Source organism: Gracilinanus agilis, chromosome 4 (assembly GCF_016433145.1).
Source record: "Gracilinanus agilis isolate LMUSP501 chromosome 4, AgileGrace, whole genome shotgun sequence".
Taxonomy (NCBI): Eukaryota; Metazoa; Chordata; class Mammalia; order Didelphimorphia; family Didelphidae; genus Gracilinanus; species Gracilinanus agilis.
In genome coordinates, this window is record NC_058133.1 from 248006639 (window position 1) to 248078727 (window position 72089).

The 72089-nt window shown below is 36.0% G+C and overlaps 2 protein-coding genes across 2 annotated transcripts in view; both read left to right on the forward strand.

Annotated features, from left to right (window-relative positions):
* The first annotated feature begins 878 nt into the window (after nt 1–878).
* CFAP52 (cilia and flagella associated protein 52) lies at nt 879–58255 on the forward strand. Its single transcript, XM_044673990.1, has 14 exons — nt 879–951; nt 8184–8383; nt 9356–9492; nt 16884–17012; nt 19053–19152; nt 26701–26817; nt 33469–33569; nt 41260–41430; nt 46820–46968; nt 52885–53030; nt 54781–54932; nt 55871–55973; nt 57084–57195; nt 58080–58255. Exons 1-14 carry the CDS (start codon nt 879–881, stop codon nt 58253–58255), a joined length of 1866 nt encoding a protein of 621 aa, XP_044529925.1.
* A 12765-nt stretch (nt 58256–71020) lies between these two features.
* USP43 (ubiquitin specific peptidase 43) overlaps nt 71021–72089 on the forward strand; it is a 150865-nt gene continuing 149796 nt past the window's right edge. The window contains exon 1 of the mRNA XM_044675212.1: nt 71021–71574. Coding sequence (XP_044531147.1) covers nt 71021–71574 — 554 coding nt within the window. The remainder of the gene's footprint in view (nt 71575–72089) is intronic.

A 72089-nucleotide genomic window follows, 5' to 3' on the forward strand; every position in this document is an offset into this window, starting at 1 on the left:
TCTTGGTTTCCAGTTTTTGCCATTGCACAAAAAAAGTGCTGCTATTAATATTTTGACATCTATAACATCTTTCTGTTTTTGAGGTCCTTAAATGTGGACAAGAGTCAGCTCTTTTCTGTTTGAACATTTATACCCGAGTAATCTGCAAACACTACAAATTAGGGTTTAATTTATTGTTTTATTGGTTGTCTAGACTTAAGAAAGTGACATAAGTTTAATGCAGATTAAATTTAGGAATATTTTCTGCTTACATTTTTCCCCCTAGGAGAAACATTTACCAGCACATCCATGGATATACTTAATAATGGAGTACCTGGGTCAAAGTATATAATGGCAAAGCTCATAAATTTTGTAAAAATGTACTAAAATCGTTTAATTCATTTTAAAGTAAATTATGCAACTATCTCAATATACAAGCATTTGAATATTTAAATTTCTTAAAAGTAAATGAAATTAATTTGTCAACATTATGAATCATTACAAAATGCCATATTTCTTGTGGGGTAGCAAAACCAGAGATTACATCTTTGGAGCATCAATTTGTTGTAGAATACCACAAAGCTCATGAAACCCCTTTTAAAATGATCAACTTTTAACATTGGGGGAAATGGGACATTAGGACGTGACTTCCTGAGTTGGTTAGTTTCTTCGAAAATTAGGCGGAGGCTGTGACTGATTTTTTTGTCACCAGGAAGAACGTGTTCTTTCTTGAAGAAGAGGGCCCTAGCTCCCCAGCAAACCTGAAAGTGAAGGGAGCCCACTTACAGAGGCTGTAAGCGCTGGTTTGTACGCAAGCGCAGGTTCGTTGCCATAGCGACAGAGACGCGGAGTGTCCGGTGGTGAGTTTCAGCTAAGAAAAGCCTCGTTGTGTTGTGGTCATGGCGGATGCTGATACCCTGCCAGAACCTGAGGTGCTTGGGCTGGAACTTGAAGCGGTGATCGGCTTCAACGGTGAGATATGGAGAGGCTCTCTCACTGTAATATTAAGGAAGTCATTTTGCCACAGTGCCAACATTCTGTAAAATGGATAATGGGTTTACCATTTTTTAAGGAACCGTCCATCCCTGACATCCTGTGCTCCTAAGATTCAGTGAGCTACCTAGAAACTCAGGGACAGAGGGGAGGGGTAGAAACGGGAGCTTTGAAACACAGCAGTTTGCACCCTTCCTGCCTGGGCCCTGGAGTTCAGCTCTGATTTACTGATCTGAGGCGAGGGGATAGCTAACTGAGGAATGAATAGCCAAAGAGAAGTGAAGGACTAGCTACAAGGCTGGATAGGGTAATAGAGAGTGCTAAAGTCATTAAAATTAATTCCCTAAGCTAATTGACTGGCTGGTTAATGGTCTCTGTATTAGATAAAGTTGCTCAAAAAGAGTCTTCTCCAGTTTGGAAGGCCCTAACCTTAGCCGTCTACCTTTGAAACTTGTCCTTCCTGACCCAAAGCATTCTATTCTTTCCTCTAGTCACTTGCAGTTGGACAGTGCTATGCATTTGACTCCATCTGTCCCCAATTCAAAATCTACTCTGTTGTTAGCCCATTTATCTAGCTTTCTATGTCTATTTCTGATCATGGGTTAGAAGAAAAGTGGACATTCCCCATAACCTAATGTGGGGGAATGGTGAAGAAGGATGGAAGGAGGGCAGGTAATTTGTGTTTTTCATTTGGAGAGAGTGTTTGTTGTCAAACTCAAAGGAATAACTCAAATGGTGAAGATTTCAAACTAATTAGTAATAACACGTCTATAATCTGTTAGTCTCCTTAAGTATTTTCTTGATGCAAGTTTTTCATTTTTCTTTTTGGTTCAGATCTGTGCACTGTGTAGGGGACTGTCTGCTTGGAAATTCTTCCTGCAAATGCAGATCAACTCTGCTCTCTAATTTAAAGTCTTAGGAGGATGAGAAGGTTGATGATGATGATAGCTAACACTTATATAGTACTTTAAGGTTTGGAAAGCTCTTTATAATAACATCCAGAGTCACACAGCTAGTAAGTGTCTGAGGCTAGATTAGTGCACCAATTCCATTCTATCCATTGTGCCATCTAATTCTTAGAATTGCCTGGGGGAGAAGGGGAAGGAAGAGTAGGTTTGCATAGGTTAATTTTTTTTTGCAAGGTTAAATAATTTGCCATTGGTCACAAAGCCAAACAGAATCAGAGGTTGAATTTGAACTAAGTCTTCTTGACTGGTAAGGCTGGAAAATGTGAAAATTATATGGATGTAAATGATGGATATCTTTGAATACTATGATAAAGAGTTTAGAATTTATATACCAGAAGACTTTAGAGGGAAGAGCAATACTAAGCAATTATTATAGTATATAATGCTGGAATATATTTTTATTTATTTATTCTAGATATTTTAATGGAATTTCTCATTTAAATCATTGAAATACATTAACTAGTCCATCTTTATCTTTTGGAATTCAAATATACTTTGAACTTCTCTCATATAGTGGACTTAATGTCTATTATAATTGTATATATGTCTCTGTTAGATTATAAGATTTATGAAAGCATATGACCATGTTTTGTTTTGTTTTGTTTTAGCTTTATATCTCCTTCAGCACCTAGAATTGGAGGTGGTGGGAGGGGGAGAATCAGAATAGGCTTTTATAGGAGGTGGCACTTGAGTTAACCTTTGAAGGAAGGTAGGAATTTTGTGAAGCAGAGATGGAGTGTAATCTAGGCAAAGGGTAATAGGGAAAGGGAATAAGTATTTTATAGCTCCTGTTGCTATGTGCCAGATACTGTACTAAGCATCTTACAAATACTATCTAACTCTGCAAGAGAAGTGCTATTATTATCTTCATTTTACACCTGAGGAAACTGAGACAAAGATCAAGTGACTTGTCCTGGGTCACAAAGCTAGTAAATATCTGAGGCTGGATTCAAACTCAGGTCTTCCAACTCCAAGCCCAGCACCATACCCACCATACCATCTTGCTGACCAAAAATGGAATATATTGTATGAGGAACAGCAAGAAGCTGGTTTGGACAGAATGCAAAAAGGAGGGCAATGGACAGTAAGCCTAGAATGATAGGCTAATGCCAGATTGGGAAGGACGTTAAAAGCCAAATGGAGGAATATATATTCTATTTTAAAGACAATAATCACATGGGCTTGTTGAACATGGCAATGACATGGTACAATCTGTTATTTAGGGATATCAATTTGACAGTTGTGTTGAGTATTGATTGGAGAGGGGAGAGAATGGAGGCAGGAACATTAATGAGAAGGCTGTTATATCCAGTCAAGAAGTAATGAGAGTCTGAAGAGGGATGATGGAAAGATGAGTGGAGACAATGAATGAATACTTGAGATTCATTGTAGAGATAGAGTCAATGGCCTGACAACTGAATGTGAGAGGTAAGAAAGAAAAAAGTTGAAGATAACTTCTGTATCAGAAACTTAGGTGACTAGAAAAATAATTATGTTCTAGACTGAGATAGGTAAATGAAGAGGAGGGGTGGACTTAAAAAGAAAGATAATGAGATGTTTTGGAAATGCTGAGTTTCAAATGCCTGTTCAATTCTATAGAATATCCAGGTAAAAATGTGTAGCAGGGAGTTTGGAATGCAGAACTCAGGAGACAGATTTGGGAATTGCCTGCATACTTAAGTTAGTTGAACCCCTGACGAAATCATAAATTCAGAAAAAAAAAGAAAAAGACTCAAGGCAAACCTCATATATAGGAATAAAGATACTAATAAGATACTCAAGTGTGATGAGGCAGGAAGGAGGAGAAATACAACAGGGTCATGAAAACCCCCAAAATCGAAGACATCTAGGCAGAGGGAAAAGTTAACAGTGTCAAATTCTTCAAGGCAGTCAAGAAGGAAAAGACTTGAGAAAAGCAGTATGGCAGAGTAGATATAGATGGAACGTGGCGTTAGGATGACTTAGATTCAAAAATCCTGCCTCAGACAGCTCTGAGTCCCTGTTTCATTATTTCATCATTCTGTAAAATGGGACTAAAGATAATAGGGCCTACTTTGCAAAGTTGTTGTGAGGATCAAATGAGATGATATATGGAAAATATTTTACAAAATTGAAAACATTATATAAATGTGAGCTATTGTTATTATAAAAGGTGATTAGTTAATCAAAGTGCCTTCTATGTGCCAAGAACTGTGCTAAGCTCTAAGCTTAATAAAAACCAGTCTTATTTTTGGAAGCATACAGCCTTAATGAGGGAGACAAATCATATCAACTATGCATAAAATAAATTGGAGATAATTAGCAGAGGGAAGGCATTAATTAAGGTGGTTTGGGGAAAGTTTTCTGTAGAAAGTGGGACTTTAGATGAAACTTGAAGGAAGTCAGAGAGAGGAAGAGACAGAGGTGAAGGAGGAGAGAATTATAGACACAAGGGACAATTGGTGAAAATGTATAGAGTTAATCTTCTGTGAGGAACAACAATAGAGTTAATCTTCTGTGAGGAACAAGCCAATTTTATTAGATAGCAGAATACTTGGGTAGGGGGAAAGAAAATTATAAGAAACCTGGAAAGGAAGATAGTTGCAGAGGACTTTGAATGCCAAACAAAGTATGCTGTATTTGATCCTGGAGGTGCTTTTGTATTTGATTGTGGAGGTCATAGGGAGCCAATGGAACTTATTAAATAGTGGGTATCATATTTGGCAATTAAGAGATTATTGATATTATCTTGAGAGAGAAGTTTCAATTGAGTGATGAAGTCAGAAAACAGATTCCAAGGAATTAAGTGAGTATGAAGTGAGAAAATGGTGGCTACTGTAGACATTTTTTCCTAGGAATTTGACTATGAAAGGAAAGGAAATGTAGGTAGCTTGAGGGAATTGAAAGGTTTCTTTAAAGGATGAAAAGAAGGGGAAATCTGGGCATGTTTGTAAATGGTAGGGAAGAAGCCAATGAAAAAAGAAGGAAAGGAAGGGAAAAAGCATTTGATAAGTGGCTACTGTGTGCCAGGCAGTGTACAATATACATAAGATAGATGCTGTTATTATCAATAGTTGAGGAAACTGAGGTAGACAGAAGTTAAATTACTTAGCCAACATCACACAATTAGTGAGGGCATTTTTGAACTCAGGTTTTCCTGAAAGCTTAACCTAGAAATTAATTAAGAAATGCTTAACTGCCTCCTAAAACTGAATAAAAATTGAAGACAGAAGAGAGAAAATCACAGGGACAAGCTATGTGAAGAGAAAGAGATAGATGAGATCAAAGGTATAGGTAGAGGGGTTGGTCTTTTGTAAGTAGAAGGTCCATCCCTTTCTTCTAGCCCAGGGGTCAGCAACCTCTTTAGCCATGACAGCCATAAATGCCACATTTTTTAAAATGTAATTTCTTGAGAGCCGTACAGTGCTCACAGTGCGCGCTCCTGTAACAGTGTGCGCTCCTGTAACAGCACCTGAAAAAAAATTGACTTTATGGCTCCAGCAGAAAGAGCCATATCTGGCCCTCAAAAGAGCCAGATATGGCTCAAGAGCCATACGTTGCCGACCCCTGATCTGGCCTGTAACAAAGGACAAGATGGAGGATGATGCTAAGGTAATCTGAAGTAAGAAATTAGGGAAGAAAGGTTGAGGTTTGCAAAGGGATATGCACCAATATGGCATGGAAACAAGGGATTCAATGGTAGAGTATAATGTAAAATTGAACTAGTTTATTTATAGGGTTAAGATTTTTGAAGGGAAGAAAATAAGGTCAGAGAAAGGGTGATGAACTGAGAAAGTAAGATAAGATGGAAAGGAACAAGTTCTAGAAGGGAAAGATGGAAGGATAGAAGACTATAGTCAGAGGAATATCAGAATTATTGATAATGGAGAAAGAGCATAAGATCATAGATTTAGAACTGGAAAGGACATCAAAGGCTCTTGAGATGACTCCATTCCCATTTTACAGAAGAGAAAACTGAAGCTTAAAGAAGTTAAGTGACTTGGTTAGGTTCTAAAGTAAAAAGTATAATCATACCTTTATGTGCCTGAGGTAGAGTGAAAGTACAGATCATGGGAGATGAGGTGCTTAACATTCTGGGATTTTGAAGTACCTAAGTACTTTGAATGACTTAACTATTATCAACAATACAAGGATCCAGGAGAGCTCCAAGGGACTCATGACGAAAAAGACTATCCATAGCTATAGAAGGAACTGGGGAAATCTAAATGCAGATTGAAATATACCATTTTTCACTTTGCTTTCCATTATGGATTTTTCTTTAGTGTAAGCAATATGTATCTCAGAAAATCATGAACATAGAAATATGTATTATATGATAACACATATACAACCTATATCATATTACCTGCCATCTTGGTGAGTATGGAGGGGCAAGAAGAAGGAAGAGAACATGGATTACAAAATATCAGAAAATGATTATAGAATTGTTTTGACATATACTCTGGAAAAAAATACAATTTTTTTTAAAAGAGAAAAGAAAAAAGAGAAAGGAGGGTCATATAGCTGGATGGATTGATTTTCCTAAAGCACAAAAGTGACTTTATCATTCACCTGCTCAATTAACTCCAGTGGTTTGATTACCTCTATAATACATTACATAAACTCTTTGGTATTTGAAGCCCTTTATAATGGCTCTAGCCTACCTTTATGATCTGATATTATTGTCTTTCCAGCACCCTCTAGTTCATCCCAGTTGGCTTTTTCCCATATCTTCTTTTTGCCTTAGCAATGCTTGGCAGGTATTTTCTTCTCATCTCTGCCTCTGAGAATCCATTGTTTTCTCCAAAGCTAAGTGCTGACTCTCCTGAAATTTCATTATATTTATTTGTTTCTATTTTGTATATTTTATATATGTAATATTTTATATTCCCATAAGATGTTAGTTCCTTGAGGGTAAGAACTGTTTCACATTTACTTTTGTATAACCAGTGTCTTAAATAGGGTCTGGCACATAGTAGGTATTTAATTTGACTAAGTGAATCTGAGAGATTATTGAATCATGGTATTGAGGGTAGAGTGTCTGGGGATGTCAATGAGGAGCAAGAAAGCATATCCATATGGGAGGAATGAGAATATATGCAATCCTGGAGAGTATGACTAGGGGGTGCAATGTCTTCTGCGTGGTGGTGGTTAGGGAGACAAATTTCCACAATTTCAAAAAGATGGAAGGAGGAGAAGAAAGGGTGTAATATAAAGTCTGTTCACAATAGAATCTGGGTTCCAGGAGGCACAGTAGAAAAGTAGGATAGACTAGGATAGGAACCTGGGAAGGATGGCACTAATAAGGATACATATAAGAGAGTAAGAGAGCAGTATAGAGTGAAAGGAACTTTGGCTCAAACGATCTAAGACTCAATCACATAGATTCTGAACTCAGACAGAGGATAGCAGATTGTCATTCTTTTTATAATATCAATGGTAGTGTTAATTTGGTTATCAATCCCTGAGCATGAAATAAAAATCACAAGGAAGAGATATGCATATGGTGATGGAGCATCAGATCTTACCTGATACTCATTATGGTCAGTGGAGTCTTGGACCCTGGCTTCCCAAGGATTATTCTACTCTTGAATAGATTATCTCCCCCAATTTAGGAGGTGGCTCCTGAAAAGCAGAGGTTCTTAACCTTGAATCCATAAGCTTGTTTTTGATATTTTGATAATAATATTTCAATATAATTGATTACCTTTATAATCCTAGGTATTTTGTGTCTTTAAAAACATTCTGAGGCCTAAAGGCTTCTCCAGATTGCCAAAGGGGTTTAGGGTGCAAAAAAGATTAAGAATCCTTAACCTACCCCTTGAGGTCCTTTGGTCTTAGACTGGTGGCCATTGTAGTATTTTTTCACAGTAGAAAGTCCTGGGAAACACTGGAATTGACACTTATAGTTAAATTTATAATAAGAGGGTATTGGGGGCAAAAGGGAGAATTACTGAAGTCAAATTTCACCTATATTACTATTTTTATGGAACTAACATTGGTTTGTGATCATTAGAAAAATCAAAATTTGTTTGTGTTATTCTTAAAAGCTATTTGAATATAAGAATTACTTCTGATGATAAAGCAGGTGCGCCAACCCCTATTCTCGGTCATTTGGAAGTTTTCTTGAAGAAGTTGCCTCAGAAAAATTGTGCAACATACTCTCACAAGCCAATGGTCACCAGTTTAATTTATATTTATTATGCAATTACACAATAGCAACAACTTCTGCAACTGACACTTTTTTCCTTTTTCTTTTTCTAGGACATGTACCTAGTGGTCTGATATGCCATCCTGATCAGGAACATTTGGTCTATCCTTTGGGTTGCACAGTTCTTATTGAGTCAATAAACACAAAAAAGCAATATTTCCTACATGGACATGGCAATAATGTCTCCTGCGTTACTATTTCCTTAAATGGTGCATATGTTGCTTCTGGACAGGTTACCTTTATGGGATTCAAGGTGAATAATTTAAGGATAATACATACGTAAGATCATGGTTCTAGAGCTGGAAGGGACCTTAGGTGCTATTTAGTCTAATCCTGTCATTTTCAGATGATGAAACTGGGCCTACAGAATTTAAGTAACTTTCCCAAAATAATAAAGTAGTAAGCATCAGAGGCAAAATTTGAAGCCAGGTCTTCCAAGTCAGAGAACAGTGTTCTTAATGCTGTACAACACTGCCTCATATTATTTATTTCTATATATTTGCTTATTATCCTCACAGAACAGTTTTTTATCTAGGGTACTTCAGCTTAGTCTAGAACAGTGATGCAAACTATGGCCTGTGGGCCAGATGAGGCCCCCTGAAATGTTCTATCCCACCACACGACATTATTCTTAATCTGACGAATACAATGAGTAGGATACAATACAATGAAACTTCGAAAGAGTGCCTTAGAAACAGACTGACAGATGAGCATTTCCTTTCCTTTGGCCCCCTCTTTAAAAAGTTTGCCCATCACTGGTCTAGAAGGCTTTGTACTAAAGTAATTAAATTGTACAATGTGTCACTCTCTTGCTCCTTCATTTTGTCTGACTTTCTGACTGAATTCTCTGTGGGTTAGTGAGCTAAATATTTATAGACACATTATATACCTCTAGATATGTATAATTATATGTTACAATATATATGCATGCTTTTATGTGTGTATGGGCAGCTAAGTGGCATAATCATGGCATAATAGTTTACATATTATAGTGATGAATTTGTACCCAAAAAGAAACATTAAAGATATTACAGTGATATATGAACAAGAGAAATAGGTGCATTAAAAAGAATGAGGGATTAAGAGATGAAGAATGCAAATCCAGACTTAAGATACTATGAGACTACAGTGCCAGGTTCCTATTTTATTTGTCATTTTAAAAAGTAACTATCTTTATAATAATTATTGTTGTTATGAATATATTTTATGTTTTTCTCATTTACAGGCAGATGTCATTTTGTGGGATTATGCAAAGAAGGAGCTAATTGCTAGGTTGTCACTTCACAAGGGCAAAATTGAAGCTCTGGCTTTTTCTCCAAATTCCAAATACCTAGTATCATTAGGAGGTCCAGATGATGGAAGGTAATGAACTAAAAATTTTAAATTTTTTTTTTCTTTGCAGCTTCTAAATTAAGTTCTTGGAATGTTGAGTTTCAGGAGTAACCAAAACTATGGTTAAGTGTTTCTGTATGCAAAACCTTTTATAAGATACTGAAAGGGACACAAAGTAATAAAAGTATATGGGTTTTGCCTTAAGGTATATATATAATCTATTTGATGAGGAAAAACTTAATTGGTTGAATTGAATACTTGAAAATGAAAATTTGCAATATATTAAGAAGCTATCTTAAGAGAGGCAGTTTCATGTAGTGGAGTGGCTTCCTATCTTTTCTGAATGAACATTCCTACCTGCAAATAATATTTTTAGCATATACCACCAAGATACATATTTATTTTTAAGTTATATGTGCACTTAGTGTAAATTATGTACATATAAAGCACACCCCACAAATAAATATTTTAAAAGAACAAAATGAAGATAAACTAATATTTCATTTTTCATTAAAAATAGAAAGTACAATAGAGGTTTTTATGCTAACTAAAATGCTATAAATTATTATTTAAATATTTTCAATAAGTATAAAATCATAAGATCATTGATTTAGAGCTGGAAAAATCCTCAGAGGTCATAAAGTTCAACTATTTTACAGATGGGGACATTGAGGCACAAGAGAGAGTACGTGATTTAACCAGGTTCACATAGCTAATGAGTGCCTGAGACAGAATTTGCACTTAGACCCTTCCTGACTCTTAGACCAATATTTTATTTACTGTGTTATCTGGCTGCCTCTAAGTGACTGAAAATTTTCATTATTTTTTAATTTTGATTTAACAATTGGGAATACAGTGATTTGAAGATCCAGTTACAAGTTCAATTTATTTTAAAACTTGGTTTTAATGGCCATAACATTTTAAAAAGATAACCTCACAAAAATGTAGATCCAGATGGAAGAAGTATGTTATTAGCTGCTCATGCCAAATGATAACTCACGTTTTCCTTTTAAAAGCATTTAATTTAATGATTTTGATTCATAAAAATCTACTTCTCTTCTTCTCATCCCTCTTTCCCCCTTCTCATTTCATTGAAAAAGAAAGAAAAACAAAAACCTTGTAACAAATAAACATAGTCAAGCCATACAAATTCCTAAGCTGGCTAAGTCCAAAAATATATGTCTCAATCTCTATCCTAAATACATCACTTCTCTATCAGTAGGTTGGTAGCATGTTTTATCATTAATCTCTGGAATTCTGGTTGATCAACAAGTCAACAAACATTTATTAAGCACTTAATGTGTGCTAAGCACTATGCTAAGTACTAAGGGTACAGATATAAACCAAAAGAGAGTCCCAGCCCTGCATATTTTACTTCCCATGAACTTCTCTATCTTTTGTTTTGTCACAAACAATTCCCCTGCCCATAAATATGACAGGTAATTTCTTCCATGCTCCTCTTATTTATTTATATCACCCTTTATATCTAAATAATGTGTCCATTTTGAACTTATGTTAGTATATGGTGTGAAATGTTAGTCTAAGTTTTACCATTGGTTTTTGTACTTGTTTGCATTTATATATTGCGTACCTAATCTGTTCCACCCATCAACTTCTCTATTTCTTACCCAGCACCAAATTGTTTTGATGACTACAACTTTGTAGTATAGTTTGAGATCTGGGACTTCTAGGCCTCCTTTCTTGTCACTTTTTTTTCATCCATTCCCTTGCTATTCTTGTTCTTTTGTTGCTCAAATTTTGCTACTTTGTTTTATAGTTCAATAAAATAATTCTTTGGTCATTTGACTGTTATGGCACTTCAAAAAATAAATTAATTTAGGTAGTTTATTAATTTTTATTACATTGAGTTGACCTACCCATGAGCAATTAACAGTTCTCTAATTATTGAGTTTATTTGTGTAAAAAATGTCTTGTATACAACAAATAGTCATATTTGTATAGTTTCTGTGTGTCTTGGCAGATAGATTCTCAAGCTCTTTATACATTTTATAATTATTTATAGGAATTTCTCTATTTTTCTTTGCTAGTGGACAGAAACACTGATGAGTTATATAAGATTAATTTATGTCTTACAACTTGCATGAAGTTATTAATTGCTGAAATTAATTTTAGTTGACTTTCTAAGATTCTTTAATTTTGTTTCCTCTTTGCCTACACTTGTTTTTTCACTTCCTTTTTCTATCATTTCTAGTGCTATAGCAAATAACTGTGCAAATTGCCACCCTCACCTTACTTCTTTACAAATAATGCTAGTTCTTGATTTTGAATATTTTCATTATATAATAACTTACACACGATATATAATTATACATATTTAATTATATAGGTAATATAGATATGCGGGAGTAGAACTCCCACAGGTCCAGGTAATCTCAGTGGAGGGACAGTTGTCAGCGTGTTAAGACGAAAGAGGGCAGTCAATCTGAACTTCAGACAGGCAGGCTTCATGAAGACTGCTCTGGTGTGCCTCGAGTAAGGTTTATTTTTATACGCTTTGAGATCACACATAAGGTTGGCATGGAAATTCATTTTCAACATACATCTTTTCTTGGAGATAATGGATTAAGTCATACATTAATTTGTTACTAACAACTCTTCATTCTCCAATAACTTTCAATATTTTTCAAAGGTATGTTTTGACATGTTTCCCATGCCAAGGGGTGGGGAAAACAGTTCAGGGATGTACTGGCCTTTCCCCGGAAGGATACTTCTCCATTTGTCATCCATTGTAACGTACCGAATCAGGGATGGGGTGTGGGGAGGCTTATTGTTTCTGGTTTCTCATTATGTAAGCTTCTGTGTATGGGAATGGAAAATTCAGGTGCAGTTTGTTGGAGTTTAAAATCTTAAACATTAACTCACTATTTGCTGGTTTGTTATGAAGTGACTTTTAGGGGAATTTCTGTATTAATACATACATGTAAAGGTGGGCATTTCCTAGGAGTCTGTGGGGGGTCTGTAAAAGCTCTAATAACAGCCTTTACTATTCTTCTGTATTTCCCTGGGGCTGAATAGGGATAGTGATCACAATAATTTCAATAATAAGGAGTATTAGTAAGAGAAGAGTCACACAGGGGTATCTGAGTGAGGGTTTTCCATCCTCCCTGGAATCTGCTGTGCAGTTCCAGGATCCCCTCTGCAACTTTGTCATTCAGGAAGGGTTTGACAGTCTCCAGCATAGATATATTACTCATTATCTATATTATATATTATTAATATATGTAATATATTACATATAATATCATATTAAGGAAAAATTCATTTGTTCCCATGCTCTCTAGCATTTGTAAAAACAGTGATAAGGACTGTATCTTATCAAAAGTCTTTTCTGCTTCTATTATAATAATCATATGAAGATTGTTGTTCTTGTTAATATAGTGAAATCTATTTATAGTTTTCCTAATATTAAACAAATCTTCTGTTCCTGGTATAAATGTACCCTGGTTATATGATATGTTAATACCTGTGATATTTTGTTAGTATCCTTTCTAATATTATATTTAAACTTTTTGCATAAATTAGGAATATTAGTCTATAGTTATTTTTCTCTATTTTGACCATTTCTGATTTAACTATTGACAGTCCATGGGGACATCCTCTCTTCCCTCAAAACCTATCAAACTCTCAGCCTCCCCGCCCCTCCCAACTCAAGCACCTGCTGGAACAGTGGAACAAAGAACTATGGCAACACCTGTTCCACATGACAAAATACTGAGAATCTCAGTGCCTCAGCCTGTCAAATTTAAAACAAATAATGTACTTGACCACATCCCAACCATACCTCGCTAGGAACTATACAATGCTGTACATTATCTTCCCTTCTCAGAAACAACCAATGAGATTAATCCAAGTCACCTTGTCCCCTACACCTCTTTATGCCCCTAACTTTATATAATACTATATCCTTCCCCACTCAAATGAGATTCGGCAGCCTTCTTTACTGGTGTTGATCTCCCCCTCCCTGCTTCTAATAAACCTTGCTGTATTTTCTTACTTTGGTCTCATTGTCTCTTGAGTCGAACCTCTGTCAGTCAGACTGATAACTATCAAAACCATATTTGTATCTTAGAAGGAATTTGCTAAAATCCCTTCTTTTCATATTTTTCTAAATAGTTTATGTAATACACTGTTGAAATGAATTTTTCTTTAAATGTTTGATAGAATTCACTCACAAATCTATCAGGTTTCAGGTTTAAATATATAAAATTTATATAGGTGTATGTAGCTTGTTCAATTTCTTATAAGATTGGGATATTTAAGTTCTCTATTTCTTTTTTAGTTAATGTGGGCTTTTTCTTTTAGTAAATATTCATATCTTTCACTTAGATGAACATTGTTTGCATATAATGAGGCAACATTTCTAAGAATTTTCTTTATTTTTAATGCTAGTAATTTGGTTTTCCTCTTCTTTTTTAATTAAATTATGTAACGATTTCTTTATTTTATTATTTTTAAAACTAGCTTCTAGTCTTATTAACTCACTGTTTTTATTTTTTGCTTTCAATTTTCTTAATCTATTTTTTTATTTTCAGGATTTCTATTTTGGTGCATAATTTGAGGGCTTTAAAATTGTTTTGCAGATTTCTTTTTTTAGTTGCATGTTCTATTTATTGATTTATCTTTTCTCTTTATCGATAAAAGTGTTAAGAGATATAAATTTTCTTGTACGACTGGTTTGGTTGTATCACCAAAATGTTGGCATGTTATTTAATTGTTGTCATTATCTTTAATGAAATTATCTGTGATTCTATGATTTGCTCTTTGATTCATTCATTCTTAAAATTCTTTAGTCTCCAATTAATTTTAATAATGTTTTCGATAAATTCTTTTAAATATAATTTTATTGCATTATGGTCAGATAAAAATATAATATTTCTGATTTTCTACATTTGTTTGTGAGGATCTTAAGATCTATCATATAGTTAATATTCTTAAAGGTTCCATGCACAGCTGAAAATGTATTTTTATTGCCATTCAATAATTACCTGAGGTCTAACATATCTCATTTCCTTAAAATTATCTTCAGGGCTTTCTTAGCTTTTTCTTTTGGGTTAAATTTATACTTATATAGGAGCATATGGCAATTCCCCATTATTATAGTTTTACTTTTAACTTTTCTCTCTTATTTCTCTGTAGAGAGAAATTATAGTACTAAGCACTAGGATAAAAAGAAAGATAAAAGGTAGTCTCTGCTTTGAGGGAGCTCACCATCAAATGAAGAAGAAAACATAAATAACCATGTACAAATAAGCGATATTCAGAATACATTGGAAATGATCAACTAAGCAAGGAATTAAAATTAAGGGGGATTGGGAAAGGTTTCCTAATGTAGCAAGTGGGATTTAGTTGGGACTTGAAGAAAGTCAGGAAAACTAAAAGTCAGAGAGGAGGAAGAAGAGCATTCCAGGAATGGGGGAAAGTTTGTAAAAATGTCTGGAATCATGAGATGGAATATCTTGTTTGAGGAACAGCAAAGAGGACAGTGTCACTACATCACAGAATGATGGAGGAGAGGTGTAAGGTACATGAAGACAAGAAAGTTAAGGGGGCTAGGTTGTGTGTGTCTTTGAATACTAAAGAGAAGATTTTACATTTGTTTCTGGAGGTCACAGGAAATCAATGGAGTTTTTTCAGTTAGGCAATTGGCATTTATTAAAACACCTACTATATGGTGGGCACTATGCTAAGCACTGGGAATACAAAGGAAAAGACAAAATAGTCTCTGCCTCCTTGTTTATTTTTGTCTGATATCTGTGCACCCTAATCATGTAAGATAATTTTTCTGTCTTTCCTTTATCTTCTCCTCCATTGTATCATTCACCTCTTCCCTTTCCTTTCTTCTTTTAAGATAACAAAAATGTACCAAACCACTCCCAGTACTTATTAGACTCCCTTATGATAATAAGAATCTAAGGGGACAACTAAGGGAATACTATTGTGCTAAAAGAAATAATGAACTGGAAGAATTCCATGTGAACTGGAACAACCTCTAGGAATTGATGCAGAGTGAAGGGAGCAGAACCAGAAGAACCTTATACATAGACGGATACACTGTGGCACAATTGAATGTAATGGTCTTCTCTACTAGCAGCAATGCAATGATCCAAGACATTTCTGAGGGACTTATGAGAAAGAACACTATCCACATCCAGAGAAAGAACTATGGGAGTAGAAACACAGAAGGAAAACAACTGCTTGATTACATGGGTTGATGGGGATATGATTAGGCATGTAGACTCTAAACCAGTGATGGGCAAACTATAGCCCGTGGACCAGATGTGGCCCCCTGAAATGTTCTATTTGGCAGTGTGACATTATTCCTAATCTAAGAAATACAATGAGTAGGATACAATACAATGAAACTTCGAAAGATTTGCCTTAGAAACATACTGAAAGATGAGCATTTCCTTTCCTTTTGCCCCCTCTTTAAAAAGTTTGCCTGTCACTGGTCTAAACTATCACCCTGGTGCAAATATCAATAATATGGAAATAGGTCTTGATCATGTAAAACCAGTGGAATTGCGCATTGGCTATGGGAGGGGGATGAGAAGAAGGGAGGGAAAGAACATGAATCATGTAACCATGTAAAATTTTCTTAATTAATCAACAAAAAAATAAAATATATTCTCCAGTACATTCATATAGTAAGTGCTTATTAAATATTTGTGACATTTTGTTGAATAATATGTGTGAGATTCTATGTAAATTGCAAAGTGCTTTTTATATATAAGCAATCTTTATTTTCAAAGGATGTAGTCACCTCTTAATACATACTTCCATTTCAAAAGTATGTTTCTGAGCAATCTTGCTTTAAATGCCTCATTTTGTACTAATACTAGACTTGGATAAGAACTAGACCTATGACTTCCTTTGGTATAGAAAAACTACTAGGTAAGGAAACTTCCTTTACAAATACAAGTTTCCCCCAACTCTCTTCTCTGTAATTTATAGTTATAAAGAATTACCTAGAGCCTTGACAGGTTAAATAATTTGTCCAGAGTCCCACAACCAGTTGTGTATCAGAGGAAGGCCTTTTTGGTTTAGAGGCCAGATCTTTATCCAGTAGACCTCTCAATAATCAAAAGATAACTCAATATACATTTATGAAATGGTAGGTATGTGCCAGATACTATGCTAGACACTGAGAACACAAATACAATAAATACCATAATTCCTTTTAGAAAAGAGTTTACTTTAGGATTGATTAAAGACAGTCTGAGTTTCCATTTTTCTTAACCTAATTCCACTCCAAAGCTCTGCTATTAGATTAAGTCTTTTTTTCTTTTTTTTCCTTTTTTCTTTCTTTCTTTCTTTCTTTTCTTTCTTTTCTTTTCTTTCTCTTTCTTTCTTTCTTTCTTTCTTTCTTTCTTTCTTTCTTTCTTTCTTTCGTGCTTTGGCAGTGTGGTTGTGTGGAGTGTTATCAAGAGAGATGCCATCTGTGGCAGTCCTGCAGCTGGTTTTAATGTTGGGAATGCCACGACAATCATCTATTCAAACTGCCGAGAAGAGATGTTTGTTACTGCTGGAAAGTAAGTTTCTTCAATATTTATTCTCTGAGTTGTAAATAGTTTTTTTTAAAACTCATGTAAAAAGTATATTAGCATTCAAATTAAAGGATAAATCCTTTAATTATAGACATTTAATGAGATATTTTCTTAAAAACATATAACAATTTCAAAGTGCTTTTAACTAAAAGCATTAGTTGTCTAAATGAATGAATATACATATTCCTATTGTAAGATGATGTTTTTCTAGAAAGAAAAGAAACCGTTGAAAAGTCCATTATATTTTTAATGGCATTTATTGCTATTTTTAAAGTCTTTTAGGAAATATTTCTGGGTGATGTCCCTCATTTCTACTTATTACATATGTGTCCATCACTGGTGATAGGCAGTGCCTTACTTATGTCCATCATGTATCCCTCCATTATCCTTATACCACCCACAGTTTTTATTCTTCAGAGTTTGCAAAATCACATAATTTGTAACTATATCGCATCAACAAAAGAAAACCAATGTTACCATTTTTCATTATGTTCATTTTTTCTTTTGTGGGTAGTTAAGCCAAACTCTATCCAATGATTCAGTAACTTTTCTCAGATCTCCTTTTGGAGCTTCTGCATTGTTTTAGGGACTGACACAATCAGCACAATGCTATTTGCAAACAAGAGTATCTTGTGAATCTCACCACATTACAATTCTTCAATTTGGAATCTTTGGAATGTGTGCAGAAAATCTTCCATGATGGTGACAAACATGTTTTTGTACTTTGGTTGATATTAGCAAACAGAGTTATTAAATAAAGTTATATCTGTGGTTGTATCTTTGGGGAAGGATGTCTTTTATGACTTTAAAATATTCATAAGAGACACTTTGTGAGAAAGCTTTTAAGATGATGTTTTGCTGTTTTATATAATGCTTTAAATTTTTTAATTGATTTTTTGTTTCTGATAACATTATATCACATGAATCCCCTGTCCTCTCCCCAAGAGTCATCCCATATAAAAATAGACATAATGTTTTTATTTATAGTCAACAAATTATAAGTACTCCAACAGAACAAGTATTTCCTTACATATATCTTGGACAGACCCTCCAAACAGATAATGAATTGGAGGATGAGAATGGGTTGGGAAACTGTGTAGGGCTCTTAATGTTTTTTCCTGAGACAATTTTTCTCTTGGAAAGTTGATATGGCTATGTCATGGAATACCATAGATCCTGAAGAATTAAAGTTATAGCTCACCCAAAGGACAGTATAGAGGTTGATAGACAAAAGCAGATTACAACATATTACTGGTAAAGAATTGTATAGTAGAAATATCATATATGATCTCATTGGAGAGATGTATGACTGGGAAAAGAAATGTGCCAGTTAAATCACAAGAGAGAGTAGTAACTGATCAAGACAGTCCTCATACTCCACTGTATCCACACAATGTCAAGATATTCAGAGGAAGGCCCTCTAGTACATTAAGTGGACTTCTTACACAGTATTTACTGAATATATAAGACAGAATCCCATAGGATGAGAAGGGATGATTAGGTTATGATCTATATCCTTGGTGATAATCCCCACATTGATGAGATGATGAATCCATAGAAATATAAGAGGATGTATATTCTCACTTGACCTGAAATTATAATGTGAAGAAGAAGCCTACTTTTCCTAACTGGCTGAAAGATTATTATTTTTAAATTATTATGTTTATTTATTATTATATTTAACTGAATAATTACATTTTTTCTACTATGAGATAGGCCTTAGAGCTGAGTCTTTTGGCGCAGAAGCCTAGATGGGAGAAGCCTTCATAAATCCCTGAGTAGAATATAAGCTTTGTACATCCAATCTTCTGGCAGTGGTGTTGAATGAAACAAAATTAGAGAAACAGATGTTGAATCCTGCTTTCCTCCCCCACTCCACCCCACCCCATCCCCTGGCTACCTTATCTAGTTCTTCCTTTAGGAAATTGTAGCACATATAGGAGACATGCTTTATATTTGTTATGTATGGACTGTGTTTGAGTCCCAGCAGCTCGGAGTTTGTGAATTTCTTGTTTTTGGCTTCAGTGGAACAATCCGAGTGTGGGAACTGGATCTCCCGAATAGGAAAATCTGGCCAACTGAATGCCAGACAAGACAGTTGAAAAGAATAGTACTAAGTATTACAGTAAGTACCATAATATTTCAGTTAATAATTCTGGTTGGAACAAAACTCCTCTTAATAAAATTAGTCTTGGAGCAGAGGGTCTGAATTGAGTCTTTTGGAAGAGAAATCTAGATGGGAGCAGTGGCATGATTCTGAAAACAAGATTCTTGAAAGGTACCTCATGCCCAGATGGGAGAAGGGATATACTTTGCATGCTTTGTCTCCTGGGAGCAAATGACATACCACTTGGGCCTTGGCTATGTATAAAATTAACATCATTTGACTAGAAACATCTTGCCCAAATCCATCTGTCTTAGGGAGAATGAGGTACATTAAGAAGGAATCTAGATCCAAAAACAAATCCCTGGGCTACCTGCATAATCAATCATCCAAGTTTTTAATCTTTCTTTGAACTATCTGTCACATCTGTCCCTTCCTTACCATCTTCACTGATCATCACCACATGCCTGTAATACTGTAGTAGTCTCCTCACTAGTGCTTCAATATCTTCACATACCTTCAATATCTAGCACAGTCACTAGTCTGTTCTTCAGAAATGTCATTACTATCCCATTCAGAGTCTTGGCATATAAACTGGTGGCTATTGTGGAGTTTCAGCCCTTAGACTTGACTTTTATATAATTAGAGCCGATGGACAATTGGGTTTCAGTTGTTTTCATCTTAAGAAAAATTGTGTGATGAAAACAATCTGGCTTATTTGTTTCTTCTAACAATTTTTTAACCTTTTTCCCTCTGTGTTTTCCTTCCCTAACAAAACCTATCTTGACACCTTTTCCTGGAATGGAAATGTGGGATACTTGAAGACTGGCAGGAGAGCATGAGTGCCAACAGGACATGGGACTGCATATGTATCATTTGAGTCTAGCTAAGGGTGGAGAGGTTTATCAGAGAAGGTGCTATCAGGTGATGATTTTTCAGTTATGGCAACTCACAAAACATGGAAGATTATGATCAGTGAATGTGCATTCAATCTTTAATTCATCTTTCAAAACATACTGTCCATATTCTTATTAATTAAATTCAATTAAACATTTACTAAACACTCACTTTGCTTACATGAAAGAAATACAAAGTTTAAATAAGACACTATCCCTTGCTCCTCATGGAACTTATGGGGATATGACATACAAATAGTTTTGCAAGAGAGACACTATGGACAACATTTTACACAGTATTTCAGATTGGAAAACCTTGCTTATTTCACACAATTTTATGTGGAGTACATCTCTAGAAGGTTAGATGTGAATCCATGACATCAGCCAACACATTCTCTAGTTGCATAGTCTTCCATCAGGATCAGTCTAAAAGTGGACAGGATAGATTTAAAAAAGGATCAAGTATGGATGTGCAGAGTTCATAATCGCCTGCTGGCATGGATCAGCATGTAGTCAAGAGACTATAGAGACAGAAAAGAAATGGTGACTGCATTAACACCTAAACAAAAGAAACATGAAATCAAATCAAAGGGCATTTAATAAAGTTCAAATATAAGTTAACAATAAAGTAAATGAAGCAGCAAATATTCTTTGTGACTTTACCTATATTCTACTGCCACTTTTGCCTTCAAAGAACACCATGCATTAAATCTCAATTTATTGCCCCTATATCCTTTACACAGGAAGGAGGACAATATAATTAATTCATGACAGGATATTAGAGGGTCATGGCCACAAGTAGTCTCAACTTAATCATTTTCTTCTCAATCTCTTATGCAGTATTTAGGAAATATTACCTAGAACCTATACCAAGCTAGCCTGGCTCATGCAGCCTGTATCCATGCTTTTAGCTTGATCTAAATTTGGGTGCTTTTTAAAAAAAATAATTTGTAATTTTTATTTTTTCTGATTATATGTAAAAACAATTTTAATCTTAAATTTTTTTATAATTTTGAGTTTCAAATTCTTCCTCACCCAGCCCCTCTCCCTGTCTTTTATTTTCTACCTCTTCTGATTTCCATGATATCTCTTTACCCACTGGCTAATGCAGCCTGCCTCCCCACAACTCCCCACATATACACCCCTGGGCACATTGGAAACTCTTGTACCCAATTTGATTCTGTGCTTATCAATATGCTAGTTAAACACAGATTTATGGAGTCATAGTCTTCAGAAAATTTCCCACATTGACCAAGGGCTCCTGGCTCAAAGTGTCATGGGATATACAGTCCATAGTGTATGTTGTAAAATTATACTCAAAAGTGGATTTATGATCTCAGTGACAGATTTCCCTTCCTAGAATACAGATTGCACCTTCTCCCTTTTTGCCCTTTGTCCTATAACAGAGGACAAATGCATAAGCAAAGCAAAAGTAAAGTGTTCAGCTGAAGAATCTGAACTTCAGGCAAAATGCTGTATTTGAGTTGTTATGGACAAGATGCTAGGAAAAGAGCATTCCAGGTATAAAGAACTAAGCAAACATGTGGAGCATGTAGGAGGGCAGTGAATAAACCAGTCTGACTGCAGATAGGGGATATAGGTGGAAAAACAAGAGGATATCAGATTAGGTTGAACATTGAATGCTGGGTTAAGGAGTTTTAATTTTATTGAATAGGAAGTGTGGAGCCACTGAGTGGTTTTAGACATGTGATGATATGAAAAACGAAGGCAGTGGCTTGAAGGGACATAGAGGAGGTAGGAAGACCCATCAAAGAGACAATTACAATAGTCCAAGTATGTGGTAATAAGGGCTTACCTCTTCTCAGGTAGCTGCATAGAGAATAGAGAAGAAGGGATAGATTTGAGAGAAATTAGAGAGATGCATGGACAGACTGTGTTAACCAATTGACTTTTTCCTTCTTATTTCTTTTCATATACAAAGATAACACTAAGGTAGATGGTGCTGCCTCTGTCACAAATAGTGAAATTGGAAGGCGGACCAAATTTTTGGGAGAAGCTACTACGCTGTTTTGTATTTATTGAGTTTGAGATGCCATCAGGACAGCCTGGTGTAAGAATTAAATTAAAGTTGAATACTTCAAGTATTAATTTTTATAAAGTTTATGATCTGACAAAATAGAACCCCATGATTACGTTTTTCTACCTGCTCAAAAAGCCCGCTTCACCAAAGCTGCAACAGGAAGATAAGAGACCCTTGGAACTCCACCCAATTTATATCCTGACTATGTCAGCACGTAACAACAGGAAGTGAGTGGAGTTCTGGGAATAGTAGTTTTTGCTGGGGATCATAGTTTTTCTGAGAATCATAGTTTTTAGGGTAACAGTTTCTAATTTCACATTCCCCTTGATATCCTTTGGAAGATTAGTCTCCCCAATGGATCTTGTAAACATAACCAACTTATAAATTACAATAATTTGTGGATAAAAGGGAAAGAGAACAAAACCAAGATTGGTAGGTGCATTGACAAAAAGCCAATTAGGGGGCAGTCCCCTTTGACATAAAAGTGTACATTCAAAATAAATGTGTTCTACCCTCCAGTTCAATTTCACTACATCCCAAAATTCATTCTGGATCTTTCAGTGCAGTGTGAGGTTTCTGCAGGCATCTTCATGGCTCCATCTCCAAACATTTCACTTTCTGGATTCTGGGAGGTAGCAAGTTTCTTATCCTACAATTACTCTCAAATGAAAATTTTTATAAAACTAGAATTTTATGACAATTATACAGTCCCCCCTGAGGAGGATGTTGACAAACAAATGGATCACCCAGGGATATATGGCTGAATTATGAAGTATATGAATCAACTGTCAAAAGAAAATCCTAAGGGAAACACACTCGGGCTTCCAAGGCAAGCAGCAAGTAAGCACTCAGTTGTTGGCAATGTAAGGGAAAGAGGGATTTTATACTTTCCAAGTGAAAGGGGGAAAAAGAGGCTTTTTGATTGGATATATTAATGTTTAAAGGTGTGGTCACCAAGGAACTGAATAAATACCAATTCCTAAGATGATTTTAGTAATTTGTTTACAAAATATAGGAGAGAGTGGAAGTAGAGAGATGAGAAGAGGGTACAGTAAGAGATCTAACAACTAGATTTGTATTCAAGTCTGAGCTTTACTCTGGCAGGGCTCCAGAGGCCCAGATGGAGAGCCTAAAAATCAATTAGGAAGGGGTTTAGCCACTAGGCTTCTCCCAATCAAGGGAGCCTCTTGGAGGCTAGTACCTCCAGGGCAGTTAAGGTAGTCAGTCAGCCTTTTTTACTCACCATGTGTAGTTCTAAGGGAAAGATTTAAGAACAGTTTTACCAAGGTCTTAGGGTCCCAGCCAGAGTTCTCCAGGTCCAAGTCATGAACAAGAAGAAAAAGGCTGAACTCGCTGAACTCTCTTTTAAAGGGGCTTCTTTTGCATCACTTCCTGTGCCTTCCTCCTAGTTTACGTGTCCAATCACAACAGATGCTTTTCTTAGGACTGCCTAGGGGGCAGTCAGTCAGTTCTGATTCATCACCCATTTTTGCACACGTGGATCACAGACCTTCCTACTTGAGAATTAAGTTGTTTACACTTCGAGTGATTAGATTTAAGAATGGGCAAGGTAGTATCCTGAGTTGATCCAGGTGTTAGTCAACACTCTCCTCGGGGGGGGATTGTAAATATTTTTATAAAATTCATAATTTAAAATTTTGTTTGAGAAAAATTTCAGGGAAATTAGTTTACTAACTCCTTGAATCCAGAAAATGAACTGTTTGGAGAAAAATGCCTGCAGAAACCTACACTGCATCAAGAAGATCTAGAATGAACTTTGGGGTACAATAGATTGAACTGAAGGGGGTTAAACAAATTTATTTTGAATGTAAACTTTTATGTCAAAGGGGACTGCACCCTAATTGGCATTTTGTCAATACGCCTAGCAAACATTGGTTTTGCTCTCTCTCTCCTATTTCCCTCTTATCTCTAACTATTTTAGTTTCCTTTTAGAAGGTACAATATTGTATATACTGTAATTAGAAGATTTTTAGAGGTATAAGCCGATTATGTCAAATGATCATTTAGGGAAATTAGTCTCCCAAATGATCACGGGGTGATTGTGGAGATGAGATTAACTCTCCCCTGCCCATTTTTAGATTTAATTGCCAAAAGCATATATGCCCCACTTATCCTTAAGTGGGGCAGGTCTATAATCCACATGTGCAATAGTGGGTGACAAATTAGAATTGACTGACTGCCCCCTGGGCAGTCCTAAGCAAAGCTTTAGCTGTAATTTGGTCCACATAAAGTGGAAGGAAGGCCCAGGAAGTGATGAAAGGAATGGTTTTTAAAAGTGGCAAGAACTTCCTGTGACCAGCTCTTTCGCCTTCAAACTTGAACATGGAGGAGCTCCAGCTTGGGACCTTGGATTGCTCTTTGATTTTTCCCTTAGAACTACCATGTGGGTGAGTGAAAAAGGCTGACTCCCTTTTCCTGGCTTTTCTGAGAGGTATTAGCCTCCAGAAGGGCACCTCTTCTTGGAGGAGGCATAGTAGCTAAAATCTTTGTTTAATTTACCTCTGGGGCCCCTTTGCTGGGGCCTCTGAAGCCCTGCCTGGTCAGGACCAAACCAAAATAATTATCACTCTCTCTGATTTTCCTTGCTTTCACTCTTTCTCCTTTTATAAACTACCATAAAAAATCATTTTGATATGAGTTAACAATTTTGGTGAGCACATTTCTCATAAATTTAGTCCCCCTTTAATTTGTATCCCTTATACTGGTTGAGATGTTCTCTGGTCTATTGTAGATATAGGTCTGAAACTCAGAAAGAAAGTCAAGGCTTGAGAAAAAGATTTGAGAGTCATCTACAGGAAGATAATAGTTGAAGCCATTAGAATAAATAAAATTTCTGTAGTTTGGTTTGCAGTGAAAGAAAAGAATATTGTTAAACATAAAATCTCAAGGAACATTTACCTTAAGGTTTCAGGAGAAGAATGGCAACAGAGAAACAGAGGAAGGTATCATTAGAGAGGATAGTATAGGAGGATAACCTATACATTGTAGTACCTTGGAAGCTAAGAGGAAAAAAAAAGATTATCCAAAAGCAGAAAGTTTGTTAACATCTTCAAATGGTGTAGAGTTCAAGAAAGCTGGAAATTGAGAAAAGGCTACTAGTTTTCATTATAAGAAGGTCATCAGTACCTTGGACAGATTTGGGAGACTGGTAGCTATAAAAGCCAGATTGCAAAAGAATGGATAATAAGGAAAGGGAAATAGATACAATAAAAGACAATACTCCATGTCATTGCACTGGAACTTATTCATTGGCAAAAGTGATATTGCTTTACAAAGCTATGATTATGTATTGCTGAGCCCCAATTCTCTTCATTGCTATTGTCCTATAGAATAAAAGCAAGATTTGATAGATTGGCATTAAGTATTCTGCATAATTTGGCCTTTTCTATTTAACCTTATATTCTATTAATTATTACATGAACTCATCATTCCAGGAAACCTTGTCTCCTTTCTGTTTCTCACTCCATGCTACTTCTCTTCTAACTCTGTTCATGCTATTTCCTCATTTGGAATACCCTCCTCTATCTCTTTAACCTGTCCAAACCCTATCCATTCCTTAAAGTTCAGCTTAAGTTCTACCTACTCTCTGGGAGTCTTCAAGTCCAATTAGTTTCCTTTTTTAAAATTTCTGTGTCCTTTGAATTGGACACTTGTTTTCGGTATTTAACATTAAGTTATAAGGCAGGAATCATGTTTTATATTATTTTTGTATTATTTCCAGCTTTGTGCTTTGCATAGAACAATTGCTTAATAAATGTTTGTTGCATTAAGGACTGTTTCATGTGCATATGCATGTTCCTGAAGGGTAAAGATTTTTTTCTTGTCCATGTTTATATTTAGTAATATGTATGTATGTATGTATATATGTCCTTATGTAATCTTTTTTTTTTTAAACCCTTAACTTCTGTGTATTGGCTCCTAGGTGGAAGAGTGGTAAGGGTGGGCAATGGGGGTCAAGTGACTTGCCCAGGGTCACACAGCTGGGAAGTATCTGAGGCCAGATTTGAACCTAGGACCTCCCGTCTCTAGGCCTGGCTCTCAGTCCACTGAGCTACCCAGCTGCCCCCTGACCTTATGTAATCTTATTTGAAATAAAAACATTTCTTTGTGAAATTATCATCATCACCATAACTACATTTATATAGTGCATGGCACTATATCATTTTATAATGCGTTCGGCACTTTGTTAAGTACTTTTCAAAGGTTATGTCATTTGGTTCTCATAATAACTTTGAGAGGTAGGTGCTATTATGATCTCCATTTTATAGTTGAAGAAACTGAGGCAAACAGATTAAGTTCCAAGTTCAGGGTCACATAGCTAGTGTCCAAGGGTTGATCTGAACCTAAATCTGCCTCACTTCCAGGCCCTCTTCTGGTTTGCTACCTATCTCCCCCCAATCATGGCAATCTAGATGTTACCCTGATTCTCATACTCTCAAAACTATAGTTTACTAGTTTTTATTTGTCTTTGAGCCTGGAAGACAGATGTCATTGTGTTGAACTTCTGTATGTCACTGTTTATTTTTCAGAAAGCTTAACCATATTTAAGGACATACTCTAGAATAAGTCAAGACACCTGGATCTTATCATTGTTACTTCCATCTTTCTCAGATGGCAGAGGACGATAGTTTTTTCTACATTGGTACAACAACTGGAGACATCCTTAAATTGAGCCCCAGAACAAAACTATTAGCTGACACAGGTCCAGTCAAGGACAAATTCAGTGGGGTAAGTAGAACCTGTTGAGCTCTGTTACTCAATTTAACTCACTGAATATTTATTAAACATCAATTAGGTTCTGAGATTACAATGACAAGGCCCAAATCATCCTTCAAGGGAGTTTATATTCTACTGGAGGGAATTACAAGAAGTATATTAATGAATGAATCAAAACTAAATGTAAAGTAATATAGGGAGATGGCGAATTGGAGGCATGAGCAAATAGGGGAGATCAGGTATAGGAATTGGGACTTGAACTGTGAACTAAGGATTCTAAGAGAGGAAGGTTACTTGGAGGACAGCTTGAACAAGTCACAAAATTTGGGAAAGGGCCAGTTTTGCTGAAATTTAGAGGACATGAGAATAATGTGTAAGTAGCCTGGGAAGACAGGCTGGAACAAGATTGGTTTTAAATGTCAGACAGCAGAGTTTGTATTTTATCCTTGAGTCAGTAGGGAACCATTGGAGCTCCTTGAACAGTGAAGTGATATAGTAGTCAGACAAGTGCTTCAGAAATATCAATTTGGCAGCTGTGCAGAGAATGGATTAGAGAGAGATGTACCTGGAGCTACATCTCTTGCTGAGAGGTGATGACTGCTTGAACCAAGGTAGTTCAACCAAGGGAACAGTTGGCAGAGATGTTGTGGAAGTAAAATAGACAAGACTTGATAACTAATTGGTTATGGGAGGAGGACTGAGTGAAAGTGAAAAGTCAAAGATAGACTTCTAATTCATAAATCTGGAAAATTGGAAGGATGATGATACCCTCAACAGAAAAAGAAAGTTGGGAAGAGAGGTGGATTTAGAGGGGAAAATAACAAGCTTTGTTTTGGACGTGTCGAGTTTGAAATGTTTCTGGGACATCTATATGTAGATGTCTAACAGACAGACAGAAGTCTTGGAACTTGGGGAGAGATAAGGAAAGATAATGTATAGATTTGGGTAGCATAGAGTTGAATTATCTGCATAAATACTTGAAGCAAAGAAAGTTGTTGAAATCATGGAGAGGAGAAGAGTGTCCAATCAATAAGCATTTATTGAGATTTTACAAATGCCAGACACTGTACTAAATGCTGAGGATACAAAGAAATATAAAAATAATCCCTGCCCTTAAGAAACTCACATTCTATTGGGAGGGACAACATGTAAACAACTATGTACAAATGAGTATAAATTGGAGATAATCTCAGAGGTTCCAGGATAGAAACCCAAGATATCTTCACACCTTGGGGAGGGAAATGGATGGTTTACCAGCAGAGAAGGCTGAAAAGGAAAACCAGACAGGTAGTAGGAGGCAAACCAAGGGAGAGATGAGTTATGGAAACCCAATGAGAAGAGAATATCAGGAGACCAGTATCTGCAGTGTTGAATATTGCAGAAAAATTTTTAAATAAAGATTGAAAAAAGACCATTAGACTTCAGGAAAAGAGAGATCATTTGAAGACAACATTCCCCCCCCCCCCCCCCTCCAATCAGACTGCTATTGTACTATATATTTTGAAACCTCCTAATCCAAGGTTTGGAAGTTCCTTGTTTTTGCATATCATTCATTTGCCTTGGGGAGTTTTGTTTTATCTATACAGGAAGCTAATGCTTGGACTAGGGCAGTGATGGTGAATCTTTTAGAGACAGAGTGCCAGGCCCTGCTCCCACCCCACCCAAAACAAGTGCAGTGCCCTCCCCACCAAAGACCAAGTTCCATGTCCTACCCCCAACTGAGTGTTGGCTGTGCCCTGCCTCCCATTCCCCCACTTACCTACACCTAGAGGGAAAAAACACTCTTATTGGGGCAGCTGGGAGAAAGGGTGGGTAGAGTGAGGAATGTTCTCAGCAAGGGTAGAGAAGGGGAGGAGAGTGGCCTGAGCACTCTACTCCCCTACAGCTCTGCCACCTGTGAGCTGCCCACCTGACCTACTATGCACTCTCATTGGGCTACAGGGCTGATGGGTGGGGGGGCATGTGAAAAAATGTTATCCAGCACAGTGGAGAGAAGGAGGGGAGCAGCTCTGCCAGAGCCCCACAGCCTTTCTAGTAACAAACTCAGGGTGTCCACAGAGAGCACTCTGTGTGCCATCTTTGGTACCCATGCCATAGGTTCACCATCAATGGACTAGGGCAATGAAGTTTGTGGGCAAGTTATTTACTTTTAAAATACAGTTGGCCTATTAATTGTCCCTAAAGCCTCTGACATTTATGTTTAAAATTAATGATTTAATTAATAATAATTTAGGTCAGCCTATAAATTTTTCCAGATAAATTCTTCCAAGAGTGGAAAGGAAAGAACATTTAGGGGTTTTGGATTTTAACCACAATACCAATGAATTTTATTATGTGAAAGGAAAATATAAGGTAAGATACCAAAGAGGCTAACTTAGATGAGTTGTTGAAGGTTTTCAGGTTAGATACCAGGCATCTTTGGACAATCATCCATGTTAAAGCATTTGCTTTTAGACAATTAAACTGGACCTGCTAAGACAAAGGGGACAAACAAGCTCTTGGAAATAGTAAGATATGAACTGAATTGTTAATTATTCAAACATATTTAAACAAACTAGCAGAATTTTATGTTAAGTTTATCATTTTGAAATATTTGTTTAGTTATTTTGTTTCCCTGTGACAATGAGGCAGTAGATAAATGATTTAATTTATATTTATATACCTCTCCAAGTTTCTTCTTTCCTAAAGACAGAGAATCTATACTTTTCTTCTTCTTGTAACACATCTAGAAATTATGGAAATGGAGACATTATGATATTCTATCTTTCCTAAGCTTTCATCACTCCCACTTTTAATCACAATTTAATATCACTTAAGCCAGAGGATCTTTGCTCCATCCATCATGATATGGAAATCACTTTGTTTTTGTAAATCATGCTAGCATAACACTAATTCTAGTAGGCTCTGACAAAGTGGAAAAGTTTCAAGTATGATTCCAGTGATTTCTCTTATTAGAAGAATAGTTCAGAAAGTCTTATTAAAAAATTGACTGAAAGGTTATAACTTTTTTAGCCATAATATCCTTTGATCTATTTTGGCTGAGAGAGTACCTAAAACATTGGTGTTACAGAGCCTTAAAGTATTAAGCTTAGTAAGAGGTACATGACTACAGAAGAGACTTTGCCACTTGTCTGACCTTCCATCTAGGGCAGTGATGATGAACCTTTCAGAGAGGGGTAGGTGATGTGAAAAACCTTCTCAGGTGCACATGCAACATGGGTTCACCACCACAGATCCAGGGGATGTGGCCATATTTTTCCTCCCTCTTTTTTTTCCCCACCCTGCCCCTGAAGTAGTGAAAAAGCCAATAGAATTCAGTTTTAAGGAATTTAACAAGACAAGAGAATCACCATAGTATAAACGTCATGAACTTGGAAGCCTTTTTTGACTCTAATGTACAAAGGACATAGCTGCATTATGATTTGTATACACTATTATTTTAAAGAATAAGTATTTCATCAAAGAGAAATTGAAAAATATGGAATGTTCTGTGGATTCTTTGGGATGTGAAATACAGGATCCTTATCATGGGAATTGAAGGATAAACGATATGTGTGGCACCTGGGAAAATAAATTACGCTTAAACTTTTGAAACTGATATATATAGTTTTTAAATTCTTTTCCAAAAGATTATATTGGTGCTTTGCAAGTGAGAAATTTTTAGAAAAGCATTCTTCCTGCAAAAATTGTAGAGAACTATTGTCAAACAGTTAGTCGTGGAAGAGAAGTTCCTGTCCTCGGGTTCAATTCCAAAGGTGATTCAAAAGAAGATTATGGGGAGTTAGGATTAATTGAATCAATGAAGAGTGTGGTAGTTAAAAGGTAAAAGAGGAAGAAATCAAGTCTAAGAAAGGAGCAAGCTTTGAAGGAGGTGTAGAATGAGGGAGTTAAAGGGACAGAAATTGGAACAGATTTAAAGCAACTAGAGTAGTGATAAAGACAAGAAATTATGGAAAATGTAGTATAGCTTCATTCAAAGACACATATAAATTGCGCTCCAAAAGACATCTTTATGAAATAGATTGTGTTAGCAATACTACTGGAGGACCAGATTTGGTGAATGCACTGATAACTTCTCCTTTAAGGCCACCAAGTTTTAGGATTATAAAAATAGTTTATTTCAGGATACCCTAGTAGACTGAGTTCCTCTCAACACATGATTATGCACAAGAGAGAGGTACTTAATGAATATTCGCAAACATGAGCTTAAGGTAGCATGGTATAGTGGGAAGCATATTAGATTTGGACTCAGAGAACTTGGGTTTAAATTTTGATTGTGACATTCAGTAGAATGTAAACTCTTGGAAATCAAAGCTCCTTGAGTTTTTTGTTTGTTTGTTTTATTTTGTTTTTGTGGGGAGTAGTCTAGATCCAATTATTTCATCATTGTAGGGAACTCTTGATGCTGAAAATTCCTCCATTGTTACTGATTAGCAACTTGTTTATACCTTGACTTTTGACTCCAAACCCACAGTTCTTTTTATTCCTTCATATTCCCTCTCTGCATCCACCTACCTTTCTAGGAACCAAAGTATATATAATGACATATCTGTATATGTGGTATAACAAATGCATATATATCTATATATCTATAGGTATACATACGAACATATTTTCCTCCTTTTGATCTAGAGCTATTATTTTATTGGTATACAGAACCCCTTGTATGGGAATTCTATCTACCAATGCAGACCTGCAAATCTTCTATAATTAACAGACAAAGAGAGTTGTCTGGAGTATTAAGAAGTGATTTTTCCAGAATTGCACAGCAAATATGTATGAGGCTAGATTTAAACCCAGATTTTTCTTATTCCAGCCATTTTACCATGTTGACACCACCTTTTATACATAATAGGTGCTTAATAAATGTTTGTTAAATTGAATTACTTACTGACTATGTGAACTTGGGAAAAATCACTTAACTTTTTTTAGGCCTTATCTGTAAATAGGGGTGTTGGACTAGACTGTATTTTTCAATCAATTCCTATTATAGTAAATTTTTCATCATATAAATTTGTAAATCTACTTTAATTGACTCTTGTTGATTGGAGAATATAATATTTAAAAGTACCCTGAAGAATATGGAATTAATAATAGCTAATATAGTATCTATTATGTACTAGAAACAATTTTTATATTATCTCATTTGATCCCCAATGACCCTGGAAGGTAACAGCTATTATTATCCCTATTTTACATTTGAGGAAACTGAGTTTAAATGACTTGTCCAAAGTCACAAAACTAGTTAAATGTCTTGAGGCCAGATTTAAACTCATGCCTTCCTGACTCCAGGCCCATCACTCTATCCACTGCACACTGTTGCCTGTTACAAATAAAATTAATATAGAAGGATATATTTAAAATATTAGGGTTTTATTTAAAGCCATTTTGATAGTTATAGCCACATGCCTGATAAGAGCTCATTCAAATTGCCGCTCCATTATCTCTGCCCACCTGGCTTGTTCAGCAGCAAAAGAGGCAGTACCAATCCCAATCTCCCTATTTAAACTTCTGTTTATATTGTCTCACATCACCACGTAAGACAGGAAGCCCATTGAATCACGGGAAATGTAGTTTTCAAATCCCCTGAACGTCCAAAGGAAGTTTAGACCAGAGACCTCAAAATAAGTTCAAGGATCCCTAAATTTCCAATATCACAACACCTACATGCTATTTAGATTGCCAGTCAATATCTGTGCCAGGTCCTTGTTGGATGTGCCTTGAAAGGATGTTCCCAGTTCCTGAGAGAGAGAATAGAGCTGCTGATTGTTGCTATACATGCCCAGGAAAGAGAATGTAATTGCTTCCTCTAACAAGGCCATATAAGAAAAGAGCCAAAAGGAAGAATAGAAGTCTTGAATATCCTTATCCCTGGTCCACTAATTTCCTGATCTTCTGGGAGAGCCCTCTCGGGTTCCCCTAAAGATTAGAGGCAAAATCAGTACTATGTACATTCTAAAGTCTTAGCTATAAATGACAGTTTGGGAGTTTGGTGCCCTTTTAAAAGGGACTGATTAGTTTTAAAACAGATTTAACCCCATTAATAACAACACAAGTTGCTTCTTTGATCCAGTCAATCTAATTATATGTAGCATTACTGTTCTCCTTCTTTTCTGAGGCCTATTGTCAACAACAGGAGCAAAGTAGTAAAAGAAGGCACAATTTGCATGTATGTCTTTGTAGGTGTATATGTAACAGGGTATCATTTACTAATGACAGGGCTGCCAAGGATAAGAATAGGTAGGCTTCTAATAGTTCAGAGATAGAAATAGCTTCTTTCTACAACTGTTAAATAGAATTCTCGCTGACACTTGGTTTGTGGTTTTTATACTTTTCATTTCCTTCAGTCACCAGGCTCTAAGACTTCCTAAAGGAACTAGCCTATTGTAAAGTTCACATTTACCACGTTAGTATGTATGCTTTTTTAAAACAAGAATTAGACTTTTTTTTTTTTTTGGTCTTTATATCCCCAGAGCCCAACACAGTGCCCTCTGCTTTTAGAAGGCTAATAAATGCTTCTTGAATTGAACTGAACTGAATTGAATCACCAAATTTCAACAGGGCCCTTGAAGGGACATTTTAATCTGGGATTCACTTCTGCAAAAGAATGACTTGTACTGATTCCTGACAATTCACACAATGTTAATGGTGTTTTTATCTTAGGGAGTCACAACTATTAAGTGTCTGAAGATGGGAAGTGTGTTAATAGGCTCCGGAGCAGGAGTGGTGGCTCTTTGTAAAAGCCCAAGCTACAAACCAATCAAGTGAGTTTTGTTGCACAAGTTCTCCTGAATTGGAGTGGTAAAATATACTGGGTGGATAGACTGTTCTTGAGTAATATTGATGTGCTCATTTTGTTTAGCAAAGCAGATTTATCAGTTAAAAGAAGTAATTGGAGAAAAAGTATACATTATTATCTTTTCTGCATTAATCCCTTCCCCACTTCTCCAAATGATCTCAGTTCCCTTTGAGCTTAATCCTCATATGGGAGCAGTTACCTTTGGGATTTGGTAGCATCTTGGGGGCCTTGGCACTCATGACCCAGGGTAGGCCTTTTCTTAGAAAAAGGGGTTCAAATGGACATAAACTGGGTGCTAGAGCAGCTTAACCCCAAAGATCAGGGATCAAGCTCTTCCACCCCAAAGTTTTGGAGAAAATATATACAATCTATATTTACATTATGTATAGGTCTTCCCTAAAAGGAATCAATGGGGTTCCTTCTAGACAGGGTTCTTGCTCTGGGTTCAATAGGGTCCAGTCAGCTTCAGAAAGCTCTGTTTATTGTTCCAAAGAGACAAATTTTTATAGAGAATAAAGTGCTAAATCAAAGTAGCATTGCATCATATTTAGAGGGTGTTTCTTTCCCACAGAATATTTTTTATGAAGAGGCAGTACCCAAAACATTTCTAGGGCTCCTCTAGAAACCCAAGCAATCCAAGGGGCCAAGCTTCATTCCCAGATGTGTACGGCCTTCAGCAGTATAAGGAAGTGTCCCCTTGGGTCACACCGACTCAGACCCCAACAGGTTCTAAATGGGCAACTTAGATATCTGATTTAGGACAGGTATTTATTTTCCTCTACCATAAAAATGCATCAAACGTAAAAGTCTCAAAAGTGAGCATTAACAAATACTTAAAACACCTATCATATCCTCCTGGGAGATAAAGATAAATTCCATAGGTCTGCCAAACAGAAATTTCATATTTGCCTTGGATCTGTACTGTAAGCAACTCACAAGTACAGAGCTCCTAGCTAGTCAGGCACTTTTTTAGTCCTTTTAGCTACTGAATCCATAGTAGTGGTGTAGAAACCCAAGCAGTGGTACAGGATCTTAGCATCAGCAGTGCCCTTCTAAAAAGCTTTCACAGAAATTACCTCCTGCTTGATTACTAGCACATGACATGGAACTTGAGCTCATGGGATAGCTGCTAAGGTTGGAAACTTTTGTCCACCTTTTAAAATTGCTGTGAAGTCATCTGTTCTTAGGGGGAGGGAAACACAAAGCAGAAGAGGCAGCCAAGGATTTGAGGTCCAGTTACAGGCTCACCTTAATAAGGAAACATTCTCAGTACCTTGTGCATTAGCTGTCATGGCTGCTGCAGGTAGTAGAAGGGAAGAAAAGGTGTGGGGGGGGGGGGGGTGGAGGGAGTGGAATCTTCCTCTTCTCTCCACCAGCGAAGGAGAAAGAGCATTTACTGTGTAATAACAAAAAGGCCACTTGAAAGAAGCTTTCTTCTTATAGCCCACAGAGTGGATGGCTCTTCCTGGTTAATCATGCATGCCTTTTCTCAAACAGCCAGAGTATGTTGCTCACGTACTCTGAAGGGAACCAGGTCACATGCTTATACCTCCTTTTGTATATGTATTTGCTATCTTCCTGGCTGGATGGTATGCTTTTGGAGAGTATTTTCATATTCTCTTTGTATTCTCAATGTCTTGCACCGTGCCTGGATTGACTGATTGATACTTATTTAAGAATCTCAGAAGATTGTTAGGAGCATTAAATGAGATATAATTAAATACTAAAATTTATTCATCTGTATTCTCTATAGTTGGAATTTCATAATAAGAATTAGAATAATTCATATATTTTATAAATAAAAAATAAAAAATATAAATTTATAAATTAAAAAACACTTAAAGATTTACAAATCACTTTCACTTTCAGAATTTCCAATATTAAAGAGAAACAATGAAGGAAAGGAAATAAGAGAGGCAGAGAAGTTGATGAAAGAGCAAGTTAGCAAACAAATACAAGGATTTTATCCTATTTATTCTTCATTTATCTCCAAAACTAAAAAAAAATCTCTATGCATTTAGCCTATGAAAACCACAGTTTTAATTTGAGATAGGGAAAAGGGGTCACCTTTCAAATGAATTATTCTAGTTAAGTAATCAAGAAGAAATTTAATATATTTTCAGTATTGCCTCTCTAAGGCTATTTCATTAACAAGTATTTTCCAGTGCTTCACTGTTGTTTTTTTTCAGAACTACCTCCATAAAGCCCTACACCAATTACTTACTCTGATGTGGAGGTATGCCAGTTGAATGGTAAGCTCTGAAAAGGCCTATCATTCTGGAAAGACTTCATATATGGTCTGGCATTACGAGTCCAATGTCTGAGAACAAGCTCAATCAGTTATGGAAAGTTTCAATATAAGTAGTATGAACACTAGGTTGCAATTTCTTCAGTCACGATAACCCAACTTTCGAAGCTTCTTTAATTTTCAACCAAAATTATTTTTGAAATGACTATTCTCATATACTCAAGGATTTCTCTACTTTTGTAAGATACTTCAGTTTAACCAAAAAAGTTTCAAAAAACAATTTGTTCTGCTTAACTCAAGTAACACTAGCCTCATTTTCTCTCTTTAGTGAACTTTAGCAGCTTCAAGGAAGTTAGTAGATTGTAAATTTATCATTAGCAGATATTAGAGTTCTTGTCACTGACTTTTCTAGATTATTATAGCATAAAAGATAAAATAGCATGTTTAATCTACTTAAGAATAATTGCCAACAAGCTGTTTTTATAACGCCAGCTTATCATTTGCACCAAAATAATGAAGTTACAAATTATTCTTTTCTGAGAATCCTTTCATGATTCTCTAAAGGCATATAGTTCATTGCCCCATCTCTTGTCAGTAATAAAAGTTACTGTTATTGCAACTCATCAGTAATAAAAGTCCATTTTCATTACTTCTTGCTCAGACTATTTATTATATTTGTTTTTGAGTTGATCTCCCCACCCTAGTCTGTCCTTCCTTCAGTTTACTCTGAATAGGAATCAAGATTAAGTTTTTAAAAATTAATTGTACTTTTAAAAATTCTGAATCTAAGTATCAAAAAAGAGCATTTCCATGTACATAGCAGAACACAAAAGGAGGGCTGTGTGTAAAATTTTGAATCTCTATTTCATAATGCTTCCTTTAAAAAAGAAAAAGTTATGCTACATTCCGTGTTATTTTCAGATTCCTGTTTGTACTTTCTTCTGAACTTCCTTCTGTTCTTTTTTATACATTTATAAATATTTTGATGACTCTCCTTTGGTTTGTATCACTATTGCTAACCTCTCTCCCTCCCAACCGCTACCAATTAAAAAACTGATAGAAAATATTTTAACCTCATAATATGTAAGTATTACAATACAAAAGAAATCTGCATTATGAAGATGTCCAAAAATATGTCTCAGAACCTTGAGTCTATTACCTCTCTCTCAGGAAGCAAGTAATATATGTCACCTTAGGTCCCCTGAAACATGGCTTATTGTTGCATTGATCAGAGTTCTTATCTTTCAAAATTGCTTTCCCTTAGTGCCATTATCCCTGTTTAAATTGCTTTCCTGAACAGAAATTCACTTCCATTCTGTTTACACACATCCTTAAATCTAGTGTTATTTATTTTCTGTTTATCCTTTATATAGCCTGTTTGTACACATTTGTGTGTTTGTTATCTCCCCAGCATTGGACTGTGAGCTCCTTGAAAGAAGAGACTGGCTTTTGATTCATTTGTATTCTCAATGCTTAGCACAGTACAAGTGCTTAATAAATATTTTATAGATTGATTCATACATATTAACCAGAATTCTTTGAAATTATCTCATGTATCACTTCTTATAGCACAATAATATTCTATTACATTCATACACCACAATTTGTTGGGTCATTCCCCATCTGATGAGCAACCCATCAGATTTTTTATTTCTTTGTGTTTCTGATCTTGCCCCCACCTTTTTTTTTTTTAATTTTTCCTTAAGTATTAGTGAAGTGTGTTTTCCTTGTGACTATTTCCCCTCTAGTATTACCCTCCCTTTCAACTCCCCTCTCCCTACTTCAATTTGTTTCTTTGCCAAGTCCAATGTATTTCTACATCAAAATGATTGTATATTCAATTCTTCATCCATTTCTCATCTAATGCCCACCCTATTAACCCTTTCTTCCTTGTTTGTATATATTTTTTCCCTCATGTTCCACAATGAAAAGAAGTAGCAAGTCACACTAATGCTCCTACTGGCTTTTGAGGTCCCAACTATGGTTTTCTCACCACCTTAGGGCTTTCTCTAGGGATCTTTTTTTTTTTTTTTTGTGGCCTCCAGAAACAATGCCCTATGAGCTATATTTGACTCTGGCCTGTCTGTGTTCATGCTAGGAAAGTAATAATAACAATAACAACACCTAATATTTATATAGCACACCTAATATCTATCTATCTATCTATCTATCTATCTATCTATCTATCTATCTATCTATCTATCTATCTATCTATCTATCTATCTTTCTTATTTGCTTGAAATGTACTGGCTTAGCTGGAAGCCCCCTTCCCTCATCCATGGGACTGTCAGGTTGACTTTCTTTGTAGTTGTTGGTTGAAAGAAGTCCCTTCTCGAGGTTTCTCAATGTATTTCTTTTTTTTTTTTTTAAACCCTTAACTTCTGTGTATTGGCTCCTTGGTGGAAGAGTGGTAAGGGTGAGCAATGGGGGGGTCAAGTGACTTGCCCAGGGTCACACAGCTGGGAAGTGTCTGAGGCCAGATTTGAACCTAGGACCTCCCGTCTCTCGGCCTGACTCTCAATCCACTGAGCTACCCAGCTGCCCCTCAATGTATTTCTTGAACTTCAGTCTGGTGTGAATTTTTTATTTCAGAGGAGGGTAGTAGGTATGTGGGAGATGGAGAAAGGATCCTGTCTGTTCTGAGAGCTGTCTTAATATTGCTTTCATTATATAAGTCAGTTTAAGAACTTATACTAACACTCCATTTAAAATAACCACAGATAGAAAAAAATACCTGAGAGTATACCTGCCAAAACAAACCCAGGAACTACTTGAATGTAATTATAAAACACTATTTGTACACGTGAAGTTAAATCTAAGTAAATGGAGAAATATTAATTGTTCATGAATGGGCACAGCTAAAATAAAACGACAATCCTAGTTAATCTAATCTACTTATTCAGTGTCATCCCAATTAAGTTAACCCCAAAAAAATGTTTTTATTGAGTTGTAAAAAATAAAACAAGATTCATTTGGAAGAATAAAAGATTAAGAATGGCAAAGGGAGTGATGAAAAAAGTGTAAAGGAAGGAGGTCTAATAGTACCAGATTTTAAAGAGATAGCATTGTGAAATGTAAAATGGATAATTTTGAACACATTAAATTGAAAAGTTCTTATACAAATAAAATAAAGGCCACCAAGATTAGAAGAAAAGTAGAACATTGGAGGAAAATGTTTTTATTGACAGACCCTCAGATAGAAGTGTCATATCTAAAATATATTGTGAACTTTGTCAGATTTATATGAATAAGAGCCATCCCTCAATCAATAATTACACTCAGAGGGGGCAGCTGGGTAGCTCAGTGGAGTGAGAGTCAGGCCTAGAGACAGGAGGTCCTAGGTTCAAATCTAGCCTCAGACACTTCCCAGCTGTGTGACCCTGGGCAAGTCACTTGACCCCCATTGCCCACCCTTACCACTCTTTCACCTATGAGACAATACACCGAAATTAAGGGTTTAAAAAAAAAATAATTACACTCAGAAAGGGGTATGTATATAGGTATGTATATCCTTAGACCCAGCTGTGTCTGTTTCCTAAGGAGATTAGGGAAAGAGGAAAAGAACCCACATGTTTCAAAATATTTATTTTGTTTGCTCTCTTTGTGGTGGCAAAGAATTATAAACTCAGGGGATGCCCCCAAATTGGGGAATTTAACACACAAATTGTGGTAAACGATTGTGATGAAATACTACAGCATCATAAGAAATGATGAACAGGGGGCAGCTGGGTAGATCAGTGGAGTGAGAGTCAGGCCTAGAGATGGGAGGTCCTAGGTTCAAACCCGGCCTCAGCCACTTCCCAGCTGTGTGACCCTGGGCAGGTCACTTGACCCCCATTGCCCACCCTTACCAATCTTCCACCTATGAGACAATACACCAAAGTACAAGGGTTTAAAAAAAAAAAAAGGAAAAAAAAAAAAAGAAATGATGAACAAACTGAGTTTTTGAAAACCTGGTAAGAACTATACAAGATAATGAACAAAATGAGTAAAACCAGGAGAACATTATACACAGTCACAGAACTAGTACTAGAAGAATAAACTGAGAAATTACTTCCAGAAAGTGAACAGAAAGATAAAACAGGAAAGACTTAATTTTTATGAACATGATGATAGCCTATGTGAGGCAGGAAGGATTGGGACACTAGTGGATAGGATCTTTTATGTGGATATGAAGAAAAGTAAGTTAAAACATATAGAAGATCTGTGATTTCATTTGTGTAGTATCTTTTTCTTTATATATGAAATGTTTATTTTGTTTGGATTTGTAAACATTGGAATAAAAAATTTTTTTAATAAAATAAAAATAAAAAAGAACTTATGCTACCTTCACATTTGGGAATCAGGCACCTGGGATATTGTCAAAATCCACATAACTCTTAATATTGTTATTCTCTCACCATTACTCACTGCATATTTTTCTCTAGGCCAGGTGTGGGGGGAAGTGGGGGGAAGGCAAGTGTCACAGTAAAGAGAGAGCCTTGGGCCTGGAGTCAGGAAGACCTGAGTTCAAATTTGGCCAAAGACACTTACTAGCTGTGTGACCCTAGGCAAGTCACTTAACCATTGTCAGCCTCAGATTTCTCAGCTGTAAAATGGGGATCATAATAATTAGCATCTACCTCTCAAGGTTGTTTTTTTTTTTTTTTTTTTTTTTTATCCTGGGACTCCATTCAAGGAGCATAGGGCCACAATCAGTAGGCAATGGGACACATAGTCGCTCAGGGTCACCCAGCTGGGAAGTGTCTGATCCTGGACTTGAACCTAGGACCTTTTCGTCTCTAGGCCAGGCTCTCAATCCACTGAGCTAGCCCAGCTGCCCCTACTTTAGGTTGCAGTTTCTTTAGCAGTGTAGTTTTTACAGGGTGGGGTTGCTAGCCCCACGCCCAACCCTCCTCCCTTTTCATCCAGGCTAGGGACCGTCCTTGGCCCAGGAGTGGTAAGGGTGGGCAGTAGGGGTCAAGTGACTTGCCCAAGGTCACACAGCTGGAAGTGTCTGAGGCCGGACTTGAACCTAGGACCTCCTGTCTCTAGGCCTGGCTCTCAATCCACTGAGCCACTCAGCTGCCCCTCTCAAGGTTGTTATGAGGATCAAATCAGATAATGATTGTAAAGTGCTTAGCATAATCCCTGGCACATAGTAGATTCTTAATAAATCCTTGTTTTCTACTCTATTGCTTTCCCTACAGTAAGCTTTTTTTCTTTTTTTTCTGATCTTAATAATCTGTGTCTAAGTCCCTAATTCTTTATTTATCTCATGGCCTTCAATGTTGTCTGTCAGCTACAATATAAGAATCATAACATATTTTTGTGTTCCCCCTCAAATATATAGCAAATGGTTAGTTCTATAATTGTTTAATTGGATCAGATCTATACAATCCATCATTATTATTATTTTTTTTTTTAGGAAAATTCAGTTACAAGGTGGAGTCACCTCCATTGCACTCCGAGGTCAAGGGCACCAGTTCTTTGTTGGAACAGAAGCAGCCCATATTTATTGCCTCGGTTACACTGATTTTAAAGCAGAACTCATTGCTACCTGTCACAGTGGTGCTGTCCAGGACATTGTTTTCCCATTGTAAGTATAAATGGAAATTTTTTTATTCCTAAACTCAATCAGAAGGTGGGAATTTTGACATATGCCACTTAGATATTATTTTATTCTCCTAAAAAATTCCTAAATGGAGTCCTCCCCAAAATATTGGTATGTGTGGAGTTGAAAGTTCTGCCAGATGCCACAGATTAGGCAGATGCCAATTCTGTCTTTGTGGTAGATTATATAACATTGCTAGTTCATAAGGGATTTTAGGAGTCTTATGATTACAAATCCATAGACTTTACACTATCATTCATAGCATTCTAAAGCATGTTGCAGTGGAAAGACTGATAGATGTAGAATGAGAAGACTTAGGTATGAGTTTATTTCAATCAGAGCAGACCCCAGAAAAGTCCTCATCTACTCCAGCATCCGTTTTAGTTCTTTTTTCAGAAGTAGTACTTCTGAAAAGGTGGCCAAATGATCCTCATTGGAACATTAGTTTGATGAGATATGAATAACTGACTAGCCAGGATGTTCTCAGTTATCCTTAATTTCCTCATAAGTAGGCTTTATGTGAATGTATCTTCTATCTCCCATCACTTTTCTTTTGCCTATGAACTTAGACTGTTAATATGTATTTCATAGTTATTGGGCTGCTACCAGTTCAACACAGCATATTATAGATAACCAATTTTCAAATATTTCCACCAGCAATGAAAACTCAAACTTTATAATCCATCTCATTCAGCCCAAAAAGGCAGGGTTATTTGAAGGTAATTGTTTAAAATAGATCAATACAGGGGCAGCTGGGTAGCTCAGTGGATTGAGAGTCAGGCCTAGAGACAGGAGGTCCTAGGTTCAAATGCAGCCTCAGACACTTCCCAGCTGTGTGACCCTGGGCAAGTCACTCGACCCCCATTGCCCACCCTTACCACTCTTCTACCTTGGAGCCAATACACAGAAGTTAAGGGTTTAAAAAATATAAAATAAAATAAAATAGATCAATACATGATGGGATTACCACTGTGCAGAGTTTAATAAAGTTCATCAAAGTTCTAAGATTTCAAAATGTTGGATAAGAATCTATGTATGTTATATAACTATGTTTGTAAATGTGAGGTTAAAGACAGAATTCCTGCATTAGGTGCTAATTGTAGGTACTTGTTAGCTGCAAATGTCCATTCCAATTCTAAAATTTCCATGATTCTTCTATGATTCTAATATGACTAGAGCTTATAGTCACCTTTAGAACAGCATGAAAATGCTCCCAATCCCAATATCAGGATCTCATAAAAATTATGCATTGGGTTTTTTAACCATTTAGATTGATGAAGATGTTGTCCTGCTAAAAGAAACATTCTATTTGGACATAATTTAGGACCTTTTAATTATATGACATGTTCATATTTCTTTGATCATTTTAGAACAATACCAGTAATTTAATTGGAATACAAAAAGCACAGAATAAGAGAAGAGGATTAGAATTCCATGAAGGTTCTGTGTTTCCATGCACAGAAAGACACAGAATCTAAGAGCTGAAATCTTACAGATGATCTTCTTGAGCCATTCCTTTTTCTTTGATTCCCTACAAATTTATGATTGAATAATTCCACTATCCCAATTGTTCATTCTTTTGTGAGACACATATTCCATATAAGAAGTTAATTATATGAAGCCAAACTCTGCCTCTGTGTGACTTGTAACCCTAACTTACATTAATCTTTCCTCCTGGAACAAAGCAGAATAGGTCCATCATTTTCGTCTGACAATACTTTTGAGTCTCACTCATTTAATATGATTGTTTTCCTTTTCAACTCTGTTTCATGGAAAGTTGACAGACATATCTTTTTATTGTTCAATTATTTCAGTCATACCCAACTCTTTGTGATCCCACTTAAGGTTTTCCTGGCAAAAATATTGTTGTGGTTTATTGTTTCCTTCCCCAGCTCATTTTGCAGATGAGGAAACTGTCTGAGGCTAGACTTGAACTCAGGTCAGCCTGGCTGCCCCGAGGTCTTAATAAAAGTGCTGAATAGGACACAGGACAGGACCACATGACCTTTGGCATGTTGCTTTAGATAACCCTCCAAAATGACAACCAAATATTAATCAATATTTTGGGGATATGGTGAAGCAGCTATCAATCCAGCTAACTATACTATAATGCAAACTACATCTCTCCACTATATGCAAGGATATCAAGAGAATCAGTTATAAACCTTGTTAAATAAAATCTATGTAAATTGAATCTTTTACATTTCTCTTATCTACCAGTAAAATAACTCTTTCATTAAGTCTAGGATGACTTCTTTTTTCTGAATGTATTTATTTGTAACATTCATTTAAAGGACAGGTAGGTGGCTCAGCGGATGGAGAGCCAAGCCTGGAGACAAGAGGTCCTGGATTCAAAGCTGAACTCATATATGTCCTAGCTTTGTAACCTTGGACAAGTCACTTAACTTCAATTGCCTAATCCTTACTGTTCTTCTGCCTTGGAACTAATACATGTAACAATTCTAACACAGAAAGTAAGGAATTTTTTTAAATTCATAAAAATTTTTTCAGAGCTCCAAATTTTCTCATTCTCCCTTGCTCCTCCCCCACCCATTAAGAGTCTAGCAATATGATATCTATTATACATATAAAGTCATACAAAACATATTTCCATATAGCATGTTTTAAACATAATAATTAGCAACACATAAGAAAATGAAAAAGTATGCTGCAATCTGTACCCAAGAGTTTACTAGTTTTCTCCCTCTGAAGGTGGATAACATTTTTCATAATGGGTCCTTTGGAATTGTCTTGGATCGCTGTATTAGAGTAACTAAGTTTTTTACAGTTGATCATCATTACAATATTAGCATGAGTTACTGGTAACAAATCCATGCTGGCTTATTGTAATGATCACTTCCTTATCTCATTGCTCATAGGGTGTTTCATGTTATAATTGAGAATTTTGCTGGAATGTGGAATTAATTGAGTCTGGTTTGTTTGATGAATTTTTCCCCTCTTGTTTAAAATGAAAATCCTCATCTCTAATCTTATAATGCCTTTTTTCTGCATGATCCTTTAGACTGATAATTTATCTTTGAGTTCTTTGGTAACCTGGGTTATGGTTATTCTAAGCCTGGAAACTTAAATTCATTTAAAACAACTAGATGTTCTTCTACTTCTTCTATTTGGGCTTCAAAATTCCTCTCAGCAGCTAAGTTGATAAAGAGCCAGGCTGAGAGATGAGAGGTCTTGGGTTTAAATATGGCCTCAGACACTTACAACTGTGAGACCCTGGGCTAATCATTTAATCCCTATTGCTTAGCCCTTACATACAATAATATGTGTGTGTGTGTGTGTGTGTGTGTGTGTGTGTGTGTGTGTGTGTGTGTGTGTGTGTGTATTGATTCTAAAACAGAAGGTAAGGGTTGTTTGGGTTTTTTTTTTAATCCCACATAACCTTAATCATTTTACTTTTCCCATTTGAAGATCATTCACCTATTTGGAGTTGGCTTTTTTTCTGTCATTGTATATGGGGGCTTCATCATTTTTCTTTTTTGGTTTTTCTTTAGTTGTTTTTAGAAAGGAATTCCCTCAATATGGGAAGAAGAGTGGAAAGTTGCTCAGAAATAAGTTTTAATAGGAATCTCTTATTCTTTTATTTGACTGGAAATTTTAAGTATTCTTTTTATATGGCAGTGCTATCCAGGTTATTCTAAGGATTGTCTTTCTTATCCTGTTCCTTAAAACTATGTGAAGAAATATTTATCTCTCTCTAAGTATAACATAGAATCCCTTGTTAAATGTAGGGCAGCTAGAGGTGGAACAGTGGATAGAGTGCTAGGCTCTGGTCAAAAAGACCCGAGTTCAGATTCATGCCTTTTACTTTTTAAAAGTTTGAATAGTCATGTCTCTGAATCCTGCCTAGGTGGTTTTGTTGATTTCATTGCCCTTGCTAAGTTGAAATTGTCCAAAAAAAGAAAAAAAGATGAACTAAAACAAAGGATGTTCTTATACTTCACCCATATCTTCATGATATAGACAGGAATGCTCACATCTTATCTATGCAGGCTCACCTTGGACCATGATTTCTCATGTTCCTCCATAAGGTTACCATAGGGGGACTACTCAACATACTCAGAGCATTCCTCTCTATATCATGAAGATATCAGTGGAGGCAAGAACATCCTTCAGTTATCATTCACCTTCCTCACATGACCAATCTACCAACCCATCTTCTTTTTCAGTCACACATTCCTTTCATTATATCCTTCATCAATTATTTCTAAATTCATTGTAATGTCTGCTTATGTCCATCACACCTCCATTGCCCCTTGTATGATGTTTACTTTCATTTCTTCATCATTTAACATCAAGATGAAACTTTGTTTCACGGAGAACTTTGGGATCATCATAAGAACTTTTCAAATTCCCAAATGCAATGTAGCTTGATCTCCTGTTCATATTTGGGTTAATACATTGTCTATTAATAGTGTTTAGCTAAGATATATGCTTATGGACAATCTGTGTGCGTTATCCACCTAACTACATATCATTGTCTAGGCAATAACCTAGACCGTGGTGGTGAACCTACAGCACATGTGCCGGTTGGGGGCACTCAGAGCCCTCTCTGTGGGCATGTACTCCATCACCCCAGCACAGAGTTCACCAGAGTTCATTACTAGAAAGCCAGAGGGACACAGGGCTGGACTGCCCTATCCACACATACCTGAGGACATTTCTCACATCACCCACCTCTCTAAAAGGTTTGCTGTCAATGGGCTAGGTCTGTGATAGCAAACCTATGCCAAAGATGGCATGCTGAGACCTCTCTGTGGGCACATGTGCTGTCCCCAGCAAAGTTAGTTACTAGAAAGGCAGAGGGACTTGGTGGAGTTGCTCCCTTTCCCTCTCCACTGCACCTTCCCACCTCTCTGTGCTTACTCCTTCACCTGAGCAGAGTGTTCAGACCACTCTCCTTCCTTTCTGCCTCCCCTGTCTGGGATAGGTGCTGGTAGTGGGGGCACTTGGTCTCTGGGGGGCAGGGAATTGCACGGGGAAGTAGGAATGTTCACCATCATTGGCCTAGGTCATCCACTTGCTTTTTCCTTTATTATTCTCATAAATTTCTGTGTTTCTGAACATAACTGCATTTTATTTCTGAGTAAGTTTCTTTATATAAAATATATAGATGAAGTTTTCCTCATGCTTAAGATAGATTCATGCATATTTTACAGTAGAAATATTATAAGAACACTATACCTTCTGATAATAAAAAGCATTTCATAAAAACAATGATCAAATATGTCATCTGGAAAATGTCTTTCTCATCCTTTCTTGATAAAAAAGCACTTCAAAAATTAAGGTTCACCTTAGAAAGACTGAATTTAAGAATGTGTGTACATCATGTATTGTGCTAATTTTGCTTTTTCAGTGGCACTGCTGACTTGTTTGCCACATGTTCCAAGGATGATATCCGAGTATGGCATACTTCTTCCAACCGAGAACTCTTACGGATCACTGTGCCAAATATGACCTGCTGTGCTATTGACTTTATGAGGGATGGCAAAAGCATCATTTCAGGTAATGTTCTTGTGGTTAGACTGAGATTTAGACCCATTTGATTATTGCAGATTTCAATTTTGCTTCTACAACATCATTGACTTATAATCACCATTCATCTATTATTCTTGCTTTTTTAAATCCCTCTTTTAGGTCCCTCTTTTGTCAGGAATTATTTAAAATTTGAGGTAACTGTGAGTGTTTTCATCTCAAATGACTGGATATTTTAACTTGAGTGTCCCATCTGAAACTTAACTCATTACTTCCACACCTATCCTTCCTCCTGTTCTGTGACCCTTGTCTGGAACCTCAGCACTAACTTCTCATTACCTCATGCTACACATCTAATCAGCTGCCAAATCTTGTTAATCCTCTCTCCAAAGCATCCCTTATATTTGTTATCTTCTCTCTATTCACATTGTCAGAACTGTAGTTAAGGCACTTATCACCACTCACCTGGAATACTGTAATAATATTCTTTTTGAAAAAAAAACCCTTAGCATGTCTTATAACTGATACTAAATAACAATTATAAGACAGAAGAGTGGTAAGGGTTAGGCAATGGAGGTTAAGTGACTCACCCATGGTCACACAGCTAAGTGTCTGAGGTGACATTTGAATCTAGGACCTCATCTCCAGGGCCGGCTCTCTATCCACCTGGTTGCTGCTGCAATAATATTCTAATTGTTTTCACAGTCTCCATTCTCACTATTCTCCTTCACAGAGCTACAACAATATTCTTCCTTAAGGCTTATGAATCCCATTTAGGCTTTAAAAATTGCTCTGTACCAAAAATGAATAATATGGAAATAGATATCAAGTGCAACCCAGTGGAATTGCTTGTTGGCTTTGGGAGGGGGGAGGGAAGAAGAGAAGGAAAGAAAATGATTCCTGTAAACTTGGAAAAATATTTAAAAATAAAAAATTAATTTGCAATTAATTTTTTAAAAAGACATAAACCCCATATTGTGCCCTTGCTCAAAAACTTTCTTAAATCTAACTATCTTCATTTGCTTTTCATTAATTAATGAGAATTAATTTTCTCTTATTACCTCCCATTGAAAAAATTTTTAAAACACACTTTTAAACACATTATGTTAAGCAAACAAATTCTCACACTATATTTTATTCTGAATCCTGAGTCCATCACCTTTTTGTCAAAAAATGGATAGCATGCCTTATCAGTTTCTTAGAATCATGATTAATTATTGGATTGATCAGAGTTCTTAAATCTTTATTTTAGCTTAAGCTTAGTAGATTTTGCTCCATTCCCTTTTTTTTAACACCAAATGAATCTTTGTTTCAAGTGTCTTTCTTGTAAGCAAAAGATTGTTGAGATCTGATTTCTAATCCATTCTGCCATTCTCTTCCATTTTATGTTTACGTTCACCCTATTTGCATTCACAGTTATGATCATTAATTGTGTATTTCTTCTATTCTATTCTCATGCTTTTCCTTCTCTTTATTTCTCACCCCTTCTTTATATAGAAGAAAGAAAGATAATGAGTGCAGTCAGAACCAGTCCTCTAGTTTTAGTGCAATCTGCTTCTTACCCCTTTCTTCTCTCTCTCTCACCCAGAGCCCAACTGCTAGTTTTAATTCTTTCTTTTCTTTTAAATCCCTCTTCTCAATCTGTTCTTCTCAATGAAGAGTTTACATCACTTGGGCCTAATCTCTTCCTTAATCTACCCTCTTTGCTCTATTCTTTCCCTTTTCCCCTTTGCCTTTTGATTCCTTGAGTATTTTGGTAACGAACAGTATGTATATGATAGTGAGATTCAAGTGTCATCCACTCCTCCCACCACTTTCTTCTTGTTTGTATAGTCTTCCATAGAATTATGTGAGATAATTTTCCCCACCATTCCTATTCCTTTTCCTCCTAGCCTGTTCTTTCCCCCCTCCCTTTCCAGTCTTCTTTTGTGATCATCATAACATGAGAAAAACCTTCCCAGGACCTTGGTCTTATTAGACTCCCTCCTTGACTCCCAATGATAATAAAGGTTTCAATGGGACAAATGTATCATCTTTTCATATTAGAATGTAAATAGTTTATCCTTGCTTAGTAACTTATGATTGTTCAATCATGTTTACCTTTTTATGTTTCTGTCTTTGTATTTCAGTTCTATTCTATTCAGATCTTTTTATCAGGAATTCTTGGAAATCTTCTGTTTCACTAAAGATCCATTCTTCATACACTCTTCATAGTATCATGCTTAGATTTGATGATGAAATTATTTTTGGTTGTAAATCTTTATGTTTTACATTCTAGAATATTTTATTCCAAGCTCTCTGTTCCTATAAAATAGGAGCTACTAAGTCTTGTGTGATCCTGACTATGGCTCTTGGAACTAGAATTCTTGCTATCTGCCTGCAATAGTTTTCTTTGAACTGGAATCTCTGGATGTTGGCTAGCATGTTATTGGGAGTTTTTATTTTGGAATTTCTTTCAGAAAATGACTAGAGGATTCTTCCTATTTTCACTTTGCCCTTTGGTTTTAAGAGTTCTGGGCAATTTTCTTTTGATTTCTTTTAACAAATATTTCTAATATCTGGACTCTAGTTTTTATCATGGTGTTTAGGTAGTTCAGTGAGTTTTAAATAATTTTCCTCATTCTGTTCTCCATGTCAATTATTTTTGCTATAATATACTTGACTTTTTTTTTCCATTTTAAATCTTTTGACATCTTTTAGCATTTCTTGTTGTCTCCTAGAATCATTAGCTTCTATTTTGGTCCATTCAAATTTTCAGAGCATTTGCTACTTAAGCAAGGTTTTGAACCTCTTGTACCAGGCCCCTCTAAAGGTGGGATTCTTTTTTTTTTATTTTTTTCTCTTCCAGATGAATTCTTGACTTTAGACTTTATATTAGAACTGCTCTCTGCATACTTTGGGCGGGAATATCTGGGCTGAGTTTGTGTCTTGAGTTTACTGTTGCTTTCTAGGGGTTATTGAATATTTCAGAGACAATTGAGGCTGGGGACCTATAAGTTTTCAGTACTCTGATCCAGTGCAGAGTCTGAGCCCTGCCCTCTTTCTACTGAGCTCTACAAGTTCCTTACTTGGATTCTGATCTAAACACACCTGTGGGCTTGTTCTTGATTAGTTTTCCAATAGATTGCTGTCAAACTCAACAACTAGAAAGCTCTGCTGGTTCAGTGACAGAACTGCAGGTCTCTTTTCATTTGGATTTCCTGTGCTGGTTATTCCACTGCATGCTTCAGATTTGGATGCTGAAAATATGATTTCTGCTCTTCTTTGCTCCCTAATATCAGAGATATACAACTTGCTGCCAGGGCCTGTGAACACTCCTCATTTAGGAAAGCCATCACTAGGCACAGAGATTTTACTGGTTTAATCAAGGGATTAGGACCTTATTGCTCTAAGCCTTGTTCCAGTTCTATAGCTTTACATTTTTGTAGATTTAAAGGGGAAACAATTTAGGCCAGTGATGGGTAACCTTTTGAGTCTGGTGTGTCAAAATTCGCCAAAAAACCAAGCATAATTCGGGTGGTGTGTCACTTTGAGAAAAAAAACCATAATTTCGCCATATTTATAGTTTAAATCAGTGATAGGCAAACTATTCCCTGCAGACCAGATTCAGGCCAGTTTGCCCATCACTGCCTTAAGCAATTCGCTAATCACTACATCTGGATGTGGGGGCGTAGTGATTAGGGCCTTTGGGGAACAGTTTGCCTATCACTGGTTTAAATAACAAAAATGTGTTAATTGTAATATATAACTGTATTGAATAAACCAAAATAGGTAAATTAATATAATGCACAGAATGTCTACACTACACTATAGCAAATGTTTCATCCTCAGCATGTGGCCCCATACTTCTCTGTATGTGGCTACATGTCATCAAAAAATGGCCACACGTGTCAGCGCTGACACGCGTGTCATAAGTTTGCCATCATCGATTTAGGCAGTAGTGGAAAAATGTCAAGGATGTTATTCATAGTTCTCGTGTTTACATTCTACAACAGTTTGCCTCTTAGGCATCATTGTGATTTGTAAAAATGTGTTTCACTGATTCTAATTGTCAAAATCTATCCAAGTTTGAGTAAATCTTGTTATTCCTCTTCAATCCCTAGGCTAAAGTTAAGTCTATACTTTTAACTTCCTGTATCAAGGGATCCATCTTCAAGCACAATCTTGCTTTCCTGAATCAAATCTGAAGTTCAGAGATTTGGTGCTCTTGTAATGCTCTCTGTCAACTCTTACTTTTTGTTTTTTGTAAAATCCTGTACCGGAGCCATGAATGGTCAGGGTACAAAATGATCCAACCTAAATATTCCATCTATGTTATTCTGCTTATATCTGAGATAGGCTGAAATTGCTCTTAATCCTGGCATGTTATTGATATTCAAGGTGTCCATTTTTAGCTCTAATACTCATGACTTCCTTTGATGACTTAATCTCACAATTATATAGCCCAAATATGAATACCCTTTATTTAGTCCTTCAAGTTTTCTGAAAAAACTGAAGAATGGTATCTTTTGCAAATCTCTTATAGGATGATGGAATATAATGGTTTCTCAGCATTCTCTGTCCAGCACAGCAGGAAATTACATGTCTTTGATTGTATTCATTTCTGCAAGGAGTCCTAGAAATCTCATTAGGGTCTATAGACTTGGCAATAGGGAGGCAACACAGTAGTAATAATGATACCTAAAATTTATATGATACTTTATAATGCTGAGCCAACCCCTGGAATCCTTTCTACTGAAAGAGGCTGAACCTAGTGGGAGTTCTAAGCTACAGTAGGGCTGAATCCCATAGGCTATTTTTACTGAGCCTGGTAGAAACAAGGTGAGTTCTCAGTAGAGGAGTTCCACCACTATGCCTAAGGACAATAAATTGGGCCAAGTGTAAAAAAAAAAAAAGGAAAAAAAAACCAAAATTTGTAATTTCCAAGCTTCCTAACCATTTATCTCTGGGCTTGGGCCACTAGTGGCTTTGGAACTTACAACCCAGGCAAGATAGGGAGACAAAGACTAAAAAGAAAAAATAACCAACCCAAAAGACACTTTATATATAAAATCTCTTCTGATATTTACAACAACCCTCTGAAAGTAGTACTATTATTGATCTCATTTTACAGATGAAGGAACAGAGATATTAAATGAGTTGTCCAGGGACACATTGTTAGTAATTGCCTGAGGCACAATTTAAACTCAGGTCTTCCTGATTCCAAGTCTAGAATTTTACTCATCATAGCCTAACATGCTCACATACCAACATATTCTTCACATGTGTATCATTTCTTTCCCATACATGTATGAAAAGTTTATTAGTATGTGGGTATGTTACCTAACTTACTTGCTATCTTTTCTTGCTTTTAGCTTTTATAATCCAGCTCTGCCCAAAGACTACACTGAAACTGTTTGCTCAAATGTCACTAAAGAGCTCTTAAATGATAAATCTAATGGATTTTTTTTCCAGCAGGAGAGATCTAGTGGTTGGGAGTTGGGGAGAGAAGAGGTTTATATATCTCTACCACCACCACCCAAGAAAGGGGGTAGATGTCTCAAAACACTATGTAGTGCATACCTGGAGGCAATAAATTCAGTATGATAATCTCTCAGAGAGGACTTTGGTAATGGGCTAGTTGATTTTAAAAAGTCCAATATAGATTGCCCTTCCTCCTCCTCTGCCCACTCTCCACAATAATACATATACTTCCTGAGAATGTTAACAATCCAGGGAACTTTTAGGGGATTAATATATCTATACATATATAAATGTGTATATATATATGAGAGAAAGGGAGTATGATTTCTGACAACAAACAGTCCTCAGCCCTAGGCTCTCCTCACCACCCCTCTCCCTAAAACATCTTCCATACTGTCTCTTATTCATACTCTATATGATTCTGTTTCTCAGGTTGAGGTGAATTTATTTACTTGCTTGCATTTCATTTTTTTGTTCTCCTAGCATGGAATGATGGCAGAATCCGTGCATTCACTCCAGAGACAGGTCGACTGATGTATGTCATAAACAATGCTCATAGCATTGGAGTGACAGCCATAGCCACTACAAGTGATTGCAGAAGAATCATCAGTGGAGGTGGTGAAGGGCAGGTATGGTATATGAAGTTAATTAAGACTTTTTTGAAGTAATATAGTTGGTATTTTATTTAGAAATATTAAGTATCACAGTTAAGTATCACAGTTAGGCAAAATTAAAATCATTTTTACAGAAGATAACTGTAGATGACCTTTACTTTAAAATGTGAGCAATAGTAAATCCTTTCTTTCACCTCTGTTTCGATGGACCATACTCTGTGTAGAACCAGACTAAGACACTATAAGGCCTTGAACTATGACAAACACTTTATTTAAATATAAAGATGAGAGAAAGAAAAGGTCATAAAAATGGCACCTCAACATTATTTTTTGTGGTTTCAATCTTATGGAAATTTTTTTCCTCTCTAAAAGCTGCCTCAAATTTAGGTGCTCTGCTAGGTACTGACCTTCTGGTAGTAGTCCTTTGCCTAAGCCCATAACTATGAATTTTATCCATCTAATTTGACATTTTTAAAAGATGTCTAGTAAAATAGTTAAACTTTAAAACCCATTAACAAACAGTAAAGCAAATCTTTTGAAAACTCATCAAACAAACAATAATCTGGCATTTTTATCATGATCACTTAACAGTACTTAACTATATAAAATAAGTGCCACTCGTTGAATCAGTTGACCTGTTTTGAAAAGTCAAGTTATTAATACTTACTAGCTATGTAATTATAAATAAGTTATTTGCCTTCCTGAGTCTCTGTTTCCATATCTGTAAAAAAGTAAATAATGATACTATTCACACTACCTCTCATATACATTTATTGTGAGAAAAGACTTCATCAATTTTAATGTTTTTAAATATAAGCTATTATTTTTGCTCCTGCTTTCCTTTGTTATGGAAAAAATAAATTCTCATTGATTGCATGTGGTACATAATGCAGAAATTCTAGAAGTTAAAACCTAGGTTTTATTATGCTGAAGCACAGGTTAAAGATTCAGAAAAATAACTCTAAACCTAGGCTGCGGTTCAGACAAAGTTTTTAATAAAGAAAAATTATATCATAGAGATAGAGGTAAAAAAATTTAAATAATGTTTATGATCTCAAACAAATACAGATTTAAATGGAATCTGCAAAAATTTTTAATCTATAATGCTACAAGGCTACATTTAAAGAATTCACAGTGGGCTGATTGAGAAAAAGTTTATATGCCACAAAGACAGCCAAAGGATAGGAGCCCAGGGAATCCTTCCACAAATAAAGTTAGCTAAGTTCCTTTGGAGGGTTTAAAAATTTGTTAGATGCTATATCTCCTTCTTCTCTTCAGGTTTCCTTCCAGGGCTGTTATGAGATCAAATGAGATAATATTTGTAAATCACTTACTTAGTGCATGGCCTATAGTATGTAGAAGATACCTTAAAAAGCTTGTCTGTCCTCCTTTCCTTCCTTCCTTCCTTCCTTCCTTCCTTCCTTCCTTCTTTCCTTCCTTCTTTTCTTCCTTCCTCTGGGAGCTTATAACCATATATATTTGAGCATTTAAAAATGAAATCATTGGTAATTTTATTTTATTTTAAAATTTATTTATTTTTAAATATGTTTTTATGATTTATGTTATTTGAACATTTTATCTCAACTTAGTTACTCTAATTTTGAGGGAAGAAATTTGCAACTCGGAAATGAGACCTCTCTACTTTGGTGGGAGAGAGCCAGGACTTGAGATTCATTGAGCCAATTTTATTTGAATTTATTTTACTTGAATACATTGAGTTTGGATGTGTGTATGTTTTTTCACTGTTGTTTTGTTTTGCTTTGAGGTGAGGGTATGGGAAATAAGCCCTCAATCACAGAAACTGGAAGAAGCTCTAAAGGAGCACAAATCATCAGTATCCTGCATTAAGGTAAAGAAGAATAATGAAGAGTGTGTCACAGCCAGCACAGATGGGACTTGCATTATTTGGGACCTTGTGTATGTATACTGTGATGGTGAGAATAATGGAGTAACATTGATGTAGTGACAAAAATATGTAATCTTATGATATAGGAGGGTACAGTTTCCAGGCTTGAATCCAAATTGGAAGATAATCCAAAGTAAAAGAAAGTGACCTTAGGCAAGTCATAAAATCCCTTTGGCCTTAGGAAACTATAAAATGAGCGGGATTGGACTGGATATCTTTTAAATTCCCCTCTAGTTCTTGATCTATGATCCTATGGAAGCCATTCCACTGATAAATAATCATCACATGGCTCAGCTATTTCATATGAAGCCTTACTATTTAAAAGAAAATTGCAGAAAGTAGTAGTTTTTGTTTTTAAACTGAGAATATCTGCCATTCGGGAATGACAATTTAAATGTTAAAGATTTACTGGCAAAATACCTAGGAAATCAGGAGGATTGAAGTTGCAAAACTTAGCTTATAAATGGTAGACCTGAGAATAATGAAGACTTACATGGAAGAAAACAGTTGGCTCTGCATCTCCTAATTGCCTCTATTTGAAGGCAAGGCATTTCTGTGCTTTGCCTATGGAACTAGAATCAGCAACATACTTTTACAGTACCTGTTGGGTACAAAGCCTGCAAAGATTTTGAACTATATCTAGTTCTAGAAGCCTAAACTATATCTAGAACAAAATGCAAGTACTGTACAGTCAAAGGCCTGGGTGTGAATCCAACTTAAGATTTACTACCTATGTAACCTTGGGTAACTGGCTGAACCTCTTGGGGTCTACCTTTCCTCATCTCTAAAAGGAGAGATTGAATTAGTTGACTTGAAAGTCTTCTGCCTTGAAATCTATGATCTCTGGAGTTTCTTGGGCTAGATGAAATTATTCTGAGCTGATCTGATGCAGTCAGTTACTGGAGAAGGAGCAAGTTCAGTTCTGTAACTTTTTATGGCTATTTTTCAGACGTCTGAAGAGGAACCAGATGATTCTAGCCAACACTTTATTTCAATGTGTTTGCTATCATCCAGAAGAATTTCAGATTATCACCAGTGGGACAGACAGAAAAGTAAGTAGCTATACCAGCAAGAGACAAAATCCTTTATAGAGCTAAGATTTTTCTCTGAAAGGCACTACCAAGCTATGGTTAAAACAATTATTAATCCTATTTTTCCTGACTAAATTCAAAGTGAGAAAGACTAGCTATGCATCAGTTTCACAAAGTGCCCCAGTTCATTTCTACTAAAAAAAAAAAAAAACAAGCTTATTAACTGGGCCTTCTCTAATCCATGACTTTTTTTCATGTGTTAAATAATGTTTATTGTTAGCATTATTGCCTACAATCTAAAATGCAATGTTACCATGCCTTTGTCAGGAGCTGAGAGGCAATTCTCTTTTTACTGTCCATATAAAGTTTATCATAAAAATTAGTTATTTACCTTGCAGAGCTACTATTTCAAACTACCTTCCCTGAACCTTTAGAAGTACCTATGCTAATTATTAGCCATTCTCATTATAAATATATATGATTCCTAAATCGCTACTCTCTAATTTTTAGTTTTCTTTGGACTCTTTATAGTATAGCAAAAGAGCTTTCAATTTAATAAATAACAATTAAACCAAAATGTAATTTTCAAGATAAATTTAAATAGATAAGTGTTTTTATGAGAAATGCTTAAAAATAATTTTTATGTTTTATTTTTTAATTTTAAAAGAATTACTTTAGGCAACATGATAAAACACAAAAATTCCTACCATTTAATTCTTGTTACTTCACTCCAAATGCTCTTCCAATTTTTTAATATACATCAACCATTTAAAGGTTTTTAAATAGACTTCCTCCAACAAACATATTATTCTAAAGCTTCCACTGTGACATAGGTCAGCCCACTCTGGAGAGACTGAAAATTATGTAGTTAGCCAGCAAGTAATAAAGTTTTGGAATTTTTTTCATCTACATCAAAACTAATGAAAACTCCTGAAAAAACATTGAGAGTGCCTCCATTCCACTCATAGTCTCAAAGCATTAAATACTGATGTGAAAATTCTTCCTCAATTTCTTTTTACCTGCACCACTCTTTGAGAAGTGATAATTACTTCTTTTTGTAGTATATATCCTATAAGATTCATATACACATTACTACTTTTTTTTCATTGATACTTCTATTTTGATTTCTAGATCGGTTACTGGGAAGTGTTCGATGGGACAGTAATTAGAGAGCTGGAAGGCTCCTTGTCTGGTTCAATCAATGGAATGGATATTTCAACAGAAGGAGTACATTTTGTCACAGGTTAGTACTAGAATATGAAAAGGAAACAAAATTTTATTTAATTAAGTATATTAGCAAGTAAGGATATTAGAATGGAGAAGGAAGATTTTTGTAAGCTCCAGGACTGAGCGAAATCAAATTCAATTTGGAGCCTTGAAGCTTTCATAACAAATGAGAATTTGGTTTCAGATATTTCATGGGAAGGAAATACTAGAAAGATAATGCAGGAAAATAAGACTAGTACCAAAATAAGAATGGAATTGGATTTAGATTTTATAGGAATCACTTTTTTTTTAATTTGGTGGGTAATGGAAAAAAAGAGATGAAAAATTGGTCCTTGATATTATAGTGTTGTACACTGAAAAAATGCCTAGGATTTGGAGTCAGAGAACTTGAGTTTGAATCTCTGCTGTGCCTTGTAATAGCTTTGTGACCTTGAGTAAGTCAATTCACTTTTCCACATCTCCATTTCTCATATGTAAATGAGAAGGGACTAGACAGATAGCCTTGATACCCTTTCAGCTCTAAATCTATGATTCTATGAGGGAATAGCACTACTTTCTTTTCCTTTTCCTGTTGAAGTCCTAAACATAAAATTACCTCATATGATTATAAATATACTGGAAACTTTGGCACTAAGTGTGTTGTGTTTAAAAATCAGCCCCGAAAAGGCATTGACTACAAAACTAAAAAATCCCTATAAAGGGATATGAGCATATTCAATCCTCCTCCAAATTTTCAGGACAATAAAGTATTAAAGTGTCAGAAATGTTCTCTTTGAGTTAATCCTAATATACTGTTTTAAATTTTTAAAAAATCTCATTTCTTAACTCATTTTGTATTTAAAGTCCCTGTTAAGTGAAACTCATTCCCCTTTGTTTCATATATATGTTCCTTCTTTTCAGGTGGGGATGACCATTTAGTCAAAGTGTGGAATTATAGTGACGGTGAAGTGACCCACGTTGGGGTGGGACACAGTGGCAACATTATCCGCATGAAGATAAGCCCCAATAATGAACACATTGTTAGTGTAAGCGCAGATGGAGCCATTTTGAGATGGAAATGCCCTTTTACCTCTTGAATTAGCATTGGAACCTCTTGGGGAACATTGTTTGTGATCCTATTCACCACTAAGTTTGTTTGAGCAAATATTTTAAACAAAATTTTGTATCCATTTCTCACATTTGTATGTTTGCTTTGAAGCCAAAACAACATTTAATTATAGATCTATTTTTTCTTCCTTCTTTAAAAATTTTTGTAGCATGAAATATTTTAGAAATTTTTATTTTTTAACAGAATTTCAGGGAATAAGAAGATTTTTTATAGTGAAATTGAGTTGAATTTGAGGATTCTATCCATATTATAATTATACTTTAATTACAAATAAAAATCTCACTGATTTGTTTCCTTCATAATTCCTCTATTATTTAAGGCTATTCAAATACTTACTGTTTTTCCTAGTAATTATCCTCATGGTTTGTTCTTCAATTAGTAGTGCTAGTGCTCTTTAAAAATTAGCCTACTTTAATCTTGATTCTTAAATCAATCCTCCATTGTTGAATAACAAAAACAACAGCTTTCTGGTCGCTATGTTGTCAGAGACCCTCACCTATTCATCAAAGTAAGAATTCTTCTGACATGCTTACCTAGTAGAAAGCACGGTCATTTATTGTTGTTGTTCAGTCATGTCAGACTCTAAATGATGTCATGGATAATAAGTATCCATGTTTTTTAAAAACTATAAATTTATTTATTTTTAAAATGTGTTTCCATGGTTAAATAATTCATATTCTTTCTCTCCCCTCTTCCATCCCCATTCCTGGAGCTGACAAGCAATTCCACTGGGTTATACATGTTATCACTTGATACCTATTTCCATATTATTCATTTTTGTTATAAAGTAATCTTTTTTTTAAAAACCCTTACCTTCCGTCTTGGAGTCAATACTGTGTATTGGCTCCAAGGCAGAAGAGTGTTAAGGGCTAGGCAATGGGGGTCAAGTGACTTGTCCAGGGTCAGCTGGACAAGTGGCAGCTTCCACACCCCGTGGATCAGGATTGGCATATTTACTGGGGTCTGGTAGCTTAGCATCTCCTTTCCCAAACTCAGCTAGGAAGTGTCTGAGGCCAGATTTGAACCTAGGACCTCCACTACCCAGCTGCTCCTTAGAGTAATCTTTTAAAACCAAAACCCATGGTGTTTCTTGTCAAGGATACTGGAATAAATAGTCTTTTCCTTCTCCAGTGTATCCATTGTGATGTGGGAGAAACACACCCAAGTCTGTAGCAGAGTCTCACCCCAAGAATGGGAGAATTAAACTCCGATCAGCCAGAAGTAAAAAAAGAATTTTATTTTAAGAAGAGGTGGTTTACCATAGTATAATAGCAGGTGGAATAGTCTGGGGGCTAATCAGGTAACCCTAAGACTGATGGATAAGCCCAGGGACTAGTAGAGTAGCCTCTTCGGAGCTGATAATGTGGAGTAGCATGTTTGCTGTAGGACGGCAGCTTCCTCCTTGGAGTGGAGCTACCACTGAGGAGTAGCAGCTTCCATTGGGGGAGAAGCAGCTTCCACCAGGGGGTGGCAGCTTCCACACCCTGTGGATCAGGATTGGCATATTTACTGGGGTCTGGTAGCTTAGCATCTCCTTTCCCAAACTCAGGTTGGGGTTTGTTGCCGTAGGGAATAAAGAATATGTACAAGATTGGGGAATTCCTCTGGAATGCCAGAGTCCCTACTGCACAGATTCTATGTTCCTCCATTGTCTACCTTGTCATCATTTGTCAGAGAGAGGTCTTGATGCCCATCCAGAGAGGAAACATGGGGAGGGAAAATGGCACAAAGGAGGACCACATAGGGAATTATTTATTTCTAAGAATGATATGAGCAATTAATAAAACAGAATAGGTACAAAGCTGATGCCTAGCATAGAATGTTACGGATCTAGTACACAGAGTGGATAACTGAATAATCTACAATTAGTGCTTGACTAATGCTGAAACTACAGGTTTTGCAGTTGATGTTTAACTAGTGCTAACTAGTGAGAAATGTAAGATTTCAAAATATGAGGGTCCCACTCCTATTACTGCCCTTACTGCCCACTGTTAGCCCATTATCAATTGGCTCCTTTTTATCAGGCAACCAGAGGTTAAGTGACACAGCTAGGAAGTGTTCGAAGTCAGATTTGTAGTCTTCCTGACTCCAGGCCCAGTACTCTATCTATTGAGCCACTTAGCTGCTCTTGACATATAAAGGTTAAATGACATGTCCAAAGTCACACAGCTATGAAGTATCTAAGGCTAGAATTGAACTCAAGTCTTCTTGAATCCAGGGCCAGTCCCCTAACAACTGAATAATAGTTGCTTCTGTACAATCATTAGGAAAAGCATTAGATGAACCATAACTGTTAGACAGTCCTATACTGAAAACTCTTTTACTAGACTATGTAAGCTCATTGAAGGCACAACTGTTTCTTCTTTGTAACTCTCAAAGTCTTACAAATGGGAGATAATAAATATTTGATGCTTTCATGGATCTTTGTGGTGGCAGGATCAAGATAGGCATCTCAGAAGTCAAATTACAATAGTTTTTTTACAAATAATGTTTTTTGCATTAATTTACAGCTTATCAGCAATGCTTCTTTTTCCTCAAACATTTAATTTATTCAGTAGTTCAATTTAGCAAATGTTTATTAGCAAAGAATTATGCTAGACCCTGGGAAACACAGTTCTTTCCCCCAGTGAATTAAAACCTAAATTGGAAATTCATAAAGAAGTCCACAGATCTCCAAAGAGCTAAAAGATAGTTTGGAGGATGGGGGGAATCTATAAAGTTGGCTGGTGAAAAAACTATGTTTTTATTTCAGTATAAATTATTTCCTTTGTAATCCTGCGTGTTTTATTTTATGCATTTAAAAACCATTATTTTAAGAAGATATTCATAAGTTTTATCCTGTCTGCCAAAGAAGTCCATGACACAAGGTTAAAAACCTCTCACCTAGATGGATCTGGGATATGTGCAAAAATGATGTGATAGGTAGTACGCTACAGTAGAAAGAATACTGAACTTGACATTTGGAAATCTAATTTTGAATCCTTCCTTGGATTTTTATTTTATAGGACTATAGGCAAGACACAACCTCTCTGGGCTTCTATTTCTTCTTCCATAAAATGAGGATGTGTAATTCACAGTGTTGTTTGTGAGAAAAGTCCTCTCTAAATTTTAAAATGCAATGTCAAGGTGGGTACAAGTTGGGTTGCAATTACATACTTTTCAACTGGTAGGAAGTTTAGCTGTCATTCAGTTTTACATAAGATGAAACTTAGGTTCACCTTTTACAGACTAATTATTGACAGAGCTGGAATTAGAATTCAGGTCTCCCTGTTCACTTTTCATCAGGTACTTAACAATATGTTCTAACAGGATTCATTGCCCAAATTGTTAAGGTCATAATTCATTTTTCGTGAGTACAAAAATCCTTTTGGTAGTTTTAGAAACTATTGTAAATATGTCAGCTCCTATAGGGAGGAACTTCTACTCACTGATAGGAAGGTCTATAGAAATTTTTTTGAGAAATATCTGGTTTACATCAATTGGAATTGATGGCCATGACATTGATGCCATGAATATCAAGCAGGAGAAAGCTGTGAAAAGTTTGTAAGTGCCTTGAAAACTGAAACTGTCTTTTGTCTCCCTTTTTTCTCCAGTGGCTTAGCACAGGGCCTGGTACATAGTAGGTCCTTAATAAATATTGATCAATTGATTGAGGTAAATGATAACTTACAAATGGAAAATGTTACTCCATTTTAGCTCAGCTGTCATACTCAATTCCATCAAAATCTAGAAATTTAACTTGTTTGAAGAGAGGGAAATCCAAGTTTTTTCAGTTGTGGAATAATCAAGAAATCATATATGTATGGCTAATATTGATTTTTTTAAATAACAATGGTAAAAGTGATGGGTGTTAGCTATTCAAGAATATGCACTTTTTTTAGCAGTGAGACAAAGAACAGAAATATATGTGGACTTGGAATTAAAAAACAGATACAAATAATATATCTTAAGTTTAATACACGTGTAACTTTTCAAAAGTCATTTAAGCTTTCTGAGCCTCAATTTCCTTATCTGTAAAATGGAATGATAATACTTGAGCATCTACTTCATCAGTTTATTGTGAGGAAAATGTTCAGTAAATTTCTAAAACTACTGTTGTTATTAGCTCACATCTCTATTGCCCTTTAAAAATTTATGAAGTTAAAGCCTAGCCCTTAACACTCTTCTATTGATACTAAGACAGAAAGATCTTTTTCCAATACCACTTCACTACTAATATTACTGCCCTCTCCTCCACTGAATCCTGCCTTGAAACAAATCAAACAGCTAAGCAAATCAACCAACAAAATGATATGTCTGCTAGATATGCAACCTTTTGCCTCCATACTCATCTACCTTTTTATTTCATTTCTTCCCAGAGTCCTTCTGGCCAACCCATTCTTTTTTCTGAGACTCTAAGCTACCTAAATTGTTTCAACAAACACTGAAAGAAGATAATTTACCAAACTCCTATGAGACAAATATGATCCTAAAGAGTAATAAAGAGAAAGAAAAATATAGTTCAATATTATTATGAATATTGATGCAAAATAAGACATAAAATATTAGCATAGATACTATAATACATTCAAAATTATTCACTATGATCAATTTAGATTTGAATCTGAGGCTAATATACCATTTTGCCTTTGATTCAAATCCAGTCAACAAGTATTAAGTGCCAACTTATGTGCCATGACCTGTTTTTAGTGTTGGAGACACAAAGAAAGATAAAAATAATCTCTAGCCTCAAGGAACTCACAATTTAATGGTGGAGTCAATGCAAACAACTATGCACAAACAAGATATAGATGTAAATATAGATATATAATAACTTGGAGATAATCAACAAAGGGAAAGTAGCTTTAAGAAGTATTGGGAAAGGCTACTTACAGAAGATAAGAATTTCTCTGAGACTTGAAGGAAGTCAGGTAAACTAGGAGGCAGAGGTATGGGGGACAACAAGTAAACACACATGACATCACTGGTTATATGAAAGGGAGTACATGAAAGGGAGTAAGGTATAAGTCTGGAAAGGTTTTTAAAATTCTACATTTTATATTGGAGTGAATAGGGAGCCACCAAAGTTTACTGAAAAAGGGGGTGATGACATGGACAGAGCTGTACTTTAGGAAGATTACTTAGATAGCTGAGTGGAAGATGAACTGGAGTTTTCACCACAAATATTTTTTAAAAGAGAGAAAGAGATCTACTGAAATAATACTAATAAGAGCCTGAGTTTGGAGCTTAGAATATAGTTCCTTGACATGCCCATTAATTTCCTTAGGGATCTTCATCAAGGACAGAGGGGGGTAGCACTCTTTATTCCCATCTATGACCCTAATTATCTCTACTTCTCATGATGTTATATGCCAGAGAATTGTGGAAAACTAAAGTTTCTAAAAATTGGGATCATTTAGAGGGCAATGGAAATGAGCCTGGTAGTCATGGGCAGGTTGAAATACTTTACAAATGAGAATTATAAGAAGTATTAGGGAGGGGGCAGCTAGGTGACTTAGTGGATTGAGAGCCAGGCCTAGAGATGGGATGTCTTAGGTTACAATTTGACCTTAGACACTTACTAACTGGCGTTCCTGAACAAATCACTTAACTCCTGTGGCTTAACCCTTACACTCTTCTGTCTTGGAATCATTACACAGTATTGATTCCAAGATAGAAGGTAAGGATTTAAAAAAAAAAAAGTATTAGGGATGCCATCAGAGAAATGTATGGCTGAAAAGGAAGATGGGATGGGCAGGTCACATAGCAGAAATGAGGAATGGTATATGCCCATGTGATCCATTCATATCAATGTAAAACAAAAAGTATCAAGATCAATGCTTTTGGAACTTATGCAAAAGTATGGATGTATGTCAGACAGAAATGTTCAGGCACAAGTCCCTTAGAGTATTAGAGTATAGGCAAACGCGAGCATGTTTAGAAGAAGGCAGCTAGAATGGTGTGAAAACTAAATAACCTATCATAAGAGGATCAGTTGAAGGAAATAATGGTGTTTAACTTGAATAAAAGAAGTTTCAGTGAGACAGATTTTAGTTTGACATAAAAAAAACTTCCTAAAAATTAGGGCTGTCCAATAGTAAAAGGTCTTCCTTGGAAAGTGATGTGCTCTCTATTACTTCAAGTGAATGATGGATAACCATTTGTAAGTGATCTAGCACAAAGAGATTCCTGTTCTAGGATAAACTGGCTTAAATTGTATCAGATATCTCTTCAAACTCTGAGACTGTGGTATTCTAGCATTGTTTTTGTAATGCTTATTTCCTTACCCCTACTTTTCACCCACTACTCCACTGTCCCCATTCATAAAAAAGCTTTGGTAGGAAACAGTTGGCTCCACAAAATAATGCTAGAAACATCTGAAGATAGATCCACCCAATTTACTTAAATGATTTGTATAACTTAAATTTCAAATATCAATATAATTTGTTAAACTTGCTTTGTAACTATTTACATTAAATTAATTTCAATGTATTAAATTGTCATAACTTTTCAGTCATTTTAAATCTCTATCAGGATTTATTATTTCATATATTTATATATAAATATTTGTTCTCATTCACTTTTCCTCAAAGTTATTTGTTCTGCCTTTGTTTTCTTCATATTATTTCAATTCTATCATATTTACTTATATTCCAATTACTTGAGTCTTAACTATACTACAGTATTAAAATGCATTCATTAATATAGCACTATTTAACCATTCTCTTATTAGACATTTGGATTATATCCACATTTTATAATTTTTAAAAAGCATTTCACACAAATGAAAGACAATTTTTAAAAAAGTAAGAGATGGGATTAATAGTTTGTTAGCCCTTGCCTTTCTGTCTAAGATAGGAGGTAAGGGTTTTACAAAACAAAACAAAGACAAAAATGGGCAGCAAGGTGACTCAGTGGATAAAAGCATCAGGCTTGAAGTTGCAAGAACCAGAGTTCAAATGTGACCTCAGATACTTCCTATCTGTGTGACTTTTGGCAGGTCACTTAACCCTATTTGCCACCCTTGCCTTCCTATGATAAAAGGAAAAGGATTTTTAATGGAATAGTTGGAAAAACAGAAACAGAACTTGGTTTATTTACTATTTGAAATAGATATATGTAACTAAGACATTTGTTTCCTCTGGGCAGTATCAAGAACAATAAGAAAAGCTGTGTGACCCTGGGTAAGTCACTTGACCCCCATTGCCTACCCTTACCAAGACAGAAGATAAGGGTTTAAAAAAAAAGAATAAGAAAATCAAAGGAATAAAAAAAAATCAAATTTATTATATAACAATACATGTGAACGATTTGAATTCTCCTTCCTACATAAAGAAAAATAATTACATGATTGATCAAAGACTCAAACAGCATTATGTTGTTTATAGGGAACATATTTAGTACAAAAAAATTAAGAAATTGGTATAAATGTATAATGCATTTTCAATTAAAAATCAGCTATAGATATGGTAATTAAGGTGGAATTCACATTAGAAAAAATGAAAGAAGGGCATTACATAATGGTAAAAGGAGAAAGTAACAATTTTATATCCATAGCCATTAAACAATTTGGTGGTTAAATTCAGTGTAATACAAGAAGAAATGAAAAATACAACAGCATGAAACTTCAATATTCTTTTATCAGAATCTGACATACCAAATAAAAATTAAGTAACCTGAATTGCTTACCTAATAAATTGGAATTGACAAATAGATGGGGAGAACTAAATGGGAGAAGTAGAGAATATAGTTGTTTTTTTTTGAGTAACAGGTTTATTTGTTGGAATATAAAAAATAAAGAGCTCATAAAGAATCTATTCTATATAAATGTTTAAGATGCAAAAACTACATATATAGTACTCCTTAATCAATCACACATTTATTAGAAGTCTAATTAAGTCAGGCACTCTGCTAGGCATTAGGAATACATAGTCAAAAATTAAAACTTGTCCTTGAGGAGTTTATATTCAGTATGGGTTTGGGGGTATTGAATGCCCACATATGAGTAAATACAAAAATATATTCAAAGTGAATACAAGGGTGAGGTATTTAAGGAATCAGAAAATGCTTCCTGTAGGGAGTAGCACTTGAGCTAAGATTTGAAATAAACCAGGAATTCTAAGAGGTGAAGGTGAGGAAGAAGTACATTCCAAAAATGAAAAACAACCAGTGAAAAGGCATGGTAATGGAAAATAGAATGTTATGTGTTAGAAAAAGCAAGAAGACCATTTTGGCTAAACCAAAAAGAATATGAAACAAATAAGACTGGAAAGATAAAAACTGATTAAACTAAAAAGGTATATATTGGAGCCAGATAGTCAAGGGCTTTAAATACCAAATAAGAGTTTATGTTTGTTCCTTGAAGTAATAGTAAAGTAATGAAGTTACTGAGTAGGGAAGTGATATAATCAGTCTTTTACTTTAGGAATATAGGAATATAATAACACTTTAAGACTTATATAGCACTTTAGGATTTACAATGTCACTTTACATTTTTATTAGTTCATTTGGTCTTCACAAAACCTTCTGATGTAAGTATTAATACTGTCCCCATTTTACAAATAAAAATCACATGCTGACAGTATCTACTATAAGTTTATGTTACATAAACTCAATTGGGCCCTCACTACAGTGAGACAATCCTTTTTCAGCATCCCCAACTGATTCACTTTTCCACCTATCACAGCAGCTTTTTCAAACCTTTTTATCTCTCTTCAAACCATTGTTTCAGCTAAGAATCTTTCCTTATATTTCACTGAAAAAATTAAAATAATTTTCTGAGACGAGAGCTTCCTCTATTCCTCTCCTCTTCATTTCTGATGCCGTCCACTATTGTCTCTACTCTCATTCCTATCTCAGAGGCGGTCTTTCTCCTTTCTAAGTGCTCTCATTTCATTTTACCACCTCCAGGAGATTACTCTATCATCCCCACATTCTAATATTCAACCCTTGCCTACTAGCTGTTTCTCTGTTGCTTACAAATATGTTTATAGCTCCTCAATTGTAAAAAAAAAAAAATCTCATTTGATCTGTCCATTCCCATTTTCACCCTATTTTTCTCTTTTTTTGTATAACTAAAATCTGTGAGGTCATGAACAATCAATGTCTCCACTTCTCTCATTGTTTTCATTCTCTGTAGTCTGACTTTTGACTCATTCAACTCAAACTTCAAAAGTTATCAGTGACCTCTTAAATTGCTAAATATCATGGACCTTTCTCAATAGTCTTTTTGTCTTGACCTCTCTGCACCCTTCACACTGCTCTTTCCTGGTTTTCCTGTCTGATTACTCCTTCTCAATCTCTTTTGCTGGCTCTTCATCCAGGATGTGCCCATTAATGAGTATCCTCTAGGGCCTAGTCCTGTGCTTTTTTCTCCCTCTATATTTTCTTGGTCACCTCATCAGTTCCCATTGATTCAATGATCTCTGCTGATGATTCTCACATCTACTTGTAATGTCCCAATATCTCTAATATCTCCCATCTTCATGATGAACCTCTAAAATGGATGTTTCCGTAAACATTTTGGGGCAGCATAGTGAGTAGCCCCAAGTTTAGAGTTAGGAAGAACTGAGTTCAAATCTAGACTCAGATACTTGCTAACTTTGTGACCCTAGACAAGTTAATTTAACTCTGTTTGCTTAGTGCTTCATCTGTAAAATGAGCTAGAGAAGGAAATGGCAAACCTTTTTAGTATTCTTGCTAAGAAAACTCCAAATGGAATCATAAAGATGTAAACAACTGAACAATAACATAGACATCTTAAATTCAAAATGTTCAAAATTAAAATAATTTTCTCTCCTCCACCTCCGCCCAAGTTCTCCTCTTTTCCTAACTTTCATCTTACTGTTGATGGTGATTCTATCCTACCAGTCACTTAGGCTCCTAACCTAAAGATCTTCAATTCCTTATTCTCAAGTCCTGTCAATTTTTACCTCAGGTCTGGACTATTAAAATACCCTTTTTATTGATTTCCTTCTTCAAGTCTCTTCCCCACTCAGTTCATTAGCTGCCAAATTGATCTTTCTAAAGTGAAGGTCTGGCCATGTTCCCTTCCTAATCAATAAATTCCAGTGGCTCCCTGTTACATTTAGGATAAAATATAAAAATCCTTTGGCTTTTAAAGCTTCCTCCCTGCTTTTCTAGTCTTCTTACACTCTTCTCCCTTCCACATATTTTGCAACCAAATGACACTGGCATCTTGCTGTTTTTTGTATACAACTCTCTACTTCAGAAAGAATTTATGACCAAACAAGAGATGGAAAGTATTATAAGATATAAAATAAATAATTTTGATAATATTAAAAGACTTTTGAACAAACAAAACCAATGTAACCAAGATTAGAAAGGAAACAACCAGGAAAAAATTTTATAACAAATTTCTCTGATAAAAGTCCACTTTCTCAAATCTATAGAGACCTAAGTCAAATTTATAAGAATATAAGTCATTCTCTGACAAACGGTCGAAGGATATGAACAATCAATTTTCAGATGAAAAATATCAATAATCACATGAAAAATGTTATAAATCACTCTTGATTAAAGAAATGAAAATGAAAACACCTCTGAGATACCACCTCATACCTATCAGATTGGCCAATATGACAGTAAAGTGATAAATCTTGGAGGGGATGTTGCAAAATTGGGACAGTAATGCATTGCTGAGTTGTGAACTGATCTCACCATTCTGGAGGACAATTTAGAACTATGCCCAAAGGGTCATAAAATTGTTCACACCCCTTGATCCTGTAATACCAAGACCAGTTCTGTATTCTAGATCATAAAAATGAGGAAATGAGCTATTTGTACAAAAATATTTATAGCAGTTCTTTTTGCAGCAGCAAAGAATTGGACACAGGGGTTATCCATCAATTGGGAATAGCTGAACAAATTGTGGTATATGTTGATGATAGAATATTATTGTGTTATAAGAAATGGTGAACATGATAATTTCAGAAAAGCTGGGAAGATTTACATGAACTGCAGAACAAAAGAAGCAGAACTGAGAGAACATTGTACACAGTAATACCAATACTATATACAATGTTCAACTGTGATTTTGCTACTTTCAGCAATGCAATGATCTGGAACAATTATGAAGGACTTTTAATGGGGAATGGTATCTAGAACTGTTGGAGTCCAATGCAGATCAAAGCATACACATCAGTTTATGGTTTTATTTTGGGATTTTGGTTTTGTATGAATGTACTCTTACAACGATGATCAATATGGAAATGTGTTTTGCATGATAATATATGTATGGCCTATCAAATGGCTTACCATCTCCAAATGGGTGGAGGGAAGGAAGGGAGATGGTTTAGATCTTATAATTTTGGAAAATCTAAGTTGAAAAATAAATGTAATTGGTAAAATAAAATACCTTTGAATAAAAAGACTCCATACTCCAAGCATTTTGAGTGACTATAATTCATGCCTGGCTTCCTTGGATACCTTTATGAAGGATTAGGTTGGGGATGTCTTTCATATCTCTTCATTTGATTCCAAACTTATCTTTACAATTTTGATACATTTACTTTTGATTTTTTTTGTTTGTCATTGTTCATTCCATGTACATTTTTATAGTTACTATGTAGATTGTTTTCTTTGTACTCGTGAATTCTCATTGAATCAATTCATAAAAGTCTCAAATAATGCCCCATCTCTACAAGAAACTAGTGCCTTCTCTCTGCTATCTCCAATTCTTCCAGTATATGACTTGTTTTTAGGTATTGGTTTACATATTGTGTCCAGCAGTCGACTTTGAGCCTTAGTACATAGCATGGTAATCAGAATATAGTAGACACTTAATAAATACTTGTTGACCTGACTGGACCGTTGGGTCAAGTTATTACTCAAAGTCACACAGTTTGTAAGTGTCCAAGCCAGGATTTGAAACCAGGTTTTCACTATACATTCAGCACTCTCTCCATACTATCACCCATCTTAATATACTTTGTCAGCCATATAAAGGATACTGTTAAGATAATATATTAAGATTCATTATGAAGGTTCTATGATAAATCAGTTGAGAGTTAAAGTGGTGGCCTAGAAGATGAATTTCCAGACCACAGTGAAAAGAAATTAAATAACAGGAGCAAAACATACAAAACTATATGGAAACAATATCAAACAAATGAGTTGAAAACCAGATCAGAAAACTGAAAGATATGAAAAATATATATTCCAGGACAGTAACAGGTCAAAATCTCTGGGATACAAAGTTATTCTAAGAGGACATATCAGTGGTGCCTTCGTGAAATAAAGAGCAATAGAGAAAAGGAATTAAGTTAACTAAAGTTTTTATTTTGTTTATATACAACCAGTTTCTTCATAGATCAGTGGTCACTATTGCTTCCTCTTATTACCTCAAATTTCCCTCTTAGGACTTCTTTCCCTCCCAAGAGCTGCTTCATACTATTTATTCAGCCTTGTTTTATGTGAAAAGTGGTGGAGACAACTAGGAAGGGGCGCTTACAGCATCACTTGTCCCAATCACTGCACCCTCCGGAGAGTCCCTTCCTTCCGCTCCCATCCCTAATCAGATTCTCCGGGCAGGGCGGAGGCTACATGGCTCCTCCCTGCCTGGCCCCGCCCCGCACTCACCTGCCTCACAGGTAGCAGAATCCCTTCATTCCATGATCCCGAGCGAGGCCAGCAGGTAGGCTCGTAGCTCTCTATCCGGGAGCTACTCCACCCTGGCTCAGGTTTGCTAGGTACCGAGCTGAGGAGCTGGGGAAAGCTGCGGGCCACGAGGGCAATGACTGACCTCAGTACTGCCACGGAGGCCTGTGTCCAGCCACGTCGCCGCCGCTCCTTTCGCCGTCTTCTCGGCCGCTTTCTCCGAGTTCTGGGCGTCCTCCCCCGTTCCAGAGTCTCCTCACCGGAGACCCAACCTGGCGTGGATCAAAGCGGTACTGGCCGGGGCAACGGCCGTAGCGAAGGCTTTGGGGACTCTGCCTGGTCAGCCAATGAGGTCTCCTGGGAGGCTGGGGACACGCGCCTTCCCCAACCCCCTCCTGGAGGCAAGGCGCGCCCCCCTGGCACTCAGGGTTTGAAGAACCACGGTAACACCTGCTTCATGAATGCGGTGGTGCAGTGTCTCAGTAACACCGACCTGCTGGCGGAGTTCTTAGCGCTAGGGCACTACCAGGCACGGCCTGGACGAGCAGAGGTCACGGAGCAGTTGGCGGGGCTGGTGCGGTCGCTCTGGACACTGGACTACTCCCCACACCTCTCGGTGGAATTCAAGGTGGGCAGGACTGTACTGGGGCTGGGAGGATGCGCTCCTCCTGGGGTGGTGCTCGCTGGAATGTATTTACTTAATCTTCTGACTCTACTTTGTCTTTCTTTTAAATTCCACAATCAGAAAAGGATTTGCCTATATTCCCTTATTCATCTACACCTGGTTTTAGTTCTGAGCCGATTTTTCACTCTACCAGCATTTTCAGTTATAATCGAGTTTCCATTAGTCTTTATTTCTCTAGATGTGGGAGATTTGGCAGGCCTGACTTTAAAGTTAGGAGGAATATGTTTCCGAATCCAAGAACTGTGTAGCTCTGACTTTGTAAATTGTAGGGAATGAATTTTATCTGGCAGTGGTAGAGAAAAGCTGGTATGCAGTATATTTTCTAATAATAAAAACAAACAGGGCTTTAAAGTTCAAAATGTTTTACCTATTATTTTATTTGATCCTCACAAAAACCTTGAGGTACCTACCGCCAATTATCCTGTTGAAGTAGTTATTGTATTTCCTTTTTTGTTGAGGAGGAAACAGAGGCTTAGATTAAGTTACTTGCCCAAGGCCATACAGATAGGAAGTGTTCCAA

What these genes read in the sequence shown, in the direction of transcription:
- CFAP52 (XM_044673990.1), top strand. Translation starts at nt 879, where the DNA reads ATGGCGGATGCTGATACCCTGCCAGAACCTGAGGTGCTTGGGCTGGAA. An exon ending in TTACCTTTATGGGATTCAAG is followed by an intron (nt 8,384 to 9,355) that starts GTGAATAATTTA and finishes TCTCATTTACAG; the next exon opens with GCAGATGTCATTTTGTGGGA. An exon ending in CAGGACATTGTTTTCCCATT is followed by an intron (nt 41,431 to 46,819) that starts GTAAGTATAAAT and finishes TTGCTTTTTCAG; the next exon opens with TGGCACTGCTGACTTGTTTG.